Below are 72,089 nucleotides of genomic sequence, written 5' to 3'. Positions count from 1 at the left end.
GCATCTTTAAGCGTCTCCAGCACTCATCGTCATCATAACGACTTCTTCACCGCCTGTAGAGACCCCCTTTTCATCCATACACCATCTTAAACTTCGCGAGTTCACCTCTGACAGTCTCGTCAAATCGCGATAGCCGCAGCTTCCTGTGCGCACGATAGAATCGCGTTCGGACAAAGACTTCTCCAGGAACTCATATTATTCACATTCGGAACTTTTAATTCCATTTTTATACTTACGTGAGTTGGTTATATTGTCATGTAATAGCGGCGGCCTTCCGCTATACAAACAGCGCCAATCTCATTGCTTAGCATGTTAATACACCTCTGCTCTGCTAATGTTATTTACCACATGTCACATTATCCAATGTCACGTTTTCATTTGTGCAATAGCTAATGACATTCTATTTTTATGATAAACATCTGAAAAGGGAATCTTATGATTCTTGTGTAAATCCTTTGTGTCGTCAATCCACGTAGTTTTTGATATGAAAAATAAAAATAGGAATTTGGTAAACAATTTTCGCGCACGCAAGCACAAACCAACACATGCATTCACCTTGCACATGCATTCATTCATCCAAAAACAAAATCTCCTAAAATACGATTTAACAATATACGAGCGAGTAAGGGGTTAAAGGAACGCTGCTTCTCAATTGCTGATCAAAGATTTCAGTTGGAGGCTAATAATTTCCTCTTAATTCTGCTGTATTCTCTTTCAGATATTATGTGAATCGTATCAGGAAATCTTATAAAAATACAATCTGTGCTAAGTTTCGTGGTCATTCAACACGGCTTGCAGAGTTTATTCCGAAACTGCTGTGACTTCACTCTTTGCGACGCTTATCAGTTTTGGTGTCAGTTATCCTTGGTCGTCCGTTGTTCGTTGAAACAGCGAAAGACGCTTACAGATATGAGAACTAGCAGGCCACAGGAGAGATCGACCAAGCCAGCGACGGCGAAGGCTAGGTTGTACGAGCCAGTGGAGTCAAAGACAGCCCCTGTGGAAGACGGAAAGATCCAGTGGAAGAAAGAAACCAGTCTCACACAAACAAAGTTGGATTCATGGTCTAAGGTAGAGGTCAGAGGTCGAAAAAAATGGCGCTGGATGGAAGGACTATTGCTTGACGTCCAACATGTCCAATCGGCATGGGTGTAACAGCTTCTGTTATAATACCATGGCTAAAATTGATATAAAACCATTTTTTTTTTCTCTCATTCTAATAAGTTTCCCTTCGGGGACTGAGAAGCTTAAACTGATGATGCCAAGTCGTAATAACTATATTATTCACAGTAATGATGTAACAATATTATGCCGGCTATACAATTCTAAGAGTGGTGATATTAAGGTTTGATAATGTAAGCATGTACACTTATCATTAAAACAATATTATCCTTATCAATCTCTTATGAGTTCATCGATAAGAGTTCCAAGTCTGACTCTAAACATGAAGAAATGGAACATAGGTCAGTGTTTAGGTGTCATTAAAGGGGAATTCCGGACCAATCAAAAGTTAGTCTGAAAAGAGATAAGCACAACCGTAACATGAAATTTGATCAAAATCGGAAAAGAATTAGGGATGGTATGACGTTGTGAATTTCGTTAATTGTCACTAAATATTTCTTGAACAATCAATATGAATACATGTATGTGGCAAATTGATGATGTCATCACCTCACAGCTTTCCATAACGCAATTACCATGGCCCGGCCTCAAAACCTGGAATACCTGACTGATGATTATTCCTATTCAGCCGGGAATAACATGATATTTTATACTCTTCATTTCTCTGACGCTCCTTCTCTCTCTCTCTCTCTCTTGCATGATTAATTAAGAATTGTGACATCATTGATGACATCGAAAAACCACTCATTTAAAATTTCCATATCAACTGTTAGATAACTTTTTTTTTTGCAAAAAATTAATAAATCTGTAGGATTTATATCTTCCTTTATTCCTTCTATTCCGATTTGATCAAATTTTGGCTATTGTGCTTGTAATATTTAATCATTCTTTCTTTTCAGATCAACTTTAAACCGGAATCACCCTTTAACAGGTTGAACAGCCGAAAACTGCTCAAATCGTTCGAATGTGAATGTCGTATTATCTAGCATTTGTCAGCTCTGTGTTCTATATACCAGATGTATCTGTTCTTGTCGTATCTTTGTGTTTATTTATCCGTTTGCCTATTACTCGCTGCATTTTCCGTGAAATCCGGACCAAAATGAAGCGACGGTATACTGCTTGTGCTGATGGTTTACTTCCTTTGCAGTATTCCACAGTTGATATTATGTACCATCATATTCTAAATATCTCAGAATGATTAATATGTCTAATCAAGTATTTCATTTCCTTGATGATGAATTATTCGATTCATTAAGACACCTGTTTGTAGAATCTACACAGAATAAATCTGACACATTGGTCATTTTTCGATAATTTAGTTGCTTGGAATGTTAGTTCGCCTTTCTGAAATGAAATAATAAGGATATTGATTTTTGATAATTGAATCACCAGATATTCAGGCAACTTTGTTGATCACCCCTGTTACCTTTCCTCAATAGCAGCTTGCAGGCCTCATACGGTCATACTATGTTGCTGTAATTTTCTATGTATTTGTGTTTTTTTTTTATTTCTTTCTGTCCTATCTGTTCTGTAATGTCTGTCATGTTCAGAATGACTTTATATAATTATATCATATACATGTATTTTCTTTTTTTTTTCATGAGTCCACGAGTCCATGAGTCGATTGTATGAGCTGTCCACAGCATACATGCTTTGCTGTTAGTGGATTCCTCATTTTTTCTTTATTCCTTAGAGCATGAATAATGTAACATAAATTATTACACGATTGATTGGAAAATTTAATACTTATGTATCATGCTTTCAATACCTCTAATTTTCATCATACAGCCAATTATTGTGTATTTAAAATCAATTTTGATTCTCTCATGTTATAATTTGTTCTGTGAAAAAAAAGAAAAGTAATATCAATTGAATTGAACAGATATGATAAAAAGAAGGCTACACCCAGTGCAGCACACCTTTACGCTGTATATACACCTCGCACTTACCCATAATTAACCCTCCAATTCCTTCGCCAATTCCGAAGTTCAGGTACGCGAGTGATATGGCCGAAACGAAGAAAGAGTCTGGCACAATGACTTTGGGCAAAAGAGGGTTCAAGACGACACCAGCCCCACAGGTGAAACCATTTACGACAGACAGGACGGCCAGCAACGAAAACGAGTCAACGACGATGTTCAAGAAGAACGCGACAGCTGCGCAGACGTGTATGAATGCATACGTGAAGTGGTCGGGCACCACTTTGGCTTGGCTGAAGAATCCGGCGAGGAGACGACCGAGAATATTTGAGGCGCCACCTATCGTGGCAAGCGTTACAGCCTTTCCGGCGGGAATCCCCTTAGATAGTGCATTCGGAATGACGAAGATAATCCATGAGCTGTACGTCAGTCCCGTGAGGAAAGACGCAAAGATAACAATGACGCTCGCAGGATGTCGCTGAAATAATTCAATGTTCATCAGCGCCCTCGCAGCATCCAAACATGAAAATTCGCCACACGTCATGGAACTGACATTCTGTTGCGAATGGCTACGTTCCTCCTCGACTAAACTTCGATAAGATGTACCTAAATGCTGAAAAAAAGAAAGAAATGCAATCATGACATTCTGAAGATGACATTTTGATTTGACGTTACCAAATAAATTTTTACCAAATCTTGTGATACAGAGCCTATAAAAAAAGAAATCCACCTTTGGAGGCCTACCATTTAGTAATTGTCAGTTATGGAGAGTTCAATGTTGGTTCTGAGGAAAGAAGAACCCCTCCTCTTTCCATTGATACCTAATTATGTCGACAAATGTCACGCATGACTGAGCTCATGAAATTTAAAGATAACAATGTCAAAGTGCACTTTTTCCAGATTTGAGTATCACATGAAGGAACAATGAACATCTCCTTGAATGAATGGGATCTGTCAGTGAATGTGGTAAAATTAACAGGCCAACCTGCATGGCTGCAGGTTTGTGTTTAGGGCTTCTTCTAACCTTTTATGGTCCATAACCTTCAACATGACCACCATTGTTGATAAATTGGTCACTTCAACAAAGGCTAACCCATTATCCATTTTCTCTCTCCATATTCAAGACATGGTTTGTCACAGCGAGCTATGTGTTAACGAATATGAACAGAGTAAAAAGGGACTGTGTTGGTTGCCCTTAGTGGAAGTGACCACGTTATCAAACAGATGGCCATCTTAAAGGTTAGGGAACAAAATGTTCGAAGAAACCCTGAACACAAACCCTGAAAACAAATCTGCGTTCATACATGCCGGCCTATTTATTTGGTCATGCACTTTCATTGACAGATCTCATCCATTGTTCCTTCGTGTGACAATGAAACTTGGAAAGAGTGCAATTTGTCATTGTTGTCTTGAAAGTTCATTTGCTCAGTCATGCGTGACATTTGTCAGCATAATAAGGTGTTAATGGAAAGAGGAAGAGTTTTTCTTTCCTCACAACCAACAATGCACTCTCAACAGCTGACAATAATATGAAATGAAAAATGGTAGGCCTCCAAAGTTTACGACATTTGCTCCTGCAACAATTGTTCCGGTCTTATTTTCTCCAAATACTTAGGGTTAGGGTTATGAAAGGGTTTTTAGGTTAAGTTTAATGTGAGGATAAGAATTAGGGCTAGGGCTATGTTTGCGGGAAGAATTTATGTTTGGCTTAGCGTGCAGATATTTAATTGTCAAGTGCTTGTAGTTTTACTTTGCTCTACGGTACATTACTGAATCTCTTTACAAATGTTTTTGCAAATTTCGCTCTATTTTTTTTTTTTTTTTTTTACTTATCCGGATTTCACCAGCCCCTCCCACAAACACACACACGGACACACACTCACGCGCGCGCATACACACTCAGTATGCATTGCTATTCTTGCAGATATAAATTCATAAAACAACATTTGTGTAATGAATGTTTTGTATTTTCTTTCACTCTTGGATGTAAAGAAAAAAAAATAATTGAATTGAATTGAATTATTATAATAGATACCCCAGAATCACTCTCAGCTACAGTTCGTTGACCGCGTGGTCGAAAGAGGGCGCAACTGACGAGGGCGTGAAGACTGAATCCACCCATGACGAGCATGGCGCCCCTCCAGCCGTAGGTCAGCCGGAGCTCTTCGGCTGCAACCGGGAGTGTCATCATTCCTAGCCCTCCAGCAGTAAGTATCACACTCGTAGTGATTTCGAACATGTCGGGAAAGTACTCTAACAAGCTCATATGCGTTGGGAATGTGACAAGACCGTATCCCATCCCTGCGTTAATGCATCAGGACCGGGGGGGGGGGGATGGGGGTAGAAAATAACAGGAAACATCAGGGCCTAAAAATACTACCGCCTTCAAGTCGTCTGTATTAATTGTAAGAGAGGAAAAGACTGCTCCGATGACAATAAATAATATTTCATGATCAAAGAAAACCATTCTAATAATTTCGCTTTTTACATCAATGTTGTATCGAGCGTTGAATGGGGAAGACAATTTCATTTCCATGTTTAAGTTAACTATGAGTAATAAACAAAAATGAAAAAAAGCATACAGCATGGTTAATATCAAACTAAATCGAGGGCAAAAAAAAAAAATCAGATAATCAAAAAAGTAGGAGAGATTAGACATGCCATGCGTCGTCATGAAACAGGGGCAATGATTCTTAGCGCACGTGAAAATCAAATGTTTACGGTGATGACGTCAACACCTACAGTTACACAGGTTTATAAAAAAAAATCAAATTCAATGGAGAAAGTAGCAGTTTGACATTGTGAAATGATTCACTACATACGAGGTTACTGCAAACGAATAATGCTATGAGTTCTACAGAACATTTTTTTTTCTTTTACTGTAAAAGCAGAAATTTAGCGCAAATTGGAGTTGTTGTTGTTGTTGTTGTTTTCTTGATTTACCTCAGCTTATCTAAGCTTTGCTTGGTGCAATCAGGGAGGCCTCCCTGGTGCAGTAAACGGCATTAATCCACTAACTCAAAGTATGTCTTGTATTGTATCACTGATGTATCGAAAACAGAAAAGGAAAAAAGGATAATCGAAAAAAAAAACAACAGTAACAACAAGAAATCATGCCGAAGACATCGAATGGCTTCAAGTTTTACCTGATATTAAGAGAGCTAGGAGGAAGTGGTAAGCCTTCGTCGCAAACGAGGATGCAAGGTACCCCATAGTCCCGATAAGACAACCAGTCATGGTGAGCTGTCTCAGTGAAGTTAAGCGCATCAGCGTAGGACAGACGAAGGCTGAAATTGAATATAGATTAGGCGGGAGTGAAGATTTTATCCCACTCTCTTCCTGATTTTTATATCCCGAGGGGTCCCCTGCCAAGTTTGGTCAAATTCCGGCCACCATTTTTCAAGAAAGATGTCGGACGTCGGACGACTCACTGACGCCGAACTGTGAACGACGGCAACATTCTCAATGAGCCATTCGCCTTAGGTGAGCTTAACACACACACACACACACACACACACACACACACACACTCACTAACACATTATACACATACAAACACAAACCAATAGAAAACAGAACAAACACAAAATAAAACAACAAACAAAACAAAAGGAAGTAAAAAAAGGAAAATGCTAATATAGAAAGACAACGAGAGGCCAACCCACTTGACAGAGAGGTTATCCCACGAGACCAACACCCACGAGTCATACAACCCACGCGCTCCACACTAGGCAAATGAGGACCCCAAGTTCGATACTAGGCAAACAAGACCCAGTAGTTTGATACTACGGAAATAATGTTCACACGAGTTCGACACTACACAAAAAAAGCTCACGAGTCCGACACAAAGTGAAAAGAGCCCACGAGACCGACACCAGGCAAATAAGACTCCTGAGTCCGACACTAGGAAAAAAAAAAAAAACATCCACGAGTTCGACAGGATTAACAGTGCCATCTATATGCCAACTACAGGTATGTATTTGTACAGGGTGTTGCATTAATGACAAAAAGGGGAAAATGATAGGAGGGGCAGTTCTTTCACGCTGCCAGGAGCGAAATTTAGAACATTGTACTTCTCGTGGGCACCCCTCTACCCCCCCCCTCCCCCCACCGAAAAAAAAAGACAAGAAAACGATATATGGCTTCAAGTTTACAGCTGTGGGTCTTTGATAAAGACATTGCTATCTTTAATAGGCTTTCCTCATTTCTTGCTAGAAGTGATAGATGGGCCGGAAGTCAATTTTTTTTTTCCTGTTCTCTCTCTCTCTTCACTACTACAGTATTTACACATATCCTATCCGACTGTCGAGAAGTATAAGAATTTAGAAAAACAATATGATATCATTGTTTAACTATGCTGTTTGAAATCATATCAATAAACATTGATGAAAACTTTTGATAACGCAGTGATTATTCCTCGATTTGTGGTTTTTGTTTGTAGTATGTATCCTCAAAAACAGTGAATTTTCGAAGAAATAAATAGCTGTTTACATGGATGAATCTTCTTTTCCTGCACCATAACAAATGCCTTGATAGACGCTTGCGTTATCTGCTATTTATTCATACTAAAACCATACATTCGCTGATTACAAATCCTGTAAAGGTGCGCACTTCGACCTGGACCATTTTGTAAAACGTTTCCTTGTAAATTTCATTTTACAACTAGACGTTTTTTTTTCTAGAAGGCTAATTTCATTTTGCGCATCATTTCATGTTTGTTTGTTGTTTTTAATTTTTGTTTCTGCGTAAGCATATGCTTTGCCGGGAGGGAAGGGACGGCTACGCTCGAATAATAATAATCATAATAATAATCATAATAATGGGCGGTAAAGGTACAATTACCAAAAACAAAACACCAAAAAACATTATTCAGTACCGAGGCAATACATGTTTAGAAACGTTTTGATGTCGATAGATAACAGAAGACAAATAGGCGTCTTGATTATCAGCAGAAATGCTGTTGTGTCTTCGAGTGGAGCAGTCCCTGGCTAAACACAGTATAGGTTTTTGCAGTCATTTCCGTACGTTTGTCATTCAATTTGTTAATGGGATAATTAAAAACGCTCTCTACATACGTCATTCATTACCTCTAAAGTGCTGTGTTTGTTTGTACAGATTCCATTCCCATGAACTCCCCACCAAACTGTTAAACATGCTCCGTTTTATCTCAGCTATTATAGTTATCCAACCAGAACCTCTACAAAAGCGCACCTGGAAAAGCCAAGAACTGCCCTTGCCCATCGATTTATACGCTGGTCCCGACATCTGGAATCCTCTTTCTCATGAAATATGACAGTTGCAAAACCTAAAATACTTTTAGAAGACAGGTAAAGAAAGCCCTTCTTTGCAAGTGTATTTAAGCGATACCAGTTTCATGGTTCTTGCCTGCACCCCCAGGTTCACATCAGGTTAAACATCACGTACACATAGTAACGAGTCTTTCCATGTTACCTGGGCCCCGTTTTATCAAAAAATATAATCGATTATAAATTTCCTTACCACATAGGCTGCCATAGACTTATGATAAAAATCAACTATATAATCAATTATAACTCTTCATAAAACAGGGCCCAGAATTACATGTATCAATTTTGTATGCCCTTAACCACCATGATGTATAGACCATCACCCCTTTCTTATATTCCCCTCTATCTTTCTTCCTTTCTCTTTTCTTCTCTCACATCCCTAGCTGTGAATCCAATGAACATGCATGATATTTTTTTTTCAATAATGTTTCAGCACATGATTATGTGCAAGTTATCCCCATTGAACATCCCAGTTAAGCTTTTCATAGTTTATAACGATCCACACAAAATATACGTTAACATATTCCATGTACAAACTATGTGCATATTTGTGTATAATGCATGTATCAATGCATTTTGTGAATAAATCAAATCATATCAAATGATAGAAAATAGTGCCATAAAGTTAGTCACTCAAATTCCCTTTTTTCGATCATTCAGCATTTACATCATTCAATTCAAATTTCCGTCGAAAGCATTCAAATTATGCGCAATGGAAGGATTATCGCGCATTCAAATTCAATTCAACGGAACCTCGCTATAGAGCTGAGTTATACCAGGGAGGTGGGAACAACCCTCTTCCCACCTCCTTGGTTATACAACAAAGCGTTGGCGACCGGTCAACTGCAGGCCTGCAGTAAGTAACTAAATGAAAGTGTGAAATGACAGAAAGAAAACAACTTATGAATTAGTAAAAGCCCTAAATTCGATTAGAAATGAAACGAAATGCAGCTGCATTCCACTATCCACTATATACCCCATGGAAGGATGGCGAGCACACGTCATCCAACAGGACGGAAGGGGTAGCATCAACTCTGTCACTCCCGTTTGATGTGTTCGTTGGTATACACACACCCAGATCTACCTCCAGAGATGTCTCAATCTCCCCGAATTAGACGGCTAAATGCCCTCAGACTAACTCTCCTTATGATTATCAAGACTTTAAATTAATAATAATTTTAAATAGTATTCTTTCCTCGATAAAAGAAATTGCATTGTCAAAGAAATAAACATTAAGGTTGTGGCAGGTTACACGCAACACTTTGCAGCAAGCTAGGTCCTCTTCTTCGGAAACAACCGTGACAGCAGGCGTAATATCAAATTAGCCATGACATCCAGAGCCACAAAGTTACAGATTTCTGTTTTATATATATTACTGTTTTTCTAATCATAATTGTGAATAACAATAATAATGATAGATATTACTACAATTTCTATAGCGCCATTTTCCACTCTGATTAAATGCTCAAGGGGCTTTACACCGAAGCACCATAAAAGAAGAAGATAAAAAAGAAGACATGAGAGTCTGTCTTTAAAACGTACTGTGGAGGACACTTTTACGCTTTGGTTCATGCAGCTGCTTTAATCATTGACATCTTTTTTTAATTTGCATTCATGGAAAGTGAAAGTCCACAGCAGTTTCTTTGGGTGTTTGCTCGGTTTTTTTTTTTTTCGCATTTACAGTTAGCTCATGCAAAGTCAGAACAAAACCGTGCGTTGTTAGCGCCACCAATTTGCCCAGGAATATGGTCCTCTGTATACCTTTTCCTACTCAATAAACCAATGAAAGAACAGGTGAATGAATATGTGAAGAATTTGCCAGTATACTTACCAAGACCTAGGGCTAATCCATGAGACAACCCAACAGCGAGCCCAGTTACTGCCGTAGAAATGTTAATATCGCCGCTGATATCATTAAGGAAGACGCCATAAGATTTTAAGGTTCCCACCTCCAGGTAGACAACTACAGCAGCACCCGACAGGATTAACAATCGCTCCCCCCGTGACATCCTGTACCTACTACCTTCCATCATCTGAAGAGATACAAATAAAGCACCATCAGTGTACAAAGAACACAAAGCTTTTACGTGTAACATTATTATTATTATTATTATTTTTACGCGGTAGTGTTACGGTACGAAACAGTTATCCCGGTACAAATAAGGACGATCAAACCAGGGAGGTGTATGAGTTTCATAGACACAACTCGCTCACGTAAAAAAATCCCACTTCATTCATTCATCGCAAAGAGCAGGGTACGAACTTGACAGAAAGATCGGTTTGCATCTTGTCGTCGGGGATATGTTCCGCGAAGACTACGTCTGGCTTCACGGAATCCCCTCCTCGGAGGAGAGCCGTAAATGTCAAAAAATGGAAAAAAAAAAAACGAAAAAAAAAAAAAAACATCCGGACAGACGGATTTTACTGTCTAGGTACTAACCTGATAAAGTGGTCCTCCTACCTATCCACACAAGCAGACGAGCGAAATGGTACCGACCCCTCGCAGTTCACCCCAGGTGACTAGCAATAGCCAGCAAACGATATGTCAACCGGGCACATTATGTGCCCTACGCTTTAAATGAACCAAGGGAATGAGCGTCACGGTTGAGCGAATGACACCTCTATTCAGTTCTTCGTCATTTTGGGAGTTCTTTCATAAAAATTCATATTATTAGGTCTATACACTGTGCATGCAAAATACGTGCCATTGAACTACAAAAGCAGCTTGTGGTTTCATACAAATAACAACTCGCAGTAACTTTTAGTGTGTTTACTCGGTTCCGGTCATGATTCTCGCAACTAATCTTGGTGAAAAAAGGCACTCGGGGGGAACTTTAGTATCACATCCAAGTGGCAATCTCCACGAAAAATAAAGAAATCAATGCTTTGTCGAGTAGACAATACAAAAAATTAGATTTAACTTGAACTTGGACTTTATTCTGTTCCATAAAAAGAACCCACAATGTACTATAGCAAACTGAGGACAGGGAAAGAGTACATAACATGCAATACTTATAACATTATAATAACTACAAATGAAACATGGAAACTACAAAAGACCAGGGTTTTGTCAGGGTAGTTCCCAACAAAAAAGAGTAAGAGGAAACAATATTGCTTTATGATCAAAACGTGAGACAGGTGAAAATATTACAAAAACAGGCACACATACACACACATTCACACACACACACACACACACACACACACGCACACACACACACACACATACACACAAAGAGGCCTCTTCTCTTGTCACGCTTCACTTCTGACGAAGTACAGTCAACCTGCCCGAAACGTAAAGTTCCTCGTTTCTCCTAGTTACTCTTATAACTAGATATCTTGCTCTATCTTCACTAGTTCTTTCTACTCTGTATTTCAGTTTTTCTTTCCTCTCTCTCTCCTACACTATTATCTGTTTCTATTCTACTTATCTTTTCTTCTCCATTTATTTCTTGCTTCCAAGTAACCCAACGGTCCTTTTCTGGACCACCGTATTAATTTACAGTTTTCTTCACAGGTTAGTTCTCTTGCCTTCTCCCCTCAGGACTACACTTTAACTGTATTTTTTTGCCTTTCTCCCACAGGAACCTCTTCAGGATTTAACTGTCATTAATTTTCCTCTCCACAATTTGTCTCTCTTCAGCAGCATTTATTTTTAGGATCCACCCAAGCCCCCCCCCCCTTTACTTTCTTAACTATCATTCCTCTTTTTTCCCCTTAAATTCTTCTTCTTCTTCTTCTTTTTCTTCTTCTCTTGCTGTTCTCCCCTCCTCTCTCCCTCTCTCTTTCTCTCTGTCTTTCCCTTCTCTCATCATAGTTTTATCTCTCCTCGACTTATCTTTCCTCTGCGGGATTATTCATCCTTTCTCCATTGATTCCGCATTCCACAGTCCACTTTGTTCTCCGACTTCGTTTTTCTCTTTGATTTGAATCTTCACTTCTCTCTCTTATCTCCATGATTTTCCAATCTTCAACTCCTCCCTCTTCCTCTTCCTCTTCCCTATTTCATCCTGCTTCTCCTAAAGATGTCCAAACATCTTACTTGATTCTCACCGTCTTACTTGATTCTCACTTCTCTACCGTCTCCACTAGTACAACTTCAACTTCCAGCCCATTACTGTCCCCCACTCTTCACTTTTTGCCCTCCTTACAACCCCCATATGTCACTTCCTTCTTCAATGCTCCTCTTTCTAGGTTCTTCTTCTGCCAAGCAACGATCCGGTTAAGGATTACATACACATGGTGTCACCGCAAACCTTTCTTACTCATTACTTTACCATGCAAACCTTCAAACAACACATATCAAGCTTTTGAATCAATATTTCATGAATTCTTAAATCAAAAGCTTTAGACAAATCAAGAAAAACACCAACAACATGCAAATTATCATTTAATGCAGTAAGAATAATATCCTGCAGATCTGCAACAGCCATTTCTGTTGAAAAATTGGTGCGAAATCCATATTGAGAATTACATGAAATATTATTACGTTACAAACATACATAAACGGTTATATACAACTTATTCAAGGATTTTTGAAAAAATGGTAATATTGATATTGGTCGATAATTTATGTTGAAATGCTTTTCTTCTTTTTGAAATACTGAAATAACTTTAGCAACTTTCAATTTCATTGGAACAATTCCTGTTATTAATGACAGATTAAATATAATTATGAGTTAAAGGCTTCAACAATAAATATTTTACTTTCTTAATAGAAATTATCGATATATTAAAGATTCCAGTACCTGCAGAATTTTTCATCCCACTATAGCACATAATGTCATGATCTTTTAACAGGAAAAAAGAAAAAAAGAATTGTTTGACTGACGAGAAGCAAAAGTCAATGGAACTGAAACATAATCATGTTCGTCTTCATTTACAATCTTTTCTATATTAACAAAATAATCATCAAAACAATTCGCAATATCTCTTTCATCTGTTATGTGCCGACCATTATCTAATACATAATTATGAAGGATATCTTGGCCTTTTCTTCCCCAATAATCCATTTATCACGGACCTTTTTTTTTTAATCATTAGAATACATCTGAAATCTGTCATAATAATGTTTTTTTTTTTCTTGGCATTTCTCAACAAAATAGTTACCTCGTTTTTCACTTCCCTATACTTCCTATTTACAATCTCATTTATTATTCAATACTTTTCTTTAATAGTCTGTGTTTTTTATTGATAAAGGACAATAATCGAATGAAATCTGAGGTTTCCTAATTTCGCTACTCTGATATGCATCTTTAAAGTGAAAACATAGTTTTGATAAAGGTTTGAGAACCCGTCTGGCACCATTTCATATTTGCTTGTAATACATCGAAAGAGTCTACCAAGAAACTTACCTGACTGCCGCGATTTGCCGGGATGGTGAGTTGTTTCGGAGTATTTTGAGATCAAAAGTAAAAGTCGGTATATTACAGAAGAATCCAGGTTAACTCGGTCTCAGGGACAACTCGGCCCTATTTCTGACTTTATACACACTTCCATATTATTTTTGTATTTTTATACCGTACGTTTTTTTTTTCCATATTAATCCATGCTCTTGAACCACTTAGCATGTATTTTATGACGTGAACATACAAGAAAAGAAATGAAATGAAAGTAGAAATAAAGTTTCAAGGAGATATTGTGCATTCACCCCCTTGCCGCTTTTTACTTTCTTTTCATGTTTGTGACACACACCACAATTTAACAGACAGATTGCATCTTTTGATCTCTCCTTGGTCGGTACAAAGTGCACGTATATGTGACAGAGATTTTATTACAGATTAAGTATCATATAGGATACACAATCATTGGACACGTATAACAAATATAGAGGTTGCGAACAATGGCGAACTATACTACAAGAGAAGTCTATCTTATTACTTTGTTCAAAGTATTTTTTTCTGTGGCTGCTTATTGACTACAGGCTATTGTAGAAAATGTAATGATAGATTTTTTTTTTCGTTGCAACTATCCACAGAATGCAGGTACAGGCATGTATAGGGACACATCGACTTTTAACGATTTGTTGTTTTGTTAAATCGTTAAAACGACAATGTATAACGAGCGATTAACGCTGATTTTGAACAAAGATTGCAGTTAGAGGTTAATTTTTGCTACTAATCTAGACATTCTGAGAAGCATATTAGGTATTTTTACAGCAATACAATCTGTGTAAAGTTTTGTTATAATGATCATTCCACAGCTTGCACAATTTATTTCGAAATTGCTTCAAGAAACAGCTCTCGTTGGAATGCTTATCAGGCTTAGCGTCAATGATCATTGGGCGTCCGCTTTTCCTTGAAACAGCGAAAGACGCTTATGTATATTGCAACCAGCAGGCCATTGGAGAGATCGACCAGGCCAGCGACAGTGAAGGCGATGTTGTATGAGCCAGTGGAATCAAAGACAGCCCCTGTGGAAAATGGAACGATTCAGGGGAAGAAAGAAACGAGTCTCACACAAGCAAAGTCTTGAGTCATGGTCTGAGGTCAAGGTCGATTATTGCTGAACGGGTATCAGACATTACAAAGGACTTTTGCTTGACGTCCAATATGTCTAATCGGCACGGGGATGACAGCTTCTATTACGATACAATGGCTAAAATTGATATATACCGGTATTAAAAACCATGTTTGTTTGTTTGTTTGTTTGTTTTGTGTGTGTGTGCGTGTGTGTGTGTGTGTGTGTTCACATTCTAATAAGTTTCCCTTCCGGGACTAAGAAGTTAAACTGATGATGTTACGTCGGGATGATTATATTGTTCACTGTAAATACGTAATATTATTGTTATGTTATTTACAGTAGATGATGTACGCATTATCAAAGGAGGATTCCCCTTAAAAAATAGTCTAAATAGAATAGAATGAAATAAATAAAATGAATAAAATGAAGAGAATTGAATCAAATTTGATGTGCCCAACCATGAAAATTTCATCAAAATTGGAACGAAATAAAGGAAGTTTGGTGTTCTTGAACAGCCAATATGAATAATCAAATGAGTGAGCTGATATCATAGCCTCAAAACTTGCCATATATTTTGTATATCAAATTCTAAAATTTCTTGGTTTTTTCAACTGCACTTACGACCCAGTCTCAAAGCCTAGTAATCTGTTTGGTTATTATTCAAAAGTTATTCGGTGAGGAATAATATTATGTTCTACACTTTTATAGCAGAAGAATCTCATTTTTTGGTTCACGATCAATGGAAAATTGTGAGGTGATGACATCACCAGCAGTTTTCATACCAACCACATCGCCGACTAGTTGAGAACTATTTTGCCAAAAAAAAAGCAAATCATTAAAAGTCATAACTTCGTCATATTTAATCTGATTTTTAAAAATTTTCATTAATGTGCTTGCAAAGTTTCACTCTTCCACACAAGACTAACTTTCAACCGGAATTATCCCTACAAATACATGTAGCTTCGAAAGGGGGGGGGGGGGGGGCAGACAAGGTGAAGCAGAAGGCTACCCGTACTGCTCACCTCTACACCTAGCACTTACCCATAAGATACCCTCCGATTCCTTCGCCAATCCCAACGTTGAGGTAGGAGAGTGACATGGCCGCCACGAAGAAATTCTCAGGCACGACGATTTTGGACAACAGAGGATCCATGACAATACCAGCCCCACAGGTGAAGCCATTTATGACAGACAGGACGGCCAGCAACGAAAACGAGTCAACGACGATGTTCGAGAAGAACGCGACGGCTGCGCAGACGTGTATGAATGCATAAGTGAAGTGGTCGGGCACCAATTTGGCTTGGCTGAAGAACCCGACTAGGAAACGACCGAGAATATTTGAGGCGCCACCTATCGTGGCAAGCGTTACAGCCTCTCCAGGGGGAATCCCCTTGGACAGTGCATTCGGAATGACGAATATAATCCAGGAGCTGTACGTCAATCCCGTGAGGAAAGACGCAAAGATGACAATGACGCTAGCAGGATGTCGCTGAAATAATTCAGTGTTCACCAGCGCCCTCGCAGCATCCAAACAAGAAAATCCGCCACATTTGGAACTCACGTTCTGTGGTCGCGAACCACTTGGTCTCTCCTCCTCTAAACTTCGATCAAATGCATCTAAATGCTGTAAAAAAAAAAAGAAGAAGAAAGAAACACACAAAAAATAGTTTGGCAGTTTGAAGATGACACTCTCATTCGACGTCACGTAAGAAAAAAACAAACAAACAACCCTTTGTGATACTGGAATGTCGGTCGAGGAAGACGGTTACTAAAAACTTTTAGCAAAAATGAAAGAAGCCGTTAAATCATAAGACCAACAGACTCTCGTCGCGTCCCTTCCTAACATTGTATGAATTAGTTTCACCCAATTTTGTCCCTAAATCACACTATAAAAACCCTTCTCGAGTGTGGTGTCCAAATGACATTCATTTTCTCCCTCTGTTATTTTTGCTTTGCTATAAATGGTAAATGAATGAATTTCTTTGCAAAGCTTTTGCATATTGTCCTATTGGTTCATGAATATGAATACACCAGCCCCCCCCCCCACACACACACACGAAAAGTATGCAAGGCTCTTCTTAGTTATTCTACCTAATTGCAACTATATTATAGATAGATATAGATAGTTTTTATACGCTATGATCCACATTGCATTATGTATTTCTCAGTCGAGTACAAATTGATAAAACAATACGATTTGTGTAATGTATGCTTTGTACTTTGTTTCACTCTTTTGTTCGATGGAGATGAATGATAATAGACCAGTTCGTACAACAATTCCGCTTTGCGCATGACCAGAAAAAGGTCACTTGTACCAACAGGCTTGTTGGTTTGTAAATTCACCGAGGTAAGCATCTGGATGTGATGATTATTCATGTCATCCTTATGAATAGTGCTTTCCAGCACATCCACCAGACAGTATGCCTGGTGTTTGACAGTACAATAGAAAAATCTGAACACATTCAGGGCAAAACAATGATGCTTCTGAAGATATCAACTGACAGATTATTCTGGTCACCTGCTCTGCGCAAATTCGTTCTTTGTTTGATCATGAAGTCCATGTTACGCCGAGCAAGCTCAACCATTACGCCACATTCAGAACAAGTGAACTGCCAAGCCAATTGAGAAAACAGAAAAGTCATTGATACCCATGTACACAATCAGACATAAGGTTAATTACGAACTGGCTTTGTTGAATTGAATTGAATTATTATAATAGATACCCGTGGATCACTCTCTGCTGCAGTTCGTTGACTGCGTGGTCGAAAGAGGGCGCAAGCGACGAGCGAGTGAAGACTGAATCCACCCATGACGAGCATAGCGCCTCTCCAGCCGTAGGTCAGCCGGAGTTCTTCGGCTACAACTGGTAACGTCATCATACCGAGTCCTCCAGCAGTCATCATCACACTCGTGGTGACTTCGAACATGTCCGGGAAGTACTCCAACAAGCTCATATGCGTCGGGAATGTGACAAGACCGTATCCCATCCCTACGGAAGGGCATCAGGACCGATGGGGGAAGAAATAAATGGAACATCAACGGCTAACTGGACGACAAGCTTTGGAATTATTTGTAAGACATAAGAGAGGACTATTGCAATAATAAGTTATTTCATGATCAAAGAAAGTCATTTGTAGACGTAGGACCTACGTTTGATAGGGGAGATATAAGCTATTCTATTTTATGTTTAAGTTGACTTTGAATAGAAAAAAACTAAAAAAATGGTTGAAATTCAACTAAATTCAACGAAAATCAGAAAGTTATGGAAGCTGAAATATTTCATGCGTTGTCCCAAAGCAGGGATAATGACTGAAAACACACATGAAAATTATATAAGCGATGGCAGATGTCACCGCCTGCGATCGTTAAAAAAAAAAAAAAAAAAAAAAAAAAAACTAGAAATGTCGCTACGGCGACTGGTGTACATGATGCCTCCGTCATAATGCATGGTTCTCCTAATAGGTCTATAGTACAATGTCTTGACAATGTGTGATGAAAGTTTCACACAATTGGCAAAATATTAAAATGACAGGTTTGCCACAAATGTGCTGAATGTTCACTTTCCTAGAACTAGGTTTAATTGGATGAATGATTAAAACGTCAGAGTGCAGGTATTTGGGGGAACTGATGATTCTTACTTGACTTTTGACCCTTTTATAAGTTTATGCATTGAGTAATTTTCAAGGTATTGAGAAAAAGTATAATTTCAGTATCAAATGGTAAAATAGTATTATCTAAACCTGGCCTTTGACCTTTGACCTCACAGTTCCAAAGAGAATCACTGTTAGGGTTACAGCTCGTTATTCCGAAGGTTCGTTATTCCGAAGGCTCTTCAGTCCGATGAACAAGTCTTCGGAATAACGAACCTTCGGAATAACGCCACAAATATTCGGATTAACGAACCCTTTTTCATTTTCTGATTAACGAACCTCTGGGTATAGGGAATGTGTGTGTTTCGGATTAACGAACCTTCGGAATAGCGAACCTTCGGAATATCGAACCTTCGGAATAACGAACAGCACCCCACTGTTAGGTAGAACATGCATAAATATGTAAGTTTCATGATAATACCTTGAGTTACTTTTGAGATATGGAGGAAGAATTGCAATTTAGCACTTTCACTTGACCTTTGACCTTTTGACCTTTGACCTTTTGGCAAGAAACTTCCCACAGAATATACATTGGGTTATACATGCATACATCAAGTTAAAAAAAAAATCCTTCAGGCATTGCATAAATATAAGGAAAGCAGTTATATTTTGAGGAGTTGACCTTGACCTTTGACCCCTTGACCTTTGACCCATGACCCCCAACTTCCCTAGATAATCACTGCCCATCGGTACATGCATATATACTAAGTTCCATGAAGATACCTTGAACCATTTGCGAGATATGGAGAAAAACATGAAATTTCAACCTTTTTTTCACAAAATAACCTTTGACCTTTGACCCCGTGACCCTAAAATCCAAACAAAGTATTATCTCCCCAGGATATACCCTCATACCAAGTTTGATGCAAAACCACCTCACGGTTCTTGAGATATCGACAAAAACAAAACGGGACGGACGGACGTACGGACGGACGGACGACCCGAAAACATAATGCATCCGGCCACTTCGTTGGCGGAGGCATAAAAACAAAAAAACTAATAATGAAATACAAATAAAAATGACTGACATCATTTTTGTGTGGCGATGCATCATGTTACCTCTGTAATTTGCGCGGTAACTGCTAAAGTACGTACTCGGTGTTACAAAACATTTCCCACTTTTGATCCTTAATAGTTCGAAAACTATACATCAGATAACACTATCATTGATATGAGTATAATAGCTGAAAAGTGTACAATTTAGTTGGAGGTAATTTGAATATGAGAGCATGAATGAATCTCGTTAAATCCATGATTAATTTTAAAGTTAAGTTCCAGATTTTGGTCAAATTTGAACCCTCTGTACAAAATTGAACTTTACACAAGAACCAGTAATATGTGTGTGCTTACAATGACCCTGAACAATAGACATGAATACCACGAGTAACACCTTTTCAGAGCTCTGCTGACTAGGCTTCCAGATTCTTGCTCCAATGCACATGAATGCTTTATTGATAATTCATGATGGATTGCCCTGGGCAATGCTAGTCTGAATTCATGGTAAAGGGTAAAATGCATGCACATGAAATTAATTAGCACATGTTTTCATGTGCTTGCATACACTACATTTCAGGATGAATAAAGACTAGCTGTGATAGTGGAATTTCTCATGAATATGTAATAGAGCATTCCAATCCTGGCCATTGTTTAGGGCCATTATCAGGGTGTTAACCACACACTTCCATACACACCAATTGACTCCTGTGCAAAATCAAAATTTTGTACAGAGGGTTGAAAACAGAGCAAAATCTGAAACCCAACTTAAAAATAAATCTTGAATTTAATAAAATTGATTTATGCTATCATTTTAAAATTACATGTACCTCCAAAAAAATTGTACACTATTCAGCTCTTGCATATCGACGACAGTGTTATCTGATATATAGTTTTTGAACTATCAAGGATCAAAAGTGAGAAATGTTTTTTTGTAACACCTAGTACAATCATATGATTTGAATTCCACAGGACATCTTTGTGGACTGCAAAAGATGCACGCGCACACACACGTATACATTTATACACACACGCAAAATGAAATTAAGTAAAGTTGGTGTTCTTCCAACAGGTAGTATAAGGTCCATGAACTAAATATAATGTTTCGTATTGTATCACTGATGTATCAGAAAAGAGGAAGGAGGAGGACAACCGAAACAAAAACATGGAACCATGCAGGAGCCATCGTGTGGTTGCAAGGCTTACCTGATATTATGAGAGCTGGAAGGAAGTAGGAACCCTTCATCGCAAACGAGGATGCAAGGTATCCGGTAGTCCCGATTAGACAACCAGTCATAGTGAGCTGTCTCAGTGAAGTTAAACGCATCAACGTAGGACAAACGAAAGCTGAAATTGCATAAAAGACGAAATAATATTTTATCACTAGTTTAATTCCTTGCATTAGAAAAAAAAAAAACTAGAAATGTCGCTATGGCGACTGGTATGCCTCCGCCACAACGCATGGTTCTCTTAATAGGTCTATAATACAATGTCTTCACAATGTGTGATGACAGTTTCGCATAACTAACAAAATATTGAAATGACAGGTTTGTCACAAATGTGTTGCATGTTCACTTTCCTTGAACTAGGTTGAATTGGATGTGAACTGGATGAATGGCTACATTGCCTAAGAGTGCATGTATTTCGGGATTTTAGAAGATGATTTTTACTTGACCTTTGACCTTCTGACCTTTGACCTTTTGGCAAGAAACTTCCAAGAGAATCTCTATTGGGTAAGTCATGCATACACTAAGTTTCAAGAAAAATCCTACAGGAATTGCGTAGATACACTGTAAGAGGGAAATACATGTAGTGAAATTTTGAGGAGTTGACCCTGACCTATGACCCCTGACCTTTATTACCCATGACCTCTAAATTCCGTAGATAATTACTGCTGCCAGTACATGCATGTACTAAGTTCCATGAAGATACCTTGAACCATTTGTGAGATATGGAGAAAAAAGTGAAATTTTAACATTTTCACTTGGCATTTGACCTTTGAACTTTGACCTCAAGACCCGAAACTCTCTCTGGAGAATCTTTATTTGGTAGTTCATGTTTACAGTAAGTTTCAAGAAAATACCTTTATGCATTGCACAAATATGGGGGAAATAGGGAAATTTTGAGCATTTGACCTTGACCTTTTGACCTTTGACCTTGAGCATGTGCGCCCAAAATTTGGTAAGCACAATTTCGCCCACTCATGCATAATATACATGCCAAGTTTCATTAGGATACCTCTAGCAGTTTTTTAGTTACTCTATCCACAAAATTGATTACGGACGGAAAGACGGACGGACGGACGGACTAACGAACGGACAACCCGAAAACATAGCGCCTCCGGCGACACTTCGTGGCGGAGGCATAAAAAGAGAGAATTAATGAAGCCAATTATGGACGAGCGAATGTACCTTTCTGTATGTGAACTAACTCATCGTGACCCGAGGGAACCCAAAGATAAAACACAAATGAAATGATATAACAGGAAGCAAATAAGTTGACACTGACATAGCAATCCACCTGCATATTGCATATCCCGCCAACGAATCTTCATAATAACGCCAAAAATGCAAAAAAAAAAAAAAAAAAAAAAATGTTCGGCATGGTGTTGTTTTTATGTTACTGTCTACTTCAGCCATAACAGAGCGGCTTCAGTATGCTTAACAATGGTTGATTTAGGCATTGGCATAGCAATGCACTCAACTCATTGCATAACTCATTGAATCATTATTTTTTTCTTTTTATTTTGGAACCCCTCCCCCTATAGTTATAGCTGACATAAGTTACAGTGTTTTAAAAAACGAACAAGTCTGTACGAAATTGGTATGTTTCGGAATAATGAGCCTCCAGAATTACGATCAACATGATCAAGAGCGACTATGTTTATAACACGCCGCTTAGGATTAGCGAAACTTCAAAATGTAATAATTTTCTTTTCTTCTTCTTCCAATTCAGATGAAACGTGACATACCATTGCGCATGTCACACAGCCCGGGAGGAGGGACTTTCCGACTTCTTTGCTAGTTAAGTTGTTATCCTAAACCAGTAATGAAATGCAGTGAATGATTGTGTCATGCAGACCAGAGCCAAGCTATCGAGACTCACTTTCACAAAAATAATTTATTCATTTCGTTTATTTCATTTATTTTCATTTCCAACAAACAACTTTATTGGGAAAAATCTACACATACATAGTTATATTCAATAAGGTTCGTTATTCCGAAGGTTCGCTGAAAAGTAAATAAAGTTAAAACAACACAAGCTTGCCATAGACGAAAACCCTGAACGGAAATACAATTTCATGTAGTGAATTTCAAGACTATAATATAATCGTGACAAATTTGTTGGACTTTGTTTGGGCTGCTGAAAAAAAAAAAAAACACACACACACACAGGACTTGTAAAATGCAGTCCCTTCATGAACAATAACTGGATACAATTTTCCCCTGTTCAGTTAGCAAAGTCAGAATGAAGCAGTTGTCTGGTAAGTCAAAAAATTTGCCAATGCAGATGTTCCCTTAAATTTATCATTTTCTATCAATGGACCGATAAAAGAGCTTATGAGGACTAGTATAAGTATAGAATTTGCAAATGTAGGCCTACTTACCAAGACCGAGGGACAATCCGTGAGACAACCCAACGGCGAGCCCAGCCACTGCCGTAGAAATGTTAATATCACCGCTGATTTCATTAAGGAAGACGCCATAAGACTTGAGGGTTCCCATTTCTAGGTAGACAATCACGGCAACGCCCAACAGGATTAAGAATCGCTCCCCCCGTGACATCCTATCGCCGCTACATTCCATCATCAGAAAAAAAAAAAAATACAGAATACAAGAATATGAACAGACCTTAAACGGGTCTTGAAAATACCCGTCAGCAATGGTCAATGCAGCTTCTAATTATAAAGTTCTCCGATGCCTTTAATGTAGATTATTTAAAGCGTGATTATAAGTGTGTCCACTCGTGTATTGGAGTGACCTAGGCAGGTGGACAGCCAATCACGGCCCCTCCTTGCTGAGAAGCCTGCTCAAGGTACCGAACCAGGCTGGCCAGAAAATACGATTGCCGATTGGCAACTCGAACTGAGGCTAGTGAGGGAGACTGTTATTTGATATTGATATTATTATTCATAATCAAAGTATAAATAATGTAGGGTAAATTTTAGAATTGAAAGTTATTTCAAAAATAAAGATTTGACGTAAATATTCTTAGGGGAATGATAAACGTCAAATAAATTCAAACAACAACAACAACTTGTATCGGGATTAGTTTGAATTCAGACACAAGGGGGATATGACTCCTGACCGCGTTGGCTATTATAGAGGCTATGGTCAGGGTGTTATCGACGAACACAAAGGCTTTATTGTGAGAAACCACTTTTTTTTCTCAGTATGAAAAGCGTATTTTATTACCATTAAACCAAGGGTTCAATTTATTCATTGAATGTTAGGAAGGGGAAAGACGGTAGTGGATGACCGAATGACGGCCTCGACCCGCCACTCCGGCGGTTGATACACATAATTATGCACTGATCCAGATTCTTAGAGATACCTGCTTTAAGGATGGAAATGGGTCAGGATATCGTAACTCCCTATCACGGGCTCTTGGAAGGAATGCCATAAAAATTACCACCTATCACAGGTTTTTGGAAGGGAAGATAGCAAAATTACCCCCCTTAATGAAGGAAGAGTTCCGAGGTGAAGATTGTCCAGAGTTTCAGCCCTTGCATGGACAGGAATGTCTTCAGAGACTTTCTCATGCTGAATATTAACACCGAAGATTGGAAGATGTAGGCCTTCATTGCAAAAAGAAGGCTAGCCCGGCGTGCTTCGCAGTAAATTATATTCACAATGAGCACATTCGGGAGAATCGGGGCAAATACCAAGAAGAAGCACTATATACTAGTACGATATTTTGGAATTTTTCAGGGGTTTGAAACTAACTCTGTTCGGGACCCTATTTCAGGGTTGTTGGGGAAAGATTTGAAAAATCACGCCTAATTTAGAATATTTCTGGAAAATCCTGTAAGACCCCCTATTTCAGCAATTTTCCGGATTTTTCCTCTGAATTAGCCTCTAAAATATACCCCTACTCCGAAAAATCGGGAATGCGCATGCTGTACACAATGACTACTTGGGGGAGGGGATAACGACTCTTTTCCAATACTCTCCGCCATTCTAAGACACCGAAGAAGCATATAAATATTATATCATATGTACGGTACATGCAAAAGTACTAGGTTACAAAAAAACATTTCCCACTTTTGGTCCTTAATAGTTTAACGACTATATCAGATAACACTGACATTGATATGAGCAATAGCTGCATAGTGTACAATTTTGTTGGAGGTAATTTAAAGATGAAAGCATAAATTATTTTCCTTAAATTCAAGATAAATCTTTAAGTTAGGTTTCAGATTTTGCTCTATTTTCAACCCTCTGTACAAAACTTTCACTTAGCACAGGGGTCTATTGGTGTGTATGGGGTGTGTGGACAGACAATGGTCCAGACAATGGACAGACAATGGCGTAGACAATGGTCCTGAGCAATGGCCAGGATTTGAACGCTCTATTACAAAGTCATATTCTTGAAAAATTTAACTATCATAGCTAGTTTTCATTCATCCTGAAATGGAGTGTATGGAAGCACATGGAAACATGTGCTTACTTTTTTTCATGTGGATGCATTTCACCCGTTCCCATGAATTCAGACTAGCAGTGTCATCATGAATTATTAATAAACCATTCAAGTTCCTTGAAGATACAGACGAAAAGAGTAGCGATCTCCTTCCATAGCTTCCAGTGATTCGTCTATAGGGAGGGAGGGAGGGAGGGAAGGGGAATAAATCCTTAGCGTTGATGAACTTCTTACAAAAACCATGGGGCTTGCATGGGGACTTGTTGGTCGTCTCATGACTTTCATATTGAGCATATCTTTTAGGAGTTGTCGTACTTCAGCTGTCTCGCTTGGGGGAATCCTCCGGCGGGGCATTCGGATAGGTTTGGCACTGCTACCTGATCTAATGAAGGATGAGAGTACAGTATTCAAGATCAAACTCATCCCTGGAGAGAAAAAAAAAAAGTCGCATGGACCCGTAAAGCAACTATTCCACTTTAACCCCTTCCTCATGCTCCAGCCCTCTAGATGGATTTGGTTGTATATTCACAGTCCTAAGAGGCATCTCTTTTTCTTCCGTAGTCAATCTCGAGTAGACCCCATGCTCATGTCCATCCATCAGCCCTACTGTATGGAGATCAATTCAATTCAATTCAATTCAATTCAATTCAATTCAATTCAATTCAATTCAATTCAATTCAATTCAATTCAATTTTATTTTCCGTTTCCGGAAATTTGTTTTGTTTGCATGCATATCCGGTTACATTAATACATTATACATTTACAAAGCACACGTATACACTTTAACATAGATACATATTATGATAGACATACAAAAGATATACATCGATACAATATCACTATCATTGTCATAAATATATAACATTAAAGAAGTATTAATCTGTATGAGTCAACATTGTACTGGATGTGGTGTGCATATAATATATAAGGGTGTATAAGTATGTGTCAATTGATAATCCTTTATCAGACGAGTGTAAGAGAAATGAAAAAAATTTGTATCACTTTGGATCATGTCACCTTTTTCTTTCTTTTCTTTTTGATGATGGAAATAAATAAACTATTGAATTGAATTGAATTGAATAATTGGTATATAATGTTTGCATGCATATCCGGTTACATCGATACATTAAGAGCACACGTATACATTGTAACATACGTAGATACATAGACATGATAAACATACAAAAGATACACAGCGATACAATATCACTATCATTATCATAAACATATAACATCAAAGAAGTATTAATCTGTATGAGTCAACATTGTATTGGATGTGGTGTGCATATAAAAATGCGGGTGTATAAAAAATTGATAATAACTATATAAGAGATTTAAACAATACAGATGAATGCAAGTTTAATGATTGTATAAAAATTTTGAAGGTTATATGTCTGTGTGTGTGTATGCATGTGTGTGAAGGCACAAAAAATGTGAATCTATATGTGTTTTTGACATACCAAAAAACAAACATATTTCACACCACGGTCATAATCATTCTATAACTCCTGAATTAATATTTTCACTTGACTTTAACCTTTGGCCTTTGACCAAATAGCCCAGAACTTGCCCTGCAAAATCTTTGTCGAATGACAGAATACACTGAATTTGAAACATACGAGCAAACAAACCAACCTCGGGGCAATTGATAAAGACAGCTTCATCCTTGCACTCATACATAATAATGATATACATATATCTGATGTTTGATATAATACAGATTTGATGATTATAACACAAAACTACAAAAATAAAATATTACAATCTGAGCAATGTTCCTCCATTCAACATTCTAATCGAGCTAGGCTCAAAGGAGTCCAGGAACCTACTTGTTCTACATCGAAGCGATCTCAGCCTGTTCCCTGACCTCAACACTACATAATTATCATTCAGAGGATGAAGCCGTTATCCATAATTAATTTGGCCTTTTCAATAATTCTACTCCTACAAAGATTTTCAAAATGTAGTTGTACCCCTAGAATCTTCTCCGCCTGTCTGACTATTTTTTTTTTTTTTTTTTTTTTTTTTGATCAAAGAGAGATCTGCCTTTCGGCAGGCGGTGAACCAAACCACACAGTCATGTACAAAAATATTCTCTATCGAGGGGTCCATTTCCTGTAACAATTAGTGCATGTTCTTTTGCTGCACCAGTACTTTACTATAATATATAGAACTCCAAATACCAAGCTATCCCTCGTGTAGTTCTTTTTCACCTCTGCCTTTTCCGTCCATTTTCGAGACACCAATCTTTGAGCAAAAGTTTTGACATTTGACTCTGGCTGTAAACATAGGCATTGATATAGAAATATTTGTGACATGTTGATAACAATACAATCCATTGTATTTGCTTAGACGCGATAATCCTAAAAAGGGTTTATCATACATAAAGTTTGTTAGTGATCATCTGACGATGATAATAGAGACAATATGAAAAACAATCTAATTCTTTAGGTTTTACAGAACTTAGAAAATCTTAAGCAATTGCTAGCAAGAACAAGCAAAATGTCCGTTTTATGCATACGTTTTAAAGAAAATTCTTGGTCTCTTGCGGGCAGCAAACAATTGTTTGTGCTTGCTGTGCTTGCTAGGAAAAGCTTTTGGAGGTTGATATGTTGCATTCCTTGACAATATCACACAACTTATTTAAAATAAACCAATAACCAAGTACGTCTGCTTAAATAGAAATACTTGCCTGTAAAATGAACTTTCTACCGAAACCATGAGTAACGGTCCAAATATCTATTCAATTGTCCACAAAATCATTAAGCTTCCTTCATTAATAAAAACATTTTCATGCAAGATTTTGGTAAAAATCAATGTATTTTATTACCATGATAAAGGTTTTGTAATTGGCTATCAATCTCAACTGCGTCGGTCGATAAAGGGAAACTTAACGCATGAGTAAACACATTAATTTTCCTCCAAGTCACAAAAGCAAAAATTGACATTCACAATTGTTATCCCTTTGCAAATGCCCTTCAAATTAACAATGATAACAAAAGACCAATTTATTTAAACAATGACAGACACGGATGAAATAGCAAAAACAAGTTTCGTTCTCTTGTATCTCTTTTTATAACCACAAACAAAAACAAAGTGGGAAACTATTGTGGAAAGTCAAAAATTTCTGTCAATTAAACTTAAAATAACATAGGGAGTAAAGCCACAAAGGTGATAAAATGGACAGGAATTTTCATTCTTCTAATCTATGAATTTAAGAATTTTTGAGACAAATAAAAAAAACCCAAATATTATTTTGATTTTCCGAATTTGAATAACAATAAAAAATTCTACCATTTTGGTTGATAATATTGCTTCCTCTTTTGATTTTCTTAAAGATTCTTCATTTTCCTCCAATATCGTTGACTTTTCTTTATCTTTGATGCTACAAAGACGTTATAGAGATCATAGGTTTATTTTTCTTTTCCAAATTGATTCATGTTTCTTATTGTGCTTATAGATTAGTTTTTTGGTCTCATTGTCTTTGGAAGAGCACTTACTCATGCACGACAAGTTGATAATTGTTGCAATCTTTTACTTTTGTGCCTTGGAAGGGAAAAACGAATGTGCTCACTATTAAATGCGCAGAGTTTCCCTTTTCATTGACCTACCAGGCTGAAAGCCATTTAAATTACTTTTAAAATAGTGTATCAATTTCAATGACTTGTAAAACAAATTTCATCGAGATACCTGTCTCCTTTGTACAATATAACCAAATAAAAGGCCTTAAACAAACTTAGATTGAATGCTTGCCAATAACCAATCACCTTGTAGGCCTACCATACTCCATTTTCTTCTTCTATCCACTCAGTTTCTGCTTCTGGAGGTCTATATAAGATACGTCTCTTGTAATGACACAATATCTGCTTTCTTTTTTGCTTCACTAATTCATGATTTTTTTTTCTGCATCCCAAAAAAATTAACAATGTCTAAAATCATCGCAAACCAAAACTTACATACAAATACACAGAAACATACATCACCGACACTCACAGAGTCCATAAAGACACTCACTTCCATGCATAACCTAAGAAATCTAGTTCCCCCCCCCCCTAACTGTAACTACGAAGAAAAGAACCAAAGTGAGTACAAAGCAAAGCTCATCATTCCGCCTATTGCTTTAGGTTTCTAGTGACATAATATGAAAACAGAAATATCTTTTGTATTATGACAATCAAAAACCTTTTCGAAGATTTCTTTTCATGATTGGATATTATTTCTTTACTTTAGCCAAATATAGCAACGACCCTGTCCCCGTCATGGTTCCATGATCACCAGACATTCAACGGGCGACTGATATCCCCCTCCCCCTCAGGCGATCAACAATACAATGATACACATAATATCATGCTTGTCCAGATTTTTAGAGATACCCCATTTAACGAAGGGAAGGGGTTAGAATTTTGACCCCCTATCAAAGGCTGTTGGAAGGGAAGTCAGCAAAATGACCCTTTCGAAGTTTTGTTTGGTTTGGTTTGGTTTTTGTTTTGTTTTGTGCTTTTTTTGTTGTTGTTGTTGTTGCTGCTGTTGTTGTTGTTGAAGGGAAGCTATAAACAGCATGACGGCCACAATGTGCAGTGCTTGTGGCCGAAATTTCCCGCGAAACGGTCGGTGCGGTATGCCTTGCAGCAAAATATATGATGTCGTCAGTATAACCACATCATTCTGGAAGAAGGCAAACACCGAGTCCCACTAGCCCTATTCCGATTTTTATTTATTCATTTATTTTTTTTTAATAATCCTATTTGGAATCCCTCTTTCAGGATTATTTGGGTAAGATGTGAAAATAACCCTGATTAAAAATATCTCATGGAAAAAAAAAAATACTAAAACACCCTCTATTTCAACAATATTTCGAGATTTTTGCCCAACTTGAGCTCCTTTATTATCCTTTTCCCGAAAAAAACAACAACAAACAAACAAAAAAAAAAAAAACAAATCAGGAATGCGCATGAGGTACAGATGACCCCCTTGAGTGGAGGATCGGCCTGCTATTTCATAGACCAAACCTGGCACAGAGAAAGGGCACGGAATTCACATCCGCCATAACCGGAGACTTTTAACAAGCATGTAGGCCTAAACACGGAATATCACATCAACCATTTAGGTGTTACATGTATAATGAAATAAATAAATTCATTTAATTCAAAAGAGTCAGTTGTGTACTCCTTTTGGCATGGTAATTTACCGCGGGCAACACCCTTGTTACATTAATACATGATGAATGGAACTACTGTATATAATGCAAATGCATGTTGACTTGTGTTGACTGATATGAATATATGCATACGTGCCACATATTTTTCATAATATATAATAACTTTTTCTATTCTTTTTCGGATTGCAATAAAGGAAAAAAAAAAACAAAAAAAAAAACTCCCATACCAATATTCTGCCAGTGACATCATCTGTCAATCATTGCTAAAGTACTATGTACTAAAATGATTGGGGGGAAAAAAAGACATTGGAATGCAGCTCGTCTAGGGTGAGCATGACTTGCATGTTATCATGTAAATATAAGATGATTAACAACAGACATTGCAGGTAAAAATGCAAGTTATATTTCTGTGATATTTTATTTTTTTTTTAATTATTACTAATATCAGTGATGGATGCCGCGCGGGGAGGGAGATTTTGCTTTTATAGGGTGACTGAATTGCCGTTAACAGGCATGTTCCATCAAGTCTTCCTGTAAAATGTACAAAATTTACACTGTAGGGAGACATCTCACATCTCCCCCCCCCCCCCGCATTCTCTCTAATTTCTCACCTCATTAATAGAAACAACGCCATTACCGCAAAGTGCATTCAATGATCTTTATTTGACGATCAACAACGCATTTACAAAGAATACAAATTGTTGAAGTTACACAAAACTTACAGGACATGCCAGGGCGTAGTACAGAAAGAACACAGCACATTTCTGTCAGTGTGCCAAAATGTCTACAGCAATAAGACATCTTTTAGCTATGTATATAGGTACATTTTAACTTGAACTTCATACGAATGGGAAGTTACGTTATATAAGTTCTACTAAATTGGGACATTATGTCATGCACTGTATAATTTTCATTTGAAACACTGGTATGGATAGCTGAAGTAAAATCAACTTATGTGAAACTATCAAGTCGATGTATGCTGTATCTACCAGAACATAGTACAATATCGTCGGGTTTGCCAGTATAACAGAACAGACATTCTAATGCACTTACACACATGCTTTGGTGAACTTTTGTGTCTAACCAAACAAATCCAGGGTATACATGTACAGTATCTACTCTTCACTTTGCAGTATGATGCCAGGACACTCTCTCGCTTTACCGCCTCATGGTTGCAGCCGCTTAAAAAAAGAAGAAAAAGAATGTATTCCAAACTGTTATCACGGCTGCACTGGAAAGAAATTACACATCTACAAAGAGCACTTGGAATGAATTCCAGTATTGAACAGGAACCACGTGACAATGCCAACATTCATGGGTCTCTTGACTATGCATTCCAATTTAGCACTTACTTCCAACATATTAATTGAATTTAGTTTAATTGTCTTGGACTGGGGAAAAGAAAAATGTAAGCTGCAATGTCACTGGGTGCAAAGAGGAAGTGTCGAAATATCTCTCCCTCCCCCGCTGAACTGTGAAGCCTTAATCTCATACCCTACACTTCAGATTCTTTATGGACTTTAGTATCGATAAAGTCATCTAAACTTACTTACGCAGATGAAAGTATGCGGGACAAGAAATGTAACACCACAGTATCTTCATATCTCCAAAGAAATTTGGTTTTATATCTATCTAACTCAAAGACTGGGCCTCTAAGCAATTCTATTGACAGCGCATTCATTGCAATGTCCGTGGTGTCTGATTTTGTAGTCAATGGTTTTGAAAACGAAAATTTGTATCTCTTTTTTTCGTTCTATTTACAAAACAAGAAGAAATTAGAAGGGATGTTGTTTAAAACTCCACCTGAGCTTTCTGTTTATTTGTTTCTTCCAATAACATTACTTGACGATTGGATAAAACAGTGTACTCCTGACTGCAAAGTATAATGGAGGGTCTCAAATAAACAACTCAAATAAACTTGTAGATGTAAACTCACTCAGAACAAGTATCTGATTGTATCTGACTCTTATTAACCCGGTCCGTACAGGAAACTGGTGCCTGCGTAGCAAGGCTATGGGCATTTCAGAATTCAGTATGGAATGGGTTAACACATATATCTGTACTACATATAGTGTAACAAGTGCACATGTCATCATGCTTTCTGGTTCTCTTCCAACCTCACACTGATGTCAAATACTTCTCTTCCTGAAGGGCCACTTCAAACATACAACTTTTCTCTGAATAGTTGACACAAATAATCCTCATGTACAGACCTGGTAACACTTTTCTCTGCATAGTTGCCTCAAAGTTCTCGTGTACAGACTGAATACTTTTCTCTGAATAGTTGCCTTCAAATTCTCATGTACAGATGATGCTGATGTTGAAACAAAAATGCTGTTAAAGGGGCTGTTTTGTATAGGTTGACAAAGTGCTTCTAGTAAAGAAGTGAAATCAAATTCAATGACAACCATTTCTGGTGAAGAAAGTGGTCAGTGCTGCACTGTGCTACAAGTGAAAATTAAATGCTTGTTGATGTTTCATGTAGCTAACAGCAAGAGCAACTGATAATGAAGAAGCTGACACTGCATGAAAATTGTGTGTGCTTGCGCAGAAAAAAAGCTACTTCAACACTATTGTCCCAGTAGAAGGGTGTGGCAGCTTGTGCCTGCCTAACTCCTTCCAAGCTCAGGAAGGGCAGATCAAAATAATGCTATTAATTGGTAAAGTCAAATGTCTTCTCACATTCAATTCAACCCCAACATATTCTTGGAAAATAATATCACCTACATATTCTATTTGTTGAGTGGTTCATGACCCACATTGTGAGAAACTAGTACCAGCAGCTTCTGCGCTAAACAATAATTATACAGGCAATGTGGTTTCAAGTAAACACTAGAGCATGACAAGTAGGACCATTCACAAGTTGCATAACCACAAGTACAAGTGCAACATGTGAATGTCTTCTATCTTTTCCAGCAAATACAGTCAACCAGTACCAACCTGTACTGTTCAATATGACATTTTTTTTTAACCTCCCGTAAGTCAAATCCAGAGAGATCAGACAAAATTCATTGACTTTTGTGGACTTCTACTTGTACACAACAGAATCAGCATGTTTATATCCTTCTGGGGTACCATTTGTCTTCTAACAGTTTTTCGACCTGTGCTACAAAGGTCAACTATTTTGAGATTAGCATGTATTAGCATGTATTTGGCAGTGGCATTCACTCAAGGTATTCTTGTGTTGTATACTTTTTTTCCCCTGAAATGATACCTTTGATACCAAAGAAAAAAGAATGGGCAAGAACTTAGATTTACAACAAAATAAGAGCAGGCCGTCTTAAGTGAGGAACCTCTGGGTACTCACAAAGAACAATGATAAGTTTAAGGTCAATGAACTGATGTACAGTAGATTATTAGTCATCCAGATGAAGTATAAACTCTAAATTCTTTACATATGATGTGTATGGGATTCGAAGCCAACACACATACACACACAAAAAAAAAAACACAAAAAAACATGTAAGAATTTTATGTTGGAGGAACTTAACAATTCTTGAAAGCTCACACAAACTTACACAGAAGTATATAAAGCTGTTATTTTCACGCACAGATATTTTTGCGAATGAGGAGGTGACAGACATTTTCGCAAGATGTTGTTTTGACATAGAGGCTATTGTAAATGCGATTTTACCCTAGCGCATGGCGACATTTTTGCGTGCTGTTAAATCTGAGGTAAAACTGTGATTCACGAAATTCACGAAAATCAAACCTTCTTGAAAATAACAGCTTATAAAGTAGTGTAGACAGCATCCCTGAACCAACCCTCTTCCTAAACCTCAAAGATACAATACCAATCATTTCTTTAGCACCAAGAATGTGGTTGTGCTATCAGAAAAGTGATGCCCATGATTTGACCGAGGCATCAAATTGGGAACGAGAGGAGGAACTCGTACTCGACAGGAAGGGTAGCATTCCATTCAACCCATTACATCCCTTGGACCAGGGGATCTCAGGGACTGCAAGCTGATTTTTTTCACACACTGAAAGTGCAACAGTCTGTTACTGTATACACCAAATATTTCATGAGGTTTTCATTTTCGCGAAATTCGCGAGTCAGCTGCTATTCGTGAAATTAAAAACACCGAAAATATTGACTCTAATGCCGATATGAATGTGACCTATGCATATACCTTTCTCTGTTCAGTACAGGACTCCACGATCGCAAATTTAACCACTAATGAAATTGTCCGTAAGTCCTGATTCACGAAAATTTAGACTCACGAAATATATGGCATATACAGTTATTTCCTGCACAACTTCACACATAGTGGCATTTTTTGGCAAAAAAAACAAAAACAAACAAAAACTTGAAAACAAAACAACAGTATAAATTCCTCAACAACAACAAGAAAAGAAAAAGAAAATGTAATAGTTGGCCTCTCTGTATGACCCAACAGTATGATTGCCTGATGAAGTTGTCAGCATCAATTTTCTGTTTTTTATACTTCCAAATTCTGCAAATCTACACTTGCTACTGACAGCACATTCAACACACTTTTCAACCCCCATTTCAGACATGGTATCAAGACCAGTCTCCAGATCAAGAGAGTCTTGAGAAACTTAGATATGTAGAATGGACTTATTTAAGCATGCACAAGCTCAGCATTTGAACACAATAGGGCAATATACAGTACCATGGTAATATGTTTTAAGAATACCAGTTACTAATTCCGCAAGACTTTTAGACTTTGATATTTTGATGGATGTAATTAGGGTTATCAAGTTTTCCATTACAGAAGATATCGCACAATTCTTTTTCATCTGCAATATAATTCAGCTTGTTTTCCAGTATCCCTGGCTTTAAAAGATGTGTGATTTTATCTGGGTAGCATGGCATTTATCACAAAATCAAAACAGCCTATGTATCTTACACTGTTTTATGCATTTCATTGTATATTTTATATCACATGTGAAAGGTTTATGTGACCCTGCATCACCAAACCAACAAAAAAGTTGCCAGGCATGGATTTATAGTGAAGGACATATTCTGAAAGAGCAGACTTTAGATGTACTGTATAACTAAATTCAAATGGGCTCTCCTAACTCATCTGAATATTGGAAAAGTGCATACCGATAAAACGAGGTTCTGACATACTAGTAGTGTTTGGTCTATTCAAGCGCTTCATCTTGTACCAGGCTGTGCTACACTAGTTGTGCAATGAATGGGGCAAAAAAAGAAAACCTGAGCAAACAAGATGTGAAACACCATGGAAACAACAATAAAAGGAATTATTAGATTGAGTGGAAATTGAGCATGCTTTACTAACACATGCTATCCATTACCAATACAACTTTAAAAGCAGTAGCATCATCCTTTTAAAAGTTATTAGAGTTAAAAGGGAAGAGTGTGTAAAGGGGAAAATATATATACCTAATTACACTATTCTACAAAAAAAAAAAAAAAGCATTCTAGAAAACTGCCAGGAACTAACCTTCTCAATCACTTTGTGATCCTAAACTTCAGAATATGCAGAAGAAGAATTGCTCTTTCAGACAATGTGAACTCAAGATTTGAGTTTTGAGTCCTCACACAATATCAGAGCATGTGACTTTTTGTTGGTTTTGTGATGCATAGTCACACCTATGTCTCCAGGTAAAAGGGGGGGGGGGGGGGATAACAATAAAAATAGTAGGACATCAAATGACTTTACTGTAACATTGAAGAAATTCAGAAGACAAGCACAGCCGGAACATGGGTAAATGCTCTTCCTCTTCCACATGATGAGTGGATGAATGTTGGTGATGTAGCCACACCGGAAGATGCTCTCCTCCACAGCTCCCGTTGGTAATGCTGCTCCCTCTTGCAGTTGTCACACCCATGAAAATCACCGTCACATTTTGGCACAGATTTTCCTCACCAGCTCTGTACTCGCAACATCACCAACATATTACATAACATGGTATCCTCTGCTTTGCGGCAGTCATATGTCCTAAAGCATGCAAAATGTTTTATGGCTGCACCACTGATGCAGCTTATGATTGTTTCCACGTCCATTCGTCATGGATTTCTTGGGTGGGTTCTTTCTTTACCCTCCTTTGATAATGAAGCAGTGTCTATTCTAGTTGTTGAGCTACTTTTTCTTCTCTTGTAGTCTCTGAAGTTCAGACTTTAGACTGGACACTTTTGACTTTTCCTGCTCCAAAGCACCATAGAGTTCTGCAACCTGTAAGCGGTATCAAGCACGGAAGAAAAGCATCAGCTTTCAAACGATGTATAAATGAGGGTTGCCATTTTCCTAAAAAGAAATATAAAAAGGTTACCATTAATTATATAGTTGCTCCAACATAAGCAGTTCAGGCAATTAATGTAAAGCATATTTGGCAAACAGTATAATATAATGAATAGGTATTTATATTATGTGACAATCCAGAGTAGGTTCATACTTGATTTATTTTTTTTTTTCCAATTTGGAAGACGTTTAACATCTTCTACTCTCCTGTATACAACAACAGGAATCTTACAGTCTGTCACATCAGTGACTTAGTTTGATTTCGTAATGAAAGCTATTAAAACAACTTTTTCAGATGTAATGATGGATTAATTCTAAAGTGAGGACGTGAAAGATTATTCAGAGCTCAGGCCTGCCAAGACGTGGTGAGCAAAGAACCTGTTTACACCTAGGACTTCATCAAGACAACACCCTGAAGACCTTCTCCACTACATCACTGAAGGCTTTAATATGAAAGGGGAGGGAAGTAGCAACCATCACTCTTTCACATAAGTCCAATGGGTGGCAAAAATTAAGCTACTGACCTCAGCAGTCAGCTCATCTTTCACTGTTGTTAGGTCTTCGACTTGGAGTAGAACATCTGCCTTGTCTTTCACTGATAGAAAAAAAAAAGAGAGAAAACATACAAATATATTAACACCAGGTGAAGTAGCACCCCTCCTTCTGTTCTGAAATAATTGTTACTTCTGGAAAATTTTATCTGCTGAGGCAAAAATTTCTGATTGGCAAGTTGTAAGGTTATGAGTTATGGTGGGAAATGAAATTCTCAGAGACAATGGATTAAGTGACCTCTGAACTTTTAGCCCATTATCTTATCCACAGCTTATTAACTATACACAGCCCTGTCGCTGTACACAAGTGTAAGTCGCGACAGGGCTGTACGGTGTGGACACTCCGTAATCTCTGTATTCCGGGGCGCTGATGCGATTTTGAATTTACTGCACCATATTTGTTACTAAGACTACATAAGGTGAAAACTTTATCTATTTAGCTACCGTTTTCAGCTATTGATATTGATATACTCATTTTATAACTTACCAAAAATTGCACCTTTTTTAATCCTGTACGCCGCAGAAATCGTAGAAATTGCAGAAATGATTTGAAATGTCGGCGCAGCACTGGGCAAAGAGGGCGCTGTCGACTTCGCGGGCGTACAAACTCTAGCAGCGCAATTTGCATCGTTCAAAGCTGGGAAAGGTTTATTTTGAATGGCCCCGCGATGATCACAGCATTCCGGGTTAAGATTGGACTTTTTGCTCAGTGTATGTTGCGTGAGGGCTCACTATGGACTGAAATACCATGCTCATAGTCCAAGTATCTCAATTCACGTGAGTGATTCGTAAAATTTGTGAAAAGAATGTAGAAATTTTCAATAGTTTTGTTGTTGTGTGGCCGTGTTCGAGGGATTTAGTAGATATGTGTATGGGGTTCTGTAGATACAGTCAGACCATTAAGTTATGTTACTCCCGCACGCACTGCGCACGGGGCTGCTTCGTGCGGCTGCGTGCGGTTTCGCACGGGTGCGTGCGGCTCCGTGCCATTTCATACGGCCTCGTGCGGGTGCGTGCGCTTCTGTACGCCCCCGTGCGACCCCGTGCGACCTCGTGCGCCTCCGTGCGGCTGCGTGCCAGTCAGTGCGCCTCCGTGCGGCTGCGTGCCACCGTCGAGTGCGGACCATCTGGCACGCTACCGTGCGAGGTGTTGGCACGGTACCGTGCGTGGTGCTGGCACGCTACCGTGCGAGTCCGTGCGAATCTAGCATCCTGCTAGTCCCGACACGGGACTCTTATCTTTTTTTCACTCTCTCATACGCCCTCATTGGCGGTATACGAAGGCAGTCTAGGCAGTGGACTAGCATCCTGCGTGCGAATCCATTGGAGGCCGTGCGTGCATGCATTGTAAATAATAATATCCCCTTTGTAAGTGTGTGCTCATGACTATGTGTGCGCCTGCGTGTCCATGTCTGTGGATCCGTGCCCATGCCTGTGTGCCTGCAAGCGATCGCGAGAAGACGATACGATGTACACACTGTACAATGTTCAATGAAAGCCCTTACAAGTCTGTGCAACTGCGTATTACATGTAAACACTCATGCCTGTCCAAAAATGGACGATTTTCTACATTGCAGAGATCACTTGCAATCTTTCTAAGAATATGGAGTACCATCACCGTGTGTACATGTATCTCTCCTTGCAAAGAAATTAGAAAAATTGTGTGGTTGTATGTGTGTCTTTATCACTCGATAACTTGAACAGTGTAGAAATAATCATGGTAATAATGACAATTAACAACAACAGAGAAAAGCTATTGTATAATTACATCAAGGGAACCATTTGTTGATGATGATGATGATGATGTTGATGATCACTCAAAAGGTAATAATAAATGTACATTGTAGATGTTCCATATTGTTACATTATCAGTATGGTGTATTAGTATTTTTACTATTTTTGCCTCTCTTAAAAAAAAAACACACACACACACACATTCTTTGTCCTTTCTGATATTCCCCGAAAGCTTTGAAATATATGTAGAGCTTACACATTGTCGTAAGCAGGAGATAAAAAAAAAAACATCGTCGCTGCAGGATAGGTCGGTATATTAACAGTTTCCGTCTCGATAGGTTTGTAATCTTGGCAAAATACATATACATAGATTAAGAAATATATATATATATATATATATATACATATATATATATATATATACATATATATATATATATATTATATACATATACACAAATATATATAGATATTGATTGAATCGTTTCTTTATTCAAGAAAATGTTTTACATTACACCACCGGTCTAGTTATCCCAAGGTTTCTTTGAAAATGCTGCAAGCATCAAAATATCAAACATCGTAATTTTTATATACAATTTCCCGTGAATGCTAAGCGTATGAGAGAAAGAGATAGAAAAGAACAAAAAACTTCTGCCATATGTCTTGTTTCTCGCTTTATTGCAGCGTATGTCATTGTCGAAGTATAAATGCTATGATAAATGTTGGTAACAACCACATGAGAACTTGCACATTCGATTCCCAACAACCATTAAATCATTGGGGTCCGTTAAAAAGGTTACATAATACATACGAAGCACCTCATTATAATGTATTCGATGGACCGGTGCAGAAAAACTGGCTGTCTGTAATCGGCCTTTGAACATCTCTATTATGCTCATAATCCCCGACTTTTCAGATGGCGGCTACGAGCGCGTCCAGGGATGTTTTTGTATCAACATTCTTGACTATTCATGGAGGTACAATGTAACCTGATACTCTGGCCACCTGGTCTATTCAAAGTATTCTTGCGTAATACACGCGCGTAATTATGTTAGGCTGTGTTTCACCATGATGAATATATAGGACCCCGTAGTAGCAATATCGGCTCTTGCGTTGTATGAATGCTATACAGGGATCCTCCATTTGGTTCGTTGGTCAAGTATATAGATTCTTTTAACGATCTTATAAGCAGGCTGTCATTCATAAGTATGACAGAAAAACAAACAACAACTTCAAGCAACATCGAAGTTGAGTTTCGCGAACTAATCTTCCATTTGAGTTGGTTTCTCGGTTTTGTTTCAACAATTTTTATAATGTTGACAAAAGCCTGATGGGATGTTCAATATTCAATTAAATCATTGCACCTTTCTCGCAATCTTTGACAACTAATGATGACTAAACCTGTGAAATCCACGATTTATTTATTTATTTATCTGTGTTTTTTTTTTTTTTTTTGTATAGAGACGTTTTCTTTTTGAATTTATCTATCATGACTGCCTCCAGATTTCGACCATAATTATATGTCTTAGGTTTCCATGGGATCAATAAAGGAGATCAACGAGCGCATTTGTAGGTTTCCTGTCGGGTTTAATGTTGCAAAGTTTATGTGCAATCACGATTCACTTTCAACCCTATATACACCGTAATGTCGGGATGAGATATTGTTCACTACACATCAAGTGAGATTAAATCTTACACAGTGTACTGTGATATGATATATATGATAAAAGTCATCAGCAAACGGGATAGATTATTGTTTTGTCTATGTGTGTGTGTGTGTGTGCGCGCGTGTGTGTGTGAGAGAGAGAGAGACATGAGAAAGGGTGGAGAATATATATATATATATATATATATATATATATATATATATATATATATACATTTATATAATTATATATTCACTTACAACTATATGATCTTATAAAACACATGTTCAAGTCAGTTGACGGAACATTTATAAGCTCTTCCGGTCTGCCTATGAAACATCGGAGTCTATGCGATAAGAAGAAAGATTGAGAGATAGAGAGAGAAAAATAAAATAGGCTGGTCTTCTAAATTTTGTTCGATGAATGGTAATCTTAACACACTTTTGCAAACGAAATGAAATATTATACACGGCTAGGTTTGCCTATAATCTGTGTTATGGTGATATCTTATTAGATTATACATAATAATACGGGCAAAGTATCTTGGATAAGTGATCGCCACCATCGATGAGGATATTCAATCTAGACGACTAATTGAAGATGATGAGAATAAAGAAGACATAGTGGATAGCTGGAAAGGAAAGTAATGTGATGCAATGAGATAAAAATGAAGGAGCACGAATCGAGGCAAATGTATTACAAAGGAAGAGAAAATGGCATATTCGAGTGTTCAAAATGGTTTAACATTATGCGAAGATTTCATAGTCATTTTTTTTCTGTGTGTGTGTGTGTGTGTGTACGTTTGTTTTCTAATTTTACAGTTATGTAATTCGAACTCGTCGACAAAATAAAAGAAAAAAAAGATAGCGCCATGAATATGTTCATAATTCAATCTCAGTTTCCTCTCACTATATCCTATCACTTCAAAAAAACGTATTCAAATTAGAATGCCCGTAGACAATTCAAATTCGTCTCCATGTGAGAGAGCGTCTTTTCAAACAGGGTCGCAGGTGACCATTCCCGAATTCGACGCAGAAGTTAATTCAATTTAGCAACAACAAAAAAAGGCTGGCCATCGCGTATACTCCAGCAGCTGTAGAAGAAGCCGACATGATCATAGAAGTATGACAAGCACAAGCCACACAGGCTTGAAGGCCTAAAATTATTACATCACTTGAGAAAATAAGGAAAAGGCAATATCTTTGTTGAAATAAACAACATTTCTCCTGGCATTCTTCAATCTCTCATAACAGACGGCTAATTTTGCTGAATTGTTCTTCTCTTATGTCATGAGTGTAAATCAATATTTGTTTAATTGTTTATACAGTACCAGTCATCCCCCGATAAAAGACAAGAAAGAAATGAAGAACTAATCTCATTCAATAAGCATAATGTATAAAGGAAATGAGCATTTGCTGCAATCGTTTATGAATATGAAAATGCTGCAATGTGCATGAGTGCGAGAAGTCTAATGGAATGAAAAAATGTAGTCCTACCTAAATGCATATATATCCTTATATATATATATGTTACGCTGGCACGATAAGTGAATAAACCACTTCAATAGCAGCATGAAAACATTTGATTTCATCGATACACATGAGATAAGACAAGAACATTTCATGCTTTTATTGCCCAAAATACCTTGCTCCTAAACAAAGTGTTCAATTGAAGCGATGGGTTATCACAGGTCCATCTCTCACAAAATTGAATCACTCTTCACAAATTTGGAGCGCTTTCTACGAAGGCAAATGCATTCTATGGACCGGTGCAGAAAAAAGGAGACCGTCTGTAATCGGCCTTTGAACTTCTCTATTATGCTCATAATCCCCGACTTTTCTACGAGCGCGTCCAGGAATGTCTTTATATCAACATCCTGTCTATTCAATAAGGTACAATGTAACCTGATACTCTGGCCACCTGGTCTATTCAAAGTATTCTTGCGTAAAACATTCGCATATGTTAGGCTGTGTTTCACCATGATGAATATATAGGACCCCATAAAGGCAATAACCATCGGCTCTTGCGTTGCATGAATGTTATACAGAATATCCTCTATTTGGTTTGTTGGCCAAGTAGATTATTTGAACGACCTGTAAATGACATAATCAGACTGTCATTCATAGGTATGAGAGAAAGAAAAAAAAAACTTCAAGCAACATCGAAGTTGAGTTTCGCAGACCAATCTTTCATTTGAGTTATTTTCTCGGTTTTGTTTCAGCAATTATCCCTTTCATAATGTTGACAAGAGCCTGATGGGATTTTCAATATTCAAATAAATCATTGCATCTTTCTTGCTTTCTTTGACAACTTTTGATAACTAAATCTGAAAAAAATCCATGCTATTGCGGTACCTGCCATCCACACAGAAGTTTCTTCTCTTTTTTTTTTTTTTTTTTGGTATAAGAAGTTTACTTTCTGGAATTATCCATTATGTCTGCCTACAGATATGACTTAAGGTTTCCATGGGATTTAATAAAAGAGATCAACGAGCACATTTGTGATTCAACAGTAGGGGTTAAATGCTGCCAATTGTATGTGCAATGTTATAATTGACTTAAAACTCTACTGCCAAGAAGTATTGCTCATTACGAATCACATGAAATAAGATTTCACATAGTGATAAGACAGAAGTTATTTGTTATAATATTATTATGATGAAAACTCATCACTAACCGGAAAGACTATTGTTTTGTGGAATTTGTATATTTGATAGAACATTTATGAGGTCTTCCGGTCTTCAGGCGAAACACTGGAATCTATAGCGATGAGAAGAAAGATTGAAAGGGAGAGAAAGAGAGAGGAAGAAAAATAGGCTGGTCTTCTAAATGTTGTTTGATGAATGTACATATATTAGATATTGTTGTATATATATATATATATATATGTATATATATAAATATATAAATATATAATACAGGCAAAGCATCATCGAGAAGTGATCTTCACTAATGATATTATTCAATCAAAGAATTGGATAACTGGAAAGAGAGGGAGAGAGATCAAAGAGGGTGGGGGGGGGGGAGAAATATGATGGTCTTCTAAATTCTTTTTGATGGATGGTAATCCGATCACACTTTAGCAATCGAAATGTAATGTTACATCCGGTCAGGTTTGCCTATCTATGTTATGGCAATATCTTTTGAGATTGTATATACGGGCAAAATATCTGTATACGTTTGTAGGCGGGAATGAAGTGGAAAGCCGGAAAGGAAAGTGATGAAATGTAATGGGAAAGAATAAAGGAGCACTAATCGAAGGAAATGTATCATAAAAGAAAAGTAATGGAAACTTGATTATAAATAATGGCACATTATGCAAAGATTTTGCAGTCGTTTTTCTGTATGTTTTTATTTCAATTTCATAGTTAAGTAATTCATAATCGCCAACAAAAAATAGCTTCCTGAAGATGGCCATTCAGGTTTGTTTTCCCTTCGCTATATGCTATCCCTTCAAATGTAGCATGAACACACTTCAATTTATAGTCCATGGGCCAAGACCCGAAAAATGGGTTGTTGGTACCACCTGAGGTGGCAAAACCTTTTTGGTGTCAGTTTGTTTGTCGGGCAGAGATATGCTTATCAAGCTATGATAGCATTTCCAAATGAGTAGCTTAGTCATATTTTTTTTTTTAAACCAATTTGGTCTCGTTTTTATATCCCTATACTTCTGAATCGAAACTAACCGCTATAAAAAGAAGAGCACTGTCATCCGTACGTCCACAGGTGTTCTGTTGTAAACGCGATGCGCTTAGTCTTTATTCAAGGCAGCGAAGGGAATATCCAAAGGGTTATGATGTCCACAGCTGTCACGCAGTGCGCTTATATAGTCTTCATCTGGACCAATGTACCGTTATCATATCTAAAGTTCCTCATATGAGGGATTATCTATACTATTTTATACTACCCTCTAAACAAATAAATCAATTTTAAACAAAAATCACTCTGTTTATTTACAATATTATTCATTATAATGTATTGTAGTGTACCGGTCCATTGTTTTTGCATTATCCTCTTTTGTTGGATGAAAATAAAGCGACATCGGCGTGGTGTTAGCGTTTTCACACTAGCGTTTTTGCCGGAAAATGATAGATAATTGCAAAATACGGTAAAATTCAAGAGGAATCTTTTTTTTTTGGTTGTTGTTGTTGTTGTTGTTGTTTTAAGATAAAAGGATATACACTGTATCATAAGCTTTGGATATTCCCTTGAATAAAGACTAAGCGCACCGCGTTTACAACAGAATACCTGTGAACATACCATAGAGCTGCATTTTACAGCTCTACGGAACATACAGAAAACAGTACTCCTGTGCTTATTTTTAAGGATGTGCCTCTCTTAATGATTGCGATTGATGTTCAACTATTTCTCTCACGCAAGCTTGAACAGGAAGAAGCTAAAATTCAGGCAAGGAGACGAGTTTTCTTCCATGAGATACAATCATTAAGACATACATCTATTCCCGAAAGTTGTGTGATTGCTTATGTGCTAAAGAATTGTGTCCATTACATGAATCAGGCACTATACAAAACGGTTGAAATCTACTGAAAGTCGAACTTGTTTTCTTTTTTTTTTTCATTTCCATTTAAAGCGGGGATAGACTAGAAATTTGTTTGTCTATACTGACAGGAGACATTACATTTTTCCAGTACATGCTCCGCATTTAAACAGTCACCATATTTTCGTGGTCAGAATCAGATAATGGACAAATGATATATCATAAAAATGAAAATACGAAACTACGAACACGCCATATGTACAAATATTATGAACTTCAATGAATTAAACTTACTTGTGATATTCTGCATAAAAAACAAGCACGCCGATTAGATAATTTAATAGAATTAATAGAACACACAGCAATATCATGCATGGCGGATCAAATCAAGTTCAATTGGTGAGAAAGCTACATGAAGTTAAAAAGTTGACTTCTTTTCGTTTCTCTTTCAATTCATGAAGACAGAATTACATTGTATATCTAATGAAGAGGATTGTCTCTGTTGCGAACGATCGCTATATATAGCACTGTTAGTCGTCTGCGCAAATCCTAATCCCTAAATACTTAAATTTCTGCTTGATAATGTAATAACCCTGCTTATAACTTTATAAAGGACTCGCAAATTCAAAGTTTCAAAACGCATACTAAAATATTATATTGCACACGGTGTATTTCAAAAAACATTTTGAATGCGTTGTGTGTAAGCATGTTAATAGCATCAATTTGCCTTTTATTTTCCGTACGTAAAGCGCACAGAAACGTAACCAAACGTTACCAAATACAGTGAAATGCATTGTACGGCGTGGTACTATCATTAGAAGTATATCCCATTCCTTTTTACTTTTATTTGCTAGAAGCAGTCGTCAAACCATGCGTCATTTTCGTAGCGACATCATTTAGGAATTAGAATGTATGAAGATAATCGGTACTCATTTATTTTGCGCTACTGACATAGCATTTACATTTTCCAACTTTTATTGACATGCAGTATTATGTTACTGTATGGTTACGATTACGAATGTTGGTTATGAATTCAAAAGACATGTTTATTAATCGAAATATAAAGGTAATAGCTGTTTTGAAAGTAGTTCGATGCAAATTCAGAATCGAAATCATCGTCATAGGGGGAACTGATAGCTCTAGACAACTTGTTGAGGCTAGTAAAGATTGCCGTATGCAATCTTTGTAGAAAATTTTGACTTAGGCCATCTTTCGAGTATTTTGAGAAATTATATAAAGAAAATTATTTGTTTTGATTATGTCAAGAATTAGTTTGAACTATGAGAACAAAAAGGCGCGGTTACCCAAACAATGTCGTAGTTCGAAAAGACATGATGGGTAAAGTGAATTCATGACTTGACTAATCCTTACTGAATTGATGATCACTACTGTAAACTATCAGTTATGTCTTGTAGATGATACCTCTGTAATCGTAGTCAAAATTCTTTTGAGCGATGAGACGAAAACCAACAAACAAAATGCCGTGTATCATCGCTCGAGATTCCAGCATTTGGCGTCACCCGACCAACAATAAGTGACGAATCAAATGGAATATCATGTTGTGGGTTAGCAGACTGTGTTACGATTTTTAAATGTTTCGAGCAGTTGTTTCAAAAAAAGAGAAAATGAGGCAAAGTTCAAAAAATTAGAAAAAAGCACGTAAATGCCGGCGATCATGTTTGATAATCAAAGTAAGAGATTATAATCGGCCGTGCGGATGTATATGATTGCCTTATTTACATGTCTGATTTCTGTAAACTATGTTATATTTAAATGTAAGTTCCCTTTCCTCCTTGATAAAAGTTGTGTTGGGTTTTCGCTATAGGCATTTATTAGGAAACACTGTAAAAACGACAACAAATGCGTACTATACATCAAGAGATGACATATACATACATGAAACACAAACATTTGTGTACGTTCTGATATAATGCAACTGCTTGTTTGTTAGTTAGTTAGTTTGTTTGTTTGTTTTGAATTACCATGGTCTTTGTTGAGGGAAAGATGAAGAAAAGTAGTAGAGTGTATTACTCTCAAATCCGGATAATTGCGATAAGTGTGTATCCCCGCCCTTTCTATACAGGTAAACGATTTAAGCTTGGTATGCTATTATAAAAGCCTGCATGTGTCACGCAGAAGAACTGATTCCGCGATCACTTTTAACCTTTCATAAAATTCACGTTTTAAGATAGTAACGACAGCTTGTAGGAGATAGAGTAACTTAGCGTCCCTGACTGTGGTTCTGAAGACAAAAGGGGACTGAAAAATTCTTTTACAAATTAGCAGACATAATGCCGATCCTCCAACACTGTTGCTCCATTCAGTCACTGATTCTGCTATCAATGGCGAAGAAAGAATACTGGTTGCGTCTTTATCCACCCCTTGATAGCAGGAAGTTTACCTTTCATTGTTTAAGGCCTCGTTGATGCGGGGTTTACTCGGATACAAGGCGTGAACAGTGTCGTCCGAGTTCTTTCATTTGAAATTCCTCAGAATACGCAATTCAATGGGCAATTAGCGCTGCTACTTCGCAAAGCTGTTAGCCAAATTCTTTGCAGACTTGACCTCTCACATGTCAGCTATACACGCAATACACGACAAACAGCTATCATTACAAACATTCTGATTAAAAAACAAAACAAAATGAAGAAGCACACTTTTGAGTAGCGACACAGCTTTCTGTCCCTTTCTCAGATAGGTCCTACCTCTAAAAAAAATACACAGATGACAAGAGTCAGAATATCCTCAAAAGGGAACACGACCTACATTGTATTTGGGCATTAATAATGTTTATCTTCCGATTTCTCTCCATGCCGTCGCGGCCCAAACCATCATAAGAAATAGGGCAATAAGTTTTATTAACCAGGGAAACAATAGTATGCATTACATAAATTTGGCGAATTATCACACGAATTGTCGACTTAATAAAAACGAGAATACATGTAATTGACAACTTATAGGCCCTACTATATCTCCAGAGATGAACTTTAAACAGCAAGGCACATACCAGGGAAAGAAAGTTATGATTATTTGAATGAATTCATTAATGAGGCCAATTAATAACCGTTGTAAAAGTACACACTCGCATACAGAGGTTTCAAGTTCGATTATTATGATCATTGTATTAGCTCATAGATAAAGTATTATAAATTCTGCGTGATCGTTCGTTGGAATTATTTTTTTCAGCGCGATTTGTGCGTCACATCAATCACCACTTCATGAAATGGAGGGCATGTATCAAACGAAACTCGCTGGTCATGCAATCGATAGCCTTGGTCAGCTCACTATTATTGCGTAATTCTAAAGCCCTCACCGCTTGACCGCCGCGCGCACCATGCTTTGTTTTGTCTTCAATGGGGTCAAGAGCAATGCCTCATTAGCATACACCCTAGAAACGGAGGTGGAGTCTCAATCGGGCAAGAACAATAGGTGCGAAACGCAACGCAAAGGCGAGCGTTCGAAAAAAATGTAACCGAAAAAATTGTCTCAGAAAAACTGTGATTTGGGACACTTGTACTCATTTTTACACGCTGAAATTTTCTGTACAAACAGATAAAACATCAAGGAATCAAAATCCGTATAAAAAAATTTCGACCCGAGCACTGCTTCCCCTTCATTTGCGGCTCATTACGGGAAAACTCGCCGTGCGACTTATGACTCATTTTGTCGGAGCGCCACACACGTGATGCGCTCCGTCGGAATGAGTCAAAAGTCGCAAAAAATGAGATCGTAGTTATGCCTATATGTGAATTCTACAGACACTAAGCTTTACACTGATATGTAATACAACTCATTTGGACATCCCTATGGATCATAGAAACGAATATTATCTACGCTTATGATGTCAGTCCATTTTCTAAATAACGGAGAAAATCGCTCTTAAAGTTCGGGCTATGTTCAAGCTAACAACCTGTTTCTTTCACTATAGACGAAACAATACAACAGTCCTGCTTAGCGACGGCGTTTACGCTCAATCGCACGCACTACCGTATACGGCATAGCTTGGATGTGTAAGATGGCAAAATGACCCAATCGCAGGACAGGTCTATCATTAACTATTCTAACCAATACGGCAGCCCGAATGTGAACTGAAGTGCGTTTGTGTCCGTGCCGCTGCCGCCGCATGAATGAGTCGGTAAGCGTTGTCTGTCGGCTGCGGTGACTTAGTTGCCGCAAGTTTGTAACTCACAAACAATAGGAAACAGTAGAAAGAAAGAAAGAAAGAAAGAAAGGCACGCAATGCGTATTACAACAAGCGTCTTTTAACGAGGGCCTTGATCGCTTCCATTCTCCTCCCATATTGTTGTCAGTGGAAACTAAAGGACATGCGTTTAGCAAGTACCTATAGTCCATGGGCCAAGACCCGAAAAATGGGTTGTTGGTACCACTCGAGGTGGCAAAACCTTTTTGGTGTCATTTTGTTTGTCGGACATAGATACGCTTATCAAGCTATGATAGCATTTCCAAATGAGTAGCTTAGTCATAATAAATGAATTTTAACCAATTTGGTTTCGTTTTTATATCCCTATACTTCTGAATCGAAACTAACCGCTATACAAAGAAGAGCACTGCCTTCTGTATATCCACAGGTGTTCTGTTGTAAACGCGATGCGCTTAGTCTTTATTCAAGGCAGCGAAGGGAATATCCAAAGGGTTATGATGTCCACAGCTGTCACGCGGTGCAATGCGCTTAGTCTTTATCTAGAACAATGTACCGTTATCATATCTAAAGTTCCTAATAAAAGGGATTATCTATACTGTTTTTATACCACCCTCTCAACAAATACATCAATTATAAACAAAAATCACTCTGTTCATTTACAACATTATCAATTATAATGTATTGTAGTGTACCGGTACATTGTTTTTGCATAATATTTCATTGTTTGAATGGAAATAAAGCGACATTGGCATGGTATTAGCGTTTTCACCGTAGCGTTTTCAGCGGAAAATGATAAATAATTGCTTTGTTGTTGTTGTTGTTTTTAGATAAAGGGATATACACTGTTTTATAAGCTTTGGATATTCCCTTCGCCGTCTTGAATATTAGACTAAGCGCCGTGGATATCATAACCCTTGGATATTCCCTTCGCTGCCTTGAATAAAGACTAAGCGCACCGCGTTTACAACAGAACACCTGTGAACATACAGAAGACAGTACTCTTCTTTGTATAGCGGTTGGTCTCGATTCAGAAGTAGAGGGATATAACAACGAGACCAAATTGGTTTAAAATTAATTTACTATGACTAAGCTACTCATTTGGAAATGCTATCATAGCTTGATAGGCATATCTATGCCCGACAAACAAAATGACACCAAAAAGGTATTGCCACCTCAGATGGTACCAATATCTGGCCTGGCCCATGGACTACTAGAGTGAATAGAACCTGAGAACCCATTGTAGGCGGGGATACAAAAGACAGCATCAATAGAGGTAGTTAATGAAGTTAATTAACGATAGTCGTCTTTTCAGATCGTGTTCTTTGCGTGTACTAAAAACCCTCTAATAATGCACATGGTGTAATGTTGCACAGCATCAACGACTGCTTTCGTGCCTGCTCTGCTGCAGCTGTATACAGCCGTAACATTCTGAATTCCCGCCATATTAGGCACATTTCCCTTATAGGCGTTGCGTCCACATTATCTATCGCTTTTATCGCGCTTGCCAAAGCTGCACATAATTTATACTATACGTATCAGAAGCAAATGTTGATGTATAGGCCTAACAGCTTCATGTTGGTTTTTTTTTTATAATTATGATTGTATCATATTAATTTGAAATTATAGTGCTTCTTATTCTCGGTCACTTTTATGATACCATAGCATATAAAGAACCATTAACTTGTAGCTTAAACCTATTTTTATTTTTGTTTATTATTATTATTTTTTTTTTTTTTACAGAACACCACATTTACAGTTGCAATCTTTCTGCATTTGAGAAGTTGAGTATAGACCGATAGTCATATTTACAATTATGTTCGGAATTAATGCTTTAAAGGCCGTCGTCGTGTCGTTTTGTATTCACAAATCTTATACTGAAATAAGTGATTGCTTGATTACTTTCGGGTAAAGGAACCACCGGAAAAGGAACGCATTTATCTGTTTATTTTTTTTTCTTAACGAACCTAAGCTAATAGCGAACCATATGAATTGTGTGATCTATGAACCTTCAGAATAATCAATAACCCCCCCCCCCCAACAAAAGGAAGCATTTCGTAGTGCGTCTCAGTACTCCTGTGTTTGTTTTTAAGGATGTGGCTTCTCTTTATGATTGCGATTGATGTTCAACTATTTCTTTCCCGCAAGCTTGAAAAAGAAGAAGCTAAAATTCAGGCAAGGAGACGAGTTTTCTTTCATAAGATACAATCATTAAGACATACATTTATTCCCAAAAGTTGTGTGATTGCTTATGCGCTAAAGAATTTTGCCCATTATATGCATCAGGCACTAAACAAAACAGTTGAAATCTACTGAAAATTGAACTTCGTTTCCTTTCTTCTTTTTTTTTTTTTTTTTTTTTTTGGTGTGTAATTTCATTTCCATTTCAAGCGGGGATAGACGACTAGAAATTAGTTTGTCTATACTGGTGGGAGACATTAGTGTTCCAGTACATACTCCGCATTTAAACAGTTGTCATATTTTCGTAGTCATAATCAGATAATGGACACGTGATATATTATAAAAATGAAAATACAAAACAACGAACACGTCATATGTACAAACATTATTAGCTTCAATGAATTATACTTACCTGAAATATTCTGCATAAAAAAAAAAAAAAACACGTGTGCCAATTAAACAATATCAAATTAAACAATATCATAGAATTAATAGAACACACAGCGATATCATGCACGGCAGATCAAATCAAGTTCAGTTGGTGAGAAAGCTCATTGAAGTTATAAAGTTGACTTATTTACGTTTTCCTTTCTATTTATGAAAACAGAATTACATTGTATATCTATTGAAGCGGATTGTCTCTGTTGCAAACTATTGCCAAAGATGGCATTGTTAATCTTCTGAGCAAATCCGAATCCTTAAAGTACTGTAATTTTTGCTTGAATTGATAATGTAATAACCCATATGACTTTATAAAGGACTCGCAAATTTAAAGTTTCAAACCGAATACTAAAACATTACATTGTACACGGTCTATTTCAAAAAATCATTTGAATGCGTTGTGTTAGCATTTAATAGCATCGATCTGCCTTTTATTTTCCGTACGTAAAGCGCACAAAAACGTAACCGACATTACCAAATACAGTGGAATGCCTTGTACGGCGTGATATTATCATTAGAAGTATATCCCATTCCTTTTACTTTTCTTTGCTTGAAGCAGTAGTCAAACCATGTGTCATTTTCGAAGCGACATCACTTGGGAATTAGAATGTATGAAGATGATCGTTACTCGTGTATTTCGCGCTATTATTATAGCATTTGCATTTTCCAACTGTTATTGACAGTATTTTGTTACTGTATGCTTACGATTATGAATGTCGGTTATCAATTCAAAAGACTAGTTCATCAATCGAACTATAAAGGTAATAGTTGTGTTGAAAGTAGTTCGGTACAAGTTCAAAACGCAATCGAAGTCGTCGTCACAGGGTGAACTAATAGCTCTCTAAAAAACTTGTTTAGGCCGTAAAGATTGGCGTATGCAATCTTTGTAGAAAGTTTTGACTGAGGCCATCTTTTGAGTATTTTGAGAAATTATATGAAGATTTTTTTTTTAATTATGTAAAGAATTAGTTTGATTTTGACTATGAGAATAAAAAGGCGCGGTTACCTCAATCATGTCGTAGTTCGATTAGGCATGATGGGTAAAGTGAATTCATGACTTGTTGAGAGAGAGAGAGAGAAGAGAGAGAGAGAGAGAGAGAGAGAGGCCAAGCAAGAGGCAATAGGCTACTTGTTCATAATGCCCACCGACAGACACAAACAAGGTATATCACAGCTAGTAGACGCTTATAATTGACCATGTCAGTTACGCTGGGGTCGCTCATAACACACAAAGGGCCTCCATGGAACACGTCAATTTCTATATGTGGGACAGTACAATATTTTCGCGATTTCGTGCCGAGTAAAGGAATGATATCCTTATGATTTCTGCTGGCGCGCGCTGCTGACCCATCAAATCATCACGTTACACCTTAGGTATCATCTTATAGCTGGATAATAATTTTCCTTTTACATGGTATGCGTTCGTTAGTGCCCTACAATGAAAAAGAAGACTCTTTGGGGAATTTTAGACGAGTATGTGAACCCATTATTTCCGGGACATCGGTAATGAATTAGCCATGCACGAAGTCGATGACCTTTCATGTCGCTCTTGGAAAATTTAAACAATATTGCATTCAGGTTTTAACCTTAACCTGTCAAATTAAAAAAAAAAAATCATGTGAAAACGTAATTCAGTGATCATGATCTGCGGGGTCAACTCGAGGTCACCCGTGCGAGAACTTGGATATTCTACTAGACGGGGTTTTTCGGCTTGCCGACTGACTGGCAATAAGCAAGCAAGGGTTTGAAGCTCCTTGGCGCAAGTAACAAGCCTTTCGTATTGTCGGGAATCGTCTCATTTCACGCTTGCGCTGAAATTGTCGGCCGGGGAATGGCGCATGGACTCGCACGCGGTATACACCTGATACACACGTACCGTGTAAGCACTGCGGGAACCAGGGAGGTGAGATGGGATCATGCGGGAACCAAGCACTGGCGGCACGGGGCCGTGCGAAATCGCACCCAAAAGCCGCACGGGTCCGTGCGCCCGACCCGCACGGGACCGTGCGCCAGACCCGCACGGGTCCGTGCGACAGCGTGCGAGGGAGTATGGATCCGCACGCAGGCGTGCGGATCTGCACGGGGGCGTGCAGATCCGCACGGAGGTGCACGACTACGCACGGGTGCGTACAGGGGCGCACGGAGCCATACGCTCCCGTGCGAGATCGCACGAACCTGCACGCAGCCGCACGAAGCGACCCCGTGCGCAGTGCGTGCGGGAGTAACATAACATAATGGTCTGACTGTATGTGTATCACACACCGTCAGACCCCGTGCTAGCTTAGCGCACGGGGTCTGGTCGGGCTACCAGCTTATCTACAACTCATGTAGCACACCTGGGCCAGGTACTACATTATCAAAGTTTAACAGTGGGTATACTTAAATTGTGTTTAAAGGAGATTGCTGGATGATTTACATTTGAAAAACTTTAAATTAGTTACACGTATACTGAGTACAGAGTTTCAGAGTACAGAGTTTCAGGATTTATAATGATTAGGATGAAGGATAAGAATGTCTTCAAAATTCATAACAAATTGCAATGAACAAGGATGATGACATGGCAGCCTCATCATAAGAATGCATGAGTTGGGGCTCAAGGAAGCAGAACAAAAAAAGAATGTATGCATAGATCATACAAAGGTGAACTTGCAAGCTAGCAGTATTGTGAATGAGAATCACATTGCTATATTTCTGAAATATGTGAGGCTCCTACATTTGTATGTCATCATCATTGTTTAGTGTAATCTGTTTAAGGTTTTTCAAAGTAATTGTTTCTCTGCTCAAGGACCACAATAAACTCCATAAATCTACACATGAACTGTCGATTTATGTACTACATGATGCGAAATTATGAAAATTGTCTGGAATGCCCCTTTAAGAGATCTGGGGCATAAAGATGGATAGATGGAAAATCTCTAAGCATAATGACAGTGGCAACCTACAGGAGAGAGTAAAAAACAAAATAGCAAAAGAGCAAAAAACAGGACTAAGCTTTTAGATATGTATAAACATCAATTTTCATGACAATACTTTGAGCCATTCTCAAATATCTACAAAAAGTGAAATTCTAGCATTTTCAATTGACCTTTGACATCAAGGACCAAATGTTCTCCTCCAGAATCATTGTGAGGTAATCGCATGTATATATCAAGTTTACTTAAGTGCGTACATCGGGTCACTTCCATGGAGGAAATAGTGTAATTTTTTACCTTAACCTTTGAACTTGAGCATGTGCACCTTAACTTTGATAGGCACAACTTCGTCCACTCATACATACATGTATGCCTAAAACGGTTCTTAAGTTATGTTGTCTGCAAATTTATTACAGATGGAAGGACGGATAGACGGATAAACAGACAACAGAAAACATGCCTCCAGGGACACTTTGTAGCAGAGGCATAAAAATTGACACAATGATTGAGGGTAAGAATAATTGAATAGTGTGTTGAGCATCATCTGCAATACGTGAAATGAACTATTTGAGTAACAATTGTTATCATTTAATATCAGTGTTACATACTACATTTGACAAGCTTTAATACTTACTCTCTCCTTGCCCGATGATGAAACAAAGCTGTTTATTCCTCTTTTTAACTTGAGCTAGTTCTTCCTGAATTGTGAGGGAATCAGGCATGAAAGAATATGTTTATCTGTCATCATTTGGAATTGAATACATGTAAATGTATGATTTGAAGTGCACCAGGAACTTTACAACACAACAACAAGAACTAGAAATGTCGCTATGGCGACTGGTATGCCTCCGCCATAATGCATGGTTCTCCGAATAGGTCTATAGCACAATGTCTTGACAATGTATGATAACAGTTTCACATAACTGGCAAAATATTAAAATGACAGGTTTGTCATAAATGCATTGAGCGTTCACTTTCCTTGAACCAGATTTATTTGGGTGAATAGCTATACTGTCTAAGAGTGCAGGTATTTGGGGATTTGAGGATTTGTACCCTACTTTTGACCCTTTTATAAGTTTACAGAATAAGTGAAATTTAGCACACTTTCACTTGACCTTTCACCTCTTGGCAAGAAACTTCCAAGAGAATCTGTATTGGGTAATACATGCATACACTAAGTGTCAAGAAAAAATTCTGCAGGCATTGCATAGGTACGAGAGAAATAATGACATTTTGATGAGTTGACCTTGACCTTTGACCCCCTGACCTTTGACCCATGACTCCTAAATCCCATACATGATCACTGCCAGTCAGTATATGCATACATTCTAAGTTCCATGAAGATACCTTGAAATATTTGTGAGATATGGAGAAAAAAGTGAAATTTTGACATTTTCACTTGACCTTTGACCCTTGACCTTTGACCTCATGACCCAAAGCTCTCTCTGGGGAATTTTTATTTAGTAGTTCATGTATACACCAAGTTTCAAGAAAATACCTCCAGGCATTGCATAGATATAGGGGAAATAGTGAAATTTTGAGCATTTGACCTTGACCTTTTGACCTTTAGCGCCCAAGAGTTGATAGGCACAACTTCTTCTACTCATACATATACATGCCAAGTTTCATTAGGATACCTCTAACAGTTTTTTAGATACGCTGTCTACAAAATTGATTACGGACAGACGGACAGACAACCCGAAAACATAATGCCTCCGGCGACACTTCGTGGCAGAGGCATAAAAATGATTACTTCTAGCCCTATAGCTACATTGTAGCTCTAGACGAAAAATCTCTTTATGCATTTCAAATGCAAAAGGCACAAGCGAACAGAATACACAATGTACATTGTAAATGTTCCACAAGGATTATCAATGTTCCCAATAGTGCTTCGTATAGGAGAGAGGTTCTCCAATTAAAGACTATATAGTCAAATAAGCAAAGTCTCATCAACAAGTCAATGGATGGCGGCCTCTACTGGTATACTCTGGCCTGGCTCTGTTGTTATACTGACCATTTACATGCCTATGGCATAGACGTTGATGACAGCTGCTAAAAATAATACGAATCAATAGTTGTGCCACTCTTTTGAAGGTCATCCTAAATATAATCATTAATGCAAAAACGTGATATTGGGACAACATCTGATACAAAAACACCTGTCAATCATCAGCAAGTTCTTCCAATAAATTGGGAGAGACAGGAATATCCTCAATAAAGTGGGATAGCTTTTGACATTCAACACAGATTTACTTTGAAATCATTGTTCCACTGTCATTTTGTTGTAATGGCATGATTTCCTATGCTCTCTTGAAAGTAACTGTAAATTCATGCTTTTTTTGTGTGTTTTTTGTTTTTTTGTTCCCGAAATATTAACACAAGCAGGAGGCTAACCAACCCCTCAAAAGAGAAAGAAAAGTCACTATGTCTAAAACAAAACTATGGAACAACAAGCACACTTGACTGAGCGGTACTAAAAGGTAAAAATGATATATTATTACGCTGATATGAAAGCAACTTGTATCGGAAAGAAAGGTATTGTAAGGTAAATTATGTCAACGTGCCAATAGGCTGATATAAAACTGAGGTGGACTGGAAAGAAAGTTTTGTATGCATCTCAAAGGCAATTTTTTAATCCTTGTTTGAACAGCACAAGCAAAATAATTCTGATTCACTCGCAACTGAGTAGTGTGTGAATACAGCAGGTGAAATAGAGCAATGACGTTTATATAAATGTGGAGGAATCATAAATACACACCTTTAACTTGTCAATAACCTCGTGGAGTTGTGATATTTCAGCTGTCTTCTTCTCCAGTTCATCTTCATACTGGACTTGCCTTATGCTGTCCAATTCTTGTGTTGCTTTCTAGTATTTATAGAGTATAAATTCAAAAATTATGGTTAGTTATGAAAATGCAACACATTGCATCACCACATACAATGTATCCAGATTGGCCATTTAATTACTTAACCACAGTGAGAATATACCAGTGAGAATATACCACTCCTTTGGAGAAAATATTATACAGATATTGCCTTTGTAAATGTGAAATAATACACCTGACATCTCTAAGGGAGGTGCATTGTTTCCCCCACAGATTTGTTTAGCATCATCATAATACCCACATAAAGTCAGCAACCATAAAAGGAAGAAGAATGCACGTTACAATTGTAAGTGGACTTTGGCAATATGATCTTTAAAGTTTTCTAACTTTTAATTCTTTTTAAAAACATTTTTACTTGTAATAAAGTACAGCAAATTATAGATCAATTTAACACTTAGCACCTGACACATTTATAACAGGCAAAAACCATTTATTTATCTACTATTTTCCTGGCACTATATCACCTTTATGATGTATCATATATCTTCATAATAATCTCTTGTTACGTATTACGATAAACAATAGTATACAACGAATTGTACCATTTCTTAACATTTTCTGTAGAGTTAGATAATTTGTGCTATTTCATCCTTTGTCTCAGTAGGAGAAAGAAACTCACTTCCAGACACTGTACCTGTCTTAAGTACCTCTTGACTTACAGCACCATTCACCGTTTGATTGTGGTGACTCGCAAAGATGTTATTTATAACAATTTCCTGTAACCACGCCAGGCAATACACAAAAAGAAGCTGATACCCTGCTCATTTTACATGCTCTGTAGAACTGGCAACATCAGGCCTTGCCATCAACAACTATTTCCACGACACAGATGCCTTCTTGGTGGCACTATGACTAAGGATTGCACAACTGGGAGGTGATGTGTCAGTTATCTCTGAACCTGGAGAAAATCACAAGACAGTCAATCCTAAAGTCGATCTATGACTGGATGGGCAAACCAAAGGCAAAGACTCTCATTATTAAAATGGCATGTCTTGACAGGTTGTGACACAACAGGGCCCCTGCTCGGGAAATGTTACAACGCATTCTGTATGTGTGCATCGCCTGAAGTGATTGAAGCAATTTCAAAACTTGGGATTTCTGAAGAGCCGTCTTCAGCCACTTTCCATTACTGTGAGGAATTTCTGTGTTGACTCTTCTGCCCAAAGAGTGTAAACATTACAAGGCCAGAACAACTCTGGTACTTCTTCAAGCACAGCACAGCAGACAAGAATGTGGATAACTTGCTCCCAATGACAGGTGCCTGGTACGAACACCTGAAAAGAGTACAATGTCAAACTAACATCTGCAGCAAGATCTTGAAGTGAATCTTACAGTTCCAGACCCTTTGACCCAGATTTTGCCTGCCCCAAGAGCATATCATGAACATTACAAGAATGAACACTTGATAATATCAAACTTCAAGAACTTTGCAGAATACAAGGATGATGAGAAGCTGAACCTCACTAGGATAGGCGCCTGTTATGAGCATCTGGAAAGAGGTACACATCGGTATCAAGTAATTATCTGGAAGGAACATCTTGAAATGAATCCCAGAGTTAGAGACCCTTGCAAGTTTGGATAATCTGAATGCAATGACATATTTGTTCCTGTGTTACAAGTGTGTATCTAGTGTACTGCCAGCACCAGAGTCAGTGTCACAGTTTACTGAGAAGGAGGTGAAGCACTGAGAAGGTTGGCAAACAGACGGTCTGCACAAAGCAATGGTCTTGTAGAAATCTGGATCTGAATTGAATATCATAGTGACTACAGTTATAAATTAAATGACATGTGCCTATGTTTAAACATAGAAGTTACATAAGAAGAGGAAGCGTAAAACAACTGTACGTGTAGGAGCAGCGAGTTTGATGAGTAGCAAGTTCATTTGACTTGGTAGGGCTAACTTTTGCAGACAGACTATATGTAGTAGCTGGATATGATTACAGGAGTGACATTTCACCTTTAATTTAATTAAGGTATTCTCAAATTATGTGAAACTTACAAGATAAAAAAGAGTCTCTCTGTCTGATTGATATTTAGCAAATGGTCTTTAACCTCAATACATCCAAGCATATTATTTAAACATTTTTACCTATGCTTTATATAGCAATTCCTATGTCTTTACTGCAATGTAAAGCTTGTTTGTTGTCTAGTTCTTGAGAAAGAAAGGCATTCAGTTATTTAACTCTATTTAAGTGATACACCATTCTGGCTCCCAACAGATTATATTGCATTGACAACGTTGGTGATTAACAAACTCTGGTTAAAAGATCACATTGTGACCTGCAATTCATACATTTTACATTTTATACTTTTACATTTTATATTCAATGTCAATTTCAGCATTAATGTCTCCAATACATTTGTAAACCTGAAATGACTATGATACCCCCTCCCAACCCCCATCCCCCCCCCCCTTGCCATTTCCATCATGTTGCTATAGGAACTGAATTGCTGTGGGAAAAACAAACTTTGCCGAGTGCCATGCTAAATTGCAACAAAACTTTAATATTACGTCATATTTTTTGCTTTTAATGAAAATTATTTCCTGAAATTTCAGACAATTCAATGGCAGCCTCTATTTTGGAGGTACAGCTGTAACCGTGATTCAGAGAATTGAGATTTTTATTGTACTGAAACTTTCAGAGCACATCATGATGAGAAAACTGGGACATTTCCTTTTTTGCACACTTTTTTATTTTGTTATTTTTTTGTTGTCCCCCAGGCATTTCTATTCTGAAAAAATCTATTCCATGACATGCTGCTGCCATAGAAACAGAAATTATGTTCCACTATAAACATAATTGCATATTGCTGATAGTCATGTTAATTTGTAATACTTCGAATTTGAAACTGTAATTTTGAGCTTTTTCTTGCAAATATTATTTCTCAAAATCAAGGCGTTCCATGGCAACTGTTATGCTAAATATTTACCATGATTACGAATAATTAAGGTTTTAATTGTAATGGACTTGCAAAAGGTACATTGTGATTGGAAATTTAAAAAGATGACTTAATTTTTTTAACTCTACATATTGATTTTTTTTTCATTTTATTCTTTCTTACCTTTTTAATGAAATACTTTTTTTCTTTAAAAAGCAGGGTTTTTTTTTTCATGTTTTTGCTATACCAATGAATATGATGTGAGATAAACATAGTGGGAAAAAGCTGATAGTAATGATAGTACTTTGCAATAAATGTGCTACTAAATCTTGTCATGTTTTAATGCTTTTTCATGAAAATATCATTTTGTTTAAATTAGTTATTACCATGGAAAATGCATTGTTACGAAGTAACCATGACAACAGAAAATTGTGAGTTTTAATCTAATTAAAGAGACATGTTTATATTGACATATTTAAATGTTTACAGCGTATTTTATGTTTAATGAAGAATACAAGTTCTTCTACATAAAATAATTTATTGCCATGGTAATGGCTGAAGACATCATTTAGAAAAATGGCAACAGATGGATTTCTCTTCAGCACCCCTAAAATAGGGGAAAAAGCACAAAAAGTCAAACTCTACAGAAAATTTTAAGAACACCCCAATACTGTCACAACTTGCCGTCTACTACACGGCAGTACTTGTTATATTATACAGTCTACGATTATTATTTAAATGCACATCATTTCATTCTAGCTTGATCAGCAGCAAGTCAAATTGTGGAATTGCATTTACCCAACTTGACGTCACTGCTCACAATATAATGATTTTGATCCTTGCTGCACGAGTCACACGACTGCACCAATCATTGACCAGTGTTAACATAGATCATTTGCATCAGCATTCAATTCAAAAGTTTAATTCTTCTCCCAAAACATCATTCTAGAATCTTGAACAGACATATTCCTATTGTACAGCACACATGCTGAACCAAAATATAATTGCATTCAATTCAAGTTTCTCATTCCAATTCACATTAGGACTATGGTGGCGAGAAATGCAATCCGGTTCATGATTTTTTATGACACACAAATATGGATGTACATACCTCTGACTCAGAATCTTTCTTTTTCTTGCTCTTCTTCTTTTCTTTGGCCATGACTCTGTTCAGCTCTTCCTTGACACTCGACATGATCTCTTTGTTTTCTTTCGGCGAGGGTGGCTGAGAGATAGATCACACAGTCATATACGTATGCATAAGTAAATGATTAAACGATATAAATGAATGACTGAATGTGACCAAGCATCGCAAAACCAACAAAAAGTTGCACGCCCGATTTTATATGAGGACTCAGAAAAGGTGAATTGGTTCACCCTGGTCAATCTTTCGTTTTTAATATTTGCTGAAGAGTAATTCTTCTTCTACCTAAACCCATTTTAGGATCATAAAAGGAATGGAATAAAGCACTTTGGCTACATTGTTTTTTCTTTCAGGCTTTCATGAACATATTTCTTGTACAATGTGATTAGGTTTGTCCATTTCACACTCTTCACTTTCAACTTAAACTTTTGAAAAGATGATGCCACTGCTTTGAAAGTTAGTAATAGTCATGAACAAAATAAAGTGACAAAACTCAACACAGGTGTGAATTGTTGATATAGTGGCTGTCTACAAAGACCACCTCTGCTGTTTCCTTTGTGTGGACATTTTGAACAGGTTTGACAACACTATAAATAAACTGGTTGTCACATATGTCCCCCCCCCCCCCCCCTTTGTATGCAGGGGCAGCAATATTCACCCGTGGTAGATCAATGACATCCAGACCAACATCTCCACATGGTTTGGCAGGCTCCTCTGCCTGGTTGTGAAACTCCTGCAATGTCATTGGCTGTGGCTTCTCCTTGCCCTGCAGGTGTTTTCTCCTCTCCTTGCGATTCATTGGCTGCACGAGGACAGGCTCCTCCTCCAGGGCTGGGCCTACCTCCTCCATGAACTGTATAAAATAAAATATAGCACAGGAGCACAGTTGCTGCATGTTTGGTTCTTTCTTGAAGTATCTATAAGTCAGTTGTACAAGTTTTGTGTAGAGTCAGTCTATTATCAAGGCTTGCCTCTTTTAGGTAATTTACAATGAATACCAGAACCTCATATCAACATTGTGAATGCATGTGAAAGTTCCAAAATCTTCATTATATACACTATAACACCAATACACAAATTGTGCAAATTTTTGCTCTGTTTTCACATTGATGTTGTTGTTTTCTTCCTTCACTGAAATCTGTCTGAATCTTGTGGCCAAACTGCAGTGCTCACTCACATCCCAACAAATTTCTGACACTTGGTCTCACTTACGGTTGGATAAGCTTTCTGATCTCTTGAAATACAACCCAATGTTACAAACAGACTTGCTTTACTGATACTCGGTAAAAGCCTTTCATTGACAATACCTTGGGCTGGTTAAGACTAAAAACCAAAGTCGATGTAAAATTTCCAAAATCATAATTTTCCACTGGACGCAAAGCACATTGGTACTGTAAAAGTGGAAATTTTCGCGGTGTTGAAATTTTCGCGCATTTCGCGCAATCAGAAACTAGCGCGAAAATAAAAGCACACAAATATTTTTGCTTACCATATTTCACTCTTTTCCGGCCGAGTGCAAAAAATTAGTCGCGCGAAAATATCCACTTTTACAGTATGTTATGCCTAGTTCTAGAGTATAGCACTGGGGCAAAAAAACAAACAAACAACAAACTAAAAAAGTGCTGTCTTGAAAGGTTCTGTTGATAATGAGAAAACAAAATAATGTCTAACACAAGTGCATTAGAACTCCTATGCTTAACATCAAATTCACACCCTCTACCTTTTTCTGCCTTTCAAACTCCATCTTGCTCTGAAGAAGGGCCCTCTGTATATCCCGTTGGTACTGGTTATCTATGAACTGGGGAGATTGAAAGATTGGCAATGCTGAACATCCACAGACATACTGATGATAAACCACATTCAACTGATTTGCAAGTACACTTTGTACATTCTGTGATAGGACCGAGTTATTTGGGATCTACTTTTCAATACCTACGCTACAAGTCGGCATCACTGCAAAATGACCAAGAGTTTTGTGTGCTCTTTCAAAATCCAAATTGACTATGAAGACTATGCAAGCAGTCTACACTGGTGAAGTTATCAGGTGATTTGCTGGGTTGGAAAAATCATGACTTGCTTGTGTTGATTGTATACGTAGCATGCTGTATTTATTGCTTTGTTGTTGTTGTTGTTGTTGTTGTTGTTGTTGTTGTTGTTGTTGTTAAAACAGGGCATAGGAGTCACTGGCAAATACCTATTTAGCATACAAAAAATAGCATTGCCAGTAACACCAATGTAACATACCGTAAAAGTGGAAATTTTTTTAGTATTTTTTTCTACCGCCTCGCTGAGACAGGAAATTTCACATTGTAAATCTGCAGAATCAAAATATATAATAGTTTATACTTATATAACAAGTGAAAAATGTTTGTGCTATCACATGGAGGCCTACTTCTCTGCTTCAGTTTAATGTCGCAGAAAATATTCAAAAATTTCCACACCATGAAAAGTGTCAACTTTTTTTCAGTACAGTCCAAGAATGCTCAATTGTGTGTAGTCACTGTAAGATTACAAATGCATTCACCCAACATTAATACATGTACTCTAAATTTCAGCGAGTACTAAAAATAAAATACTATTTTTTCTCTCTGAACTGAAATTCATGAAGTTGTGGACAGTATACTCCTATTAGTAAACCCTACTTTGAGCTTTAGGTTGATGCTAAATCAAAATTTGATGTCTTTACAGGAAGTTTGGTAACAAATTAAACATTCCCATTATAAGGCATTTTACTTGAAACCCTCACAAACCTATGGTCTTGCAAATTTCTATAACATTGTGCAGGCTCCATATCCCCATTCTATTACCGTGGTAGTAAAGACATGGGTAAACCAATGTTACATAAAGTGACATTTCATGATCTCATGGAAACCAGAACCTTATCTGGAGATTCCAGATATGGGTGGTTAACCCTTTGTGCCCAAACACTTACTAGTAACTTGCCAAGCTTTTCATCACTGTTCAGTAATAAATCCAAGCTTGACCTTGTTGTCAAGTTTGCAGGCCCACTCAAGTGTAGCAATGTGTCTCAGTCTATTGAGGAAGGCCATTGTGACATGATAGGGATTAAGTGGATTAGGTAATCTCTATTCACTGACAATTAGTTAAAGACAGCTGTGCTAATAGGTGAGGAAAGAACTCCAGCGTGCACTTCAATAAGCAAAAAAAGCATGTTATAAACAGGGTCAAGTTGGATCATGTTCAGAGCTGCCAAGTCTCACGCATTCTGCGTGAGACTCAAGCATTTAGGGTCTGTCTCACGATCTCACGCATGGCACCCATTTTTCTCACACATCTGGTGAAGTCTGCAATTTGGGCCAAAAATAAGGAGCATAGCTCAAAGGATTAAAGTGATAGTTGCAATTGAAGGTATTTTTCCCTTTTGCCTTTCAAAATTAGTAAAAAATAGTCACTAAAGTATGCACCAGATCGCATCACTAAAACTAAAAGCTAATAATTCAAAAAAAGCTCCCTACCATGGGAGTGGGACACCCTCCTCGTTCGCGTGCGCATGCGCGCGAGCGCCGAGACGCCGAGTCATAAAAATCTCACTCATAAAAGTTTTTTGAACTTGGCATCTCTGCATGTTCTGTGGGTTAAGTTTGATATTTACATAATGTTACAACTGAAGACAGTTTATCCAATATACATGTAGCTACCTAGATAGCTACCTATTACAGTATGGTCAAAAACATTAGTCAAAATTGTTCATTATGCTGAAATGTGATGGCATCCTTGTGACAAAAATTTGGAATTTTGATTTACCCTGCAGAGGAGAATGCCAGGACTGATTACATTAATGTATGTGTACCACAGACCCAATTTATTTGATGATTTGAAGTTACATCAAAGAAAACAAGCAGGAGAAAAAGTGAGACATAAAATGACAGTACTGGGTTCAAATTCTGATTTCCTGACTACTGTTAACAGCTGCTGGGATACTTAGCGAAAGAGTGTTGGTTACCTCTTGGTCCCGGTCTTGCCACTGTTCCCAGTCCCTGGCTGTTGTGGGCGGGGATCCAATCTTCAGGACTTCTGGCCTTGTACTGGGAGGACTTGATGCCAAAGCTTTGGGGACACTGGAAATCTTGGTGAAGGCCATCTCTCGGAGCTGTAGTGTTGTCAAGGGCATACAAAAACATCCCAAACCATGAAAAACTATCACTTGAAGAATGGCTGTAATGCAAACCAACAATGTCAAAGAGGTTATGATGACATAAAAAGATTACATCTCACACTGATTCACTGCTATAATGAACATCTGTGCTCAATGAACAAACTCTGGGGCATTCATTAAAAAACCAGCTCTGTTCTACACTCAATCCTCTCTTTGTTGACATGTTTGTTTGTATCTTTGATGACTCACATTCATATTTAAGTGTATAATGCTCCCCTTCTGCCATGATATATCACATTCCAAAGGCTACTAGAAGACTTTTACAAGCATCTACAATCATGATTTATCATTAAAAAAAAAGAGTTAATTCTTATGTGGATGAATATAAGGGTGAGACTGGGTTGAACATTGATAAAGGTTTTGGGTGAGAGATGAAAGTTCCAGAACCTGTAATTCTCACAATTTCCCAGAAACTAGCACGAGACTTTCACCGACTTGTAACTATTTTGTTGGGCTCCCTTGACGAAGGAAAATGTGCACTGCTGTACGACTGCTGACAATGGATTGTCAAAGGCAGATCTGGGCAAACACTATGCACCCATCAGAGGACAGTTGACAGACCGACCGCAGACAGGCAGGTCTGTGCACATACATAGGCCAACACATCCATGCGACATATTTATCATCATCAGAGGTTGTCAGCAACGCTATACACCCATCAAGTGCCAAAAAGGTCAATAAAGGAGCATGTGCTTGGGTTGGAACTATCACTATCATATCAATACCATAGTTTCAACTTGTCTACATTTTTAGATGTGCTTCCAGAATTTTATCCAGAACAAGAGGTCGAAGCTCAATAGACTTTTGTTTTGTATCAAACTTCAAGGGGTATAATGCGCACGGAATAAATCGTCGTTTTGTTTTTTTAATATATTTGTACAACAAACAGATGACGGGCTTGAACATGCTTTAACTTGGTCGACCTTTTAACCCAGGGGCGCTCCTTCACACAGTGCTCACGTGCGGGACTGTCGCAGTTTATAGGTTGACCTCTGGTAAAAATGCCTGGCATGTGCAATGTTAGACAGAAAAATCTGTCTGTCTGGAGGAGTCTTTCATTTTTTTTTTTTGACTTTATCAGCTCTCCTGCATAGACATAGGCCTATAGGAGGGGATTCCGTGAAGCCAGACCCATTCTCCACGGAATATAGACTTCTATCCCCGACGACCAGATACAGACCGATCTTTTGGTCAAGTGTAATGTTACAAGTAAAGCAAGCCGCCCATAATTCGACGCGCCCCAAAATTTGACCGCCCGCTACATGTAAAACTAAAAAGTAAAACCTACCTAACGGTAGGTGTAGTTCTATGCATTTTGCGTGTGGTCAAATTTTGGCACGGGAGGTTGAACCTTGGACAATTTGCTTTACACTACTACACTGACTGTACTACTGTGCACTGCAATGTAGATTTTAACGTTTTAGAAAAGGCGGCACTGTATTGTATATTGTTAGTTAACTGGCCACGGGGAATCCCCACTGAGCACATGATGCTGCTGATGATTACACTACAGTCAGTCCCTACTGCACTGGGCTGTTAGTACATGCAAAACCTGTAAACGCGTAACGGTTAAAAGAAATTCTGACTTGTTAGTAAGCTTGTGAATAGTAGTGCAAATATTACACCTGCAGCAAGACTCAGGAGGATGCAGAGGGGCAAATAATATGCCCAACATCAAGGCAAATCACGGTAAATTGATGGGATTGCCAAACAAAGCAATAACCAGGGACTGATAAGTGCCCTCCTTTATCCTCAGTTCAGCCCATCACGCATTAGTAAACTAACGGTTAGACCTCTAGTCTCTACCTCAGCTTTGGCCGAACTCTGCTGTTGCGCCTTCTTCTTTTTCTTATTTTTCTTCTTCGCTGTTTCTACCGCCAATTTCGCCTCTTTCTCTTTCCTCTGGTTCATTGCCAACTCCTCACCAGAATCTAGCTCTGGCGGCGAGTCATCGCCATCGATTTTCAAAACACCAAATCTGGAAGAGAGTTGCATGGCTGCCATGATTGTCACTTTGCTGGTTTTCGTCCGGTCAGATCAAGTCGTCGAAGTTGCACTGACTGGACCGAGGGGTTTCGATCCAGGTAACGGAACAAAGTCACTGGACTATCAAATCAGCGAAGATTCGCCCCAGTCACCAGTATCACTCTAAAGTCAAACTGATCCAAGCGATGCAGTACGCCTACTAGAATCTACTGTTATGACTGAACTAGTTGTAACTGTCTCAGCACTGAAGACATGAGAACACGTTAGAAAGAGAAACAGTACAGCTGAGCTTTTGTTGCAACATACACATAGCTAGCGCATACAGTACGGCGAAAATTGCACTTGATAAATCCGAAGCACATTGCACAATACATTTTTTGCACTCTCTGCGGATCGACCTAGGAGCACTTCTCTTACTAGCACTGCCAATACTATCCCACCACACCACAGGGTGCGTTTGGTTGACAAACACATGTGTCGCGATGAAAAATCGCATTGCGTGCGCGTGCAAACTTCCCACTTGTGTGTTGTTGTTGAGACAGGGCAGAAAGGAAGAACGCCATCTGCGGCAATTTTGAGTTTGTTTCGCCAGCCTTTTGCTTCCGTGAAAGTGATTGATTTCGATGATTAATTCACCGTTTGCTATAGTCCAGAAATTCCATACAGTGTTCCATTGTACTTTTTTTGTACTATCAATCATCTACTTAACGGTTGCCAGGATTATGGCTCCATTTCATACTAGGTTGCAGTGATAGCAACTATCGTAGAGCAATGGCAAGTGTTATGGTAACTTATCAAGAATTCCGCTTCGTTACTGGCTTTTGCTATAGAAGTTGCTGCATAATATGGCAAGAATTGCAGTTATTCCAACAACTTTTATGAAATGAGATAGTAAAGGAGCAAGAGGAGTGCAGTTTATATGACTTACAGGGGAATGATACCCAATATTACGTGCACTGACTGAATGCATCAATATTACTAGAACACATCAGTAAAGTTTTAAGAAAATCGGAGAATTTGTTCAAAAGTTTGTCACGTCACTTTAGGACAGTGATAGAAAGAAAATAGAGAGAATTCCACATTTTTTTTTTTGTCAATGAAAAACAATCATAATAAATTCCGTCGAATTGGTACTGGCATACGTTAAAGGGTATACTACACCTCATGCTTTCTGAAACAGGAAAGTAAATTGCTCTTTATTCATCATGCTAGAAAAATGCAACCTATTAATGAATTCTCTTTAATATATTTTTCTGTGACGTCACTGTAAAACTGTTTTAGTCTTCTTATCCAGCGATGGTGGATGAGAAAAATATAGTAAACTATGTAAGTTTGGAATGGAATGTCCGATTTCCCTCAAACCCTGCTGTGTTCTTCTATAATATTGCCGCATTCACCCAATCCACAAATATATCTGGGTATAGAATATCATTCCCTTTAATACTTTTTATACGGTTATTTTAGTCTAAATAATACAGACGTCAAACAAGCAATATGGGGGATGTAAACGTATCTTTCCCCTCTATAGTGTTTAAGAATCCCATTCCAAAAATGATTCAACAAAACATAAACATTCGCTGTATCCATTTAGAATTAGACGTTGATGACGTCATGGGGACTAAAAGAGCTGTGTATAACACTCAGAGAGCAGGAGAGAGAGAGAGAGAGGGGGGGGGGGGGGGGGAGGAAAGCAATAATTAAAGGGGACTTTACCCCAAACATATCAGGGATGAATTCAATGAATGTAGAAATACATATGTAGAGTGTATAGAACATATCAGTGAAGTTTGAGTTGAGTTAAAGTTCAGTTATCAATCAGTTAAAAAAAAAAAAAATATGCATCTTCAAATTGCTGGTTATTATGCCATCAACGCTGGATAAACGGGCAGGGTACAAAAATGTGGGATGCCGTAGTGGGGAGCGATGTCAGGAAATTACAGAATGAATTCCACATTTACTTTCTACCAGAATGAAGGAGCATGCTCATAACTTACCTCCATCAAAAGATATTACTCTTAACTTTATGTTAGCAATAATATTAGTCGCGGATGGGCACACTCAAGTGATTAAAAAAAAGAGTTTTGTTGTGTATTGTGTTTTTTGTGTGTGTATGTAGTCTTCTTGTTCAGGGATGGCGGCACGTGGATTATAACTTTTGAACGAAAGGTATGGTTTTCCTAAAACGTCATTGATGTGTTCTAATATGTTTGCAATCATGAACTCACGTTGTGTTTAGGGAAAATTCCTCTTTAATCATAATGACTCACAGGCAATAATGAATAACGCCCATGAAAATATGATTATGAAATGGAAAACAGTAAATGATGGTATGAAATACATCTACCCCCCCCCCCCACAAACACACACACCCAAAACTGAATCAAGGGGCGACCAATATTGTACAGAGGCGGATTAAATATTCGATTGGTCTGTACGCTCATCTCTGTAACCACTGGTCAAGACTTGATGGTTTCTTGGATAACAAAATTAATGATAAACCAAATGAATGCTAGTGTCCTTATGACATCCAACGTCGTCAGTGTTCTGGGTCGTTGTCCCTGAATCTGTCTTTGGAATTCCTGTCTGACCCATGCACTCCACTAAGCAATACTAAAATAAGAGAGAGAGAGAGCGCATGGCAGAAGAACGACTTTCTAGCTCAGAGGGTCATTCATGTTTAGGGATCAGAGGGCAAAGGCACATCATTCCCCGTAATTTGGTGTGGTGCTTTGGGGATGGAGAGTGCATGGAACTGACCACTATATAGCTATAGCAGCAGAAATGAAGAGTTTGTTTGCAAAAACCGATAAGTCCATATTTGCCAAAAGGAGATATTTGCGATTAAAGGTCAAGAAAAATAAAGAGAATAATAAGAAAAAATTTGCTTCTTTTGACCATAACTTCAAAAATGTACCTTTATATGTAGTGACCAATATATCATTTAAAAGGTATTATTTTGTACTTTATGGCAGAGACCGTACTTCAAAATATTCAAAAATGGACTTATCAGTTTTTGCGAACAAACTCTTCAAATTAACCAATGTCAAAAAAACTCATAAATCCCCAAGACCAAAAGACTTTTCTTGGGAGAGGAGGATTGACCAAAAAAAAGAAGGAAATCCATATACCGCTGGAAGCAAAATAAAAGGTTTCATAAACTCCAAGAAGGGAAAAAAACTGAGCATGTTGACGTCACGGGGTGACTAGGAAAACGATTGCAGTGTTTAGTTTTCTTTCACTTTATATCCCTTTATTCTTTCTCGTATGTGCTAGTAGCCATCTGGGCTACATACATATCATTCGTTAAACGCAAATCAGATAATTATTCTACGTGGTAAGCTGCTAAAACTCATCGCCGCCACCATCGTCAGCTGCAATAACATCATCATCATCACTCATTCCTTCTTTTTTCTTCTTTCTCTCCATTGTTTTTACTTCTAATCTGTTCTTCTCCTTCCTCTACTTCAAAATGTAGATAATATTCTTTGCGTGCATAAGTTGTAAAAACAATGTACAGCAGTGCAATGGACTAGACATGAGATTCCGAATTTTTGACTAAATTTTGATAAGATGAGTAGACTCGGCAAAGCTGGAATGGCAAGTTAATTCAAATATCAATTTGTCCTGAAATTGAGCAAAGATAGACTCATACAATTCAAATTCGGCTCTGCTCGTATAAACTTCGGTTCATTCATGAGGGCATCTTTAGCCACTGTATGATCTCAGATGGAGTGCCTTATTATAGGCTCCGGCAGCAAGGCAGCAAAATCTTTGGCAAACCCAACCGCCCCCCCCTTAAAAAAGAGCACGAAGATCTTGAGATGATTCATTTTATAATAAAGATTCACATCTCCGTGTAGCTCTCTAGTGTGGTTCTGGTGTGATCGTGTGACTTTTTATAGGCGTCGTATTTGCTTCGGCTCCTGATTGGAGTTTAACAAAGTTCGTGCCAACTTCGTGCGAGACTGTAAATTCCTTATTCGTATTGCCATCTTGTGTCGATTTCGAGACAGTGTGACGTCACTTTTCTGAATGATACTTTATTGTACGTAAGAGTCATTGTAAAACAATGAGGCAGCAGATGGAATTGCTGTGGGGGGTTTTTTCGGACTCAATTCTCTCTTTTTTTCATGCAAATGTAAAAAAAAAAAAAAAAAAAAAATGACTCCTTTAACACCCAATTTGGAAAGAATGGAGAGGTGGGGTTACCTTATCAACTGCTCATTAATGTTTGTAGGGCCTCTTGTCCCGATGTCTTCTACGCTAAGTGAAAAAAAAAACTGCGAGAATGAATAAAGATAGACATGATATATGAAAACCTGACCGCTGAGTAGAATGATAAGTCACGTGTAGTGACAAATGCAATGTACTTGGAAAAAATAAAGCATTGATGAAATAATGCTAATTCATTCT

The 72,089-nt window shown here is 37.8% G+C and overlaps 3 protein-coding genes across 3 annotated transcripts; all 3 read right to left on the bottom strand.

The window, feature by feature from the left end:
• Positions 1-854: 854 nt before the first annotated feature.
• Positions 855-5,340, bottom strand: LOC140231133 (monocarboxylate transporter 12-like). Its single transcript, XM_072311285.1, has 3 exons — positions 5,077-5,340; positions 3,072-3,654; positions 855-997 (listed from the first exon to the last, which is right to left on the bottom strand). Exons 1-3 carry the CDS (start codon positions 5,338-5,340, stop codon positions 855-857), a joined length of 990 nt encoding a protein of 329 aa, XP_072167386.1.
• Positions 5,341-14,616: 9,276 nt separating this feature from the next.
• On the bottom strand, positions 14,617-23,237 carry LOC140231132 (monocarboxylate transporter 12-like). Its single transcript, XM_072311284.1, has 4 exons — positions 23,060-23,237; positions 17,533-17,798; positions 15,851-16,433; positions 14,617-14,759 (listed from the first exon to the last, which is right to left on the bottom strand). Exons 1-4 carry the CDS (start codon positions 23,235-23,237, stop codon positions 14,617-14,619), a joined length of 1,170 nt encoding a protein of 389 aa, XP_072167385.1.
• Positions 23,238-35,674: 12,437 nt separating this feature from the next.
• Positions 35,675-67,750, bottom strand: LOC140230866 (G kinase-anchoring protein 1-like). Its single transcript, XM_072311010.1, has 9 exons — positions 67,497-67,750; positions 65,478-65,624; positions 63,234-63,311; positions 62,172-62,366; positions 61,481-61,594; positions 57,363-57,470; positions 55,239-55,302; positions 37,008-37,078; positions 35,675-36,417 (listed from the first exon to the last, which is right to left on the bottom strand). The coding sequence occupies exons 1-9, from the start codon at positions 67,692-67,694 to the stop codon at positions 36,325-36,327; spliced, it is 1,068 nt and encodes a 355-aa protein (XP_072167111.1). The 5' UTR covers positions 67,695-67,750; the 3' UTR covers positions 35,675-36,324.
• Between the last annotated feature and the right edge of the window lie 4,339 nt (positions 67,751-72,089).

Source organism: Diadema setosum, chromosome 7, assembly GCF_964275005.1.
Source record: "Diadema setosum chromosome 7, eeDiaSeto1, whole genome shotgun sequence".
NCBI lineage: Eukaryota > Metazoa > Echinodermata > Echinoidea > Diadematoida > Diadematidae > Diadema > Diadema setosum.
The sequence above is the reverse complement of the archived record's forward strand: the minus strand, read 5'-3'. Positions and strand labels throughout refer to the sequence as shown.

Coding starts and splice junctions, on each gene's coding strand:
- LOC140230866 (XM_072311010.1), bottom strand. CDS start 67,694: ATGGCAGCCATGCAACTCTCTTCCAGATTTGGTGTTTTGAAAATCGAT. Junction 63,312..65,477: donor GGCAAGACCGGGACCAAGAG/GTAACCAACACT, acceptor CAATCTCCCCAG/TTCATAGATAACCAGTACCA. Junction 36,418..37,007: donor AAGATGAGCTGACTGCTGAG/GTCAGTAGCTTA, acceptor TACCGCTTACAG/GTTGCAGAACTCTATGGTGC.
- LOC140231133 (XM_072311285.1), bottom strand. CDS start 5,340: ATGGGATACGGTCTTGTCACATTCCCAACGCATATGAGCTTGTTAGAG. Junction 3,655..5,076: donor TAGCTGAGAGTGATTCTGGG/GTATCTATTATA, acceptor TCTTTTTTTCAG/CATTTAGGTACATCTTATCG. Junction 998..3,071: donor AATTGGAGGGTTAATTATGG/GTAAGTGCGAGG, acceptor CGTCTTCCACAG/GGGCTGTCTTTGACTCCACT.
- LOC140231132 (XM_072311284.1), bottom strand. CDS start 23,237: ATGTCACGGGGGGAGCGATTCTTAATCCTGTTGGGCGTTGCCGTGATT. Junction 17,799..23,059: donor CGGATTGTCCCTCGGTCTTG/GTAAGTAGGCCT, acceptor GCCCTTCCGTAG/GGATGGGATACGGTCTTGTC. Junction 14,760..15,850: donor AATCGGAGGGTATCTTATGG/GTAAGTGCTAGG, acceptor CATTTTCCACAG/GGGCTGTCTTTGATTCCACT.